At 49.9% G+C, this 72,089-nt stretch overlaps 1 protein-coding gene across 1 annotated transcript; it reads right to left on the reverse strand.

Annotated features, from left to right (window-relative positions):
• Window positions 1-20,123: 20,123 nt before the first annotated feature.
• GNA13 (G protein subunit alpha 13) lies at window positions 20,124-40,124 on the reverse strand. The gene is made up of 4 exons (XM_044274023.1): window positions 39,772-40,124; window positions 27,357-27,583; window positions 24,694-24,744; window positions 20,124-24,113 (listed from the first exon to the last, which is right to left on the reverse strand). The coding sequence occupies exons 1-4, from the start codon at window positions 40,052-40,054 to the stop codon at window positions 23,541-23,543; spliced, it is 1,134 nt and encodes a 377-aa protein (XP_044129958.1). The 5' UTR covers window positions 40,055-40,124; the 3' UTR covers window positions 20,124-23,540.
• Between the last annotated feature and the right edge of the window lie 31,965 nt (window positions 40,125-72,089).

A 72,089-nucleotide genomic window follows, 5' to 3' on the forward strand; every position in this document is an offset into this window, starting at 1 on the left:
TTATGGGGCTGCAGTCAGCACCAGTAAGGGCCTTAATTTGGGTCGAGGATCGTCCAGTGTCTTGATGGACAGCCAATTGGATCCTCCGGCTCAGTGCTGGTGACATTTTTTTGGGTCTTCCACTTGACTTTTTTGTTCCATAACCCTCAGGATCATTTAAGAAATTCCAAATGACTGTCTTACTGCGTCCCACCTCAGCAGTGATGGCGCGCTGTGAGAGACCCTGCTTATGCAGTTCAACAACCCGACCACGTTCTATAAGAGAGAGTTTTTTTGCCTACGTGATACTACCTGACAGAAGATGACAATGAATCCACATCTTTGCACAGATTTGGCCTTTTAAAGGCATGTGGTCCTAAAATTTGGATCAGATGAAAAACAGCCTGTTTCAGTGTTATTTTCATAAAATTGAATGCTCAAATTTTTTTTGTTGCATGCTGAAGCTCTACTTGGAACATTGTTAAGATCCAACAATGTAAAATATGATTTTTTGCCATTTTTCAGGACTGTACAATGCAGCGCTCCACTGCACGTCTGTATCTAGGCCTGTCGAGAGAACGTTGGAGCGGTCTTCCCAAACTCACACCTAGTATTATCATCAGGATTAGGGCTCATGCCCAGGAACCGCAAATGGTGGGCACCGGCTGTGTGAACTCCATATTGCGGTGTGAACCCATTGACTTGAATGGGTCGGTGATCTGCAAGATACGGCCAAATATGGGACATGTCCTAACTATTGCGGAGCGGAGGCACAGATCGAAAGCCCATGGAGACACTATGAAGCTCTTCCAATCTGTTCTTTTGCACCACAAAAGATAAGATGTACTATCTTTTGCCGTATCCCGCAGATCGAGGACCCATTAAAGTCAATGGGACAGCATCCACAGCATTGAGTGCCCACGGCTGGTGCCAGTGCATTGCAATCCCAGCACGGGCACTGAGCCCCTACCCTTCAGATAACATCTTTCCCTCACAGCAGCAGTAAAGTGGCAATGGTCTTTTGGATCATTTGTGCTGACTGCTACAGAAGACCAATGTGAAGAGCACCATGTATATATAAAGGGGGATAGATATTTTTTCTTTCTTTTTCTCCCGCTCTCTCCAGTTTGGGTTGGGATATATGTAAGTATTATGTGATTTTTCTGTACCACTTGTATTCATGTAATAAGAAGTAAATTGTGGCTCTGGACCATGAGGTCTGTCTGGGAGGGCCCATTCCCCTGGTATACAGCCTATAGGGCCAAGATAGTCTTCTCTACCCAACTTATTATCCTCAATGGCTCTTGTATCAACAAGTACAACCTCGTGCCCCTTGGTGGTTCAAGCTTGTGGTTGTCTTGTATAATCTAGTATATTCCATGCAATAATGTGTCTTATGAGCCGGTGCACTGTGTGCAGATCAGTCAGTGTATTATCTACAGGAGGATAACGTACAATCACCGTGAGGTCTGGTTACCTATTACATATTCTTACAATGTTATGTCTGATGAGCCGATGCACTGTGTGCAGATCAGTCAGTGTATTATCAGCAGGAGGATAAAGTACAATCACCGTGAGGTCTGGTTACCTATTACATATTCTTACAATGTTATGTCTGATGAGCCGGTGCACTGTGTGCAGATCAGTCAGTGTATTATCTGCAGGAGGATAACGTACAATCACCGTGAGGTCTGGTTACCTATTACATATTCTTACAATGTTATGTCTGATGAGCCGGTGCACTGTGTGCAGATCAGTCAGTGTATTATCTGCAGGAGGATAACGTACAATCACCGTGAGCTCTGGTTACCTATTACATATTCTTACAATGTTATGTCTCATAAGCCGGTGCACTGTGTGCAGATCAGTCAGTGTATTATCTGCAGAAGGATCACGTACAATTACCGTGAGGTCTGGTTTCCTATTACATATTCTTACAATGTTATGTCTGATGAGCCGGTGCACTGTGTGCAGATCAGTCAGTGTATTATCTGCAGGAGGATAACGTACACCTATTACATATTCTTACAATGTTATGTCTGATGAGCCGGTGCACTGTGTGCAGATCAGTCAGTGTATTATCTGCAGGAGGATAACGTACAATCACTGTGAGGTCTGGTTACCTATTACATATTCTTACAATGTTATGTCTGATGAGCCGGTGCACTGTGTGCAGATCAGTCAGTGTATTATCTGCAGGAGGATAACGTACAATCACCGTGAGGTCTGATTATCTATTACATATTCTTACAATGTTATGTCTCATAAGCCGGTGCACTGTGTGCAGATCAGTCAGTGTATTATCTGCAGAAGGATCACGTACAATCACCGTGAGGTCTGGTTTCCTATTACATATTCTTACAATGTTATGTCTGATGAGCCGGTGCACTGTGTGCAGATCAGTCAGTGTATTATCTGCAGGAGGATAACGTACAATCACCGTGAGGTCTGGTTACCTATTACATATTCTTACAATGTTATGTCTGATGAGCCGATGCACTGTGTGCAGATCAGTCAGTGTATTATCTGCAGGAGGATAATGTACAATCACCGTGAGGTCTGGTTACCTATTACATATTCTTACAATGTTATGTCTGATGAGCCGATGCACTGTGTGCAGATCAGTCAGTGTATTATCTGCAGGAGGATAACGTACAATCACCGTGAGGTCTGGTTACCTATTACATATTCTTACAATGTTATGTCTGATGAGCCGATGCACTGTGTGCAGATCAGTGTATTATCTGCAGGAGGATAACGTACAATCACCGTGAGGTCTGGTTACCTATTACATATTCTTACAATGTTATGTCTGATGAGCTGGTGCACTGTGTGCAGATCAGTCAGTGTATTTTCTGCAGGAGGATAACGTACAAGCACCATGAGGTCTGGTTACCTATTACATATTCTTACAATGTTATGTCTGATGAACCGGTGCACTGTGTGCAGATCAGTCAGTGTATTATCTGCAGGAGGATAACGTACAATCACCGTGAGGTCTGGTTACCTATTACATATTCTTACAATGTTATGTCTGATGAGCCGGTGCACAGTGTGCAGATCAGTCAGTGTATTATCTGCAGGAGGATAACGTACAATCACCGTGAGCTCTGGTTACCTATTACATATTCTTACAATGTTATGTCTCATAAGCTGATGCACTGTGTGCAGATCAGTCAGTGTATTATCTGCAGGAGGATAACGTACAATCACTGTGAGGTCTGGTTACCTATTACATATTCTTACAATGTTATGTCTGATGAGCCGGTGCACTGTGTGCAGATCAGTCAGTGTATTATCTGCAGAAGGATCACGTACAATCACCGTGAGGTCTGGTTTCCTATTACATATTCTTACAATGTTATGTCTGATGAGCCGGTGCACTGTGTGCAGATCAGTCAGTGTATTATCTGCAGGAGGATAACGTACAATCACCGTGAGGTCTGGTTACCTATTACATATTCTTACAATGTTATGTCTGATGAGCCGATGCACTGTGTGCAGATCAGTCAGTGTATTATCTGCAGGAGGATAATGTACAATCACCGTGAGGTCTGGTTACCTATTACATATTCTTACAATGTTATGTCTGATGAGCCGATGCACTGTGTGCAGATCAGTCAGTGTATTATCTGCAGGAGGATAACGTACAATCACCGTGAGGTCTGGTTACCTATTACATATTCTTACAATGTTATGTCTGATGAGCCGATGCACTGTGTGCAGATCAGTCAGTGTATTATCTGCAGGAGGATAACGTACAATCACCGTGAGGTCTGGTTACCTATTACATATTCTTACAATGTTATGTCTGATGAACCGGTGCACTGTGTGCAGATCAGTCAGTGTATTATCAGCCGAAGGATAACGTACAATCACCGTGAGGTCTGGTTACCTATTACATATTCTTACAATGTCATGTCTGATGAGCCGATGCACTGTGTGCAGATTAGTCAGTGTATTATCTGCAGGAGGATAACGTACAATCACCGTGAGGTCTGATTACCTATTACATATTCTTACAATGTTATGTCTGATGAGCTGGTGCACTGTGTGCAGATCAGTCAGTGTATTATCAGCAGAAGGATAACGTACAATCACCATGAGGTCTGGTTACCTTTTACATATTCTTACAATGTTATGTCTGATGAGCCGATGCACTGTGTGCAGATTAGTCAGTGTATTATCTGCAGGAGGATAACGTACAATCACCGTGAGGTCTGGTTACCTATTACAGATTGTTACAGTGTTATGTCTGATGAGCCGATGCACTGTGTGCAGATCAGTCAGTGTATTATCTGCAGGAGGATAACGTACAATCACCGTGAGGTCTGGTTACCTATTACATATTCTTACAATGTTATGTCTGATGAGCCGATGCACTGTGTGCAGATCAGTCAGTGTATTATCTGCAGGAGGATAACGTACAATCACCGTGAGGTCTGGTTACCTATTACATATTCTTACAATGTTATGTCTGATGAGCCGGTGCACTGTGTGCAGATCAGTCAGTGTATTATCAGCAGAAGGATAACGTACAATCACCGTGAGGTCTGGTTACCTATTACATATTCTTACAATGTTATGTCTGATGAGCCGGTGCACTGTGTGCAGATCAGTCAGTGTATTATCAGCAGAAGGATAACGTACAATCACCGTGAGGTCTGGTTACCTATTACATATTCTTACAATGTTATGTCTGATGAGCTGGTGCACTGTGTGCAGATCAGTCAGTGTATTATCAGCAGAAGGATAACGTACAATCACCGTGAGGTCTGGTTACCTATTACATATTCTTACAATGTTATGTCTGATGAGCCGATGCACTGTGTGCAGATCAGTCAGTGTATTATCTGCAGGAGGATAATGTACAATCACCGTGAGGTCTGGTTACCTATTACATATTCTTACAATGTTATGTCTGATGAGCCGATGCACTGTGTGCAGATCAGTCAGTGTATTATCTGCAGGAGGATAACGTACAATCACCGTGAGGTCTGGTTACCTATTACATATTCTTACAATGTTATGTCTGATGAGCCGATGCACTGTGTGCAGATCAGTCAGTGTATTATCTGCAGGAGGATAACGTACAATCACCGTGAGGTCTGGTTACCTATTACATATTCTTACAATGTTATGTCTGATGAGCCGATGCACTGTGTGCAGATCAGTCAGTGTATTATCTGCAGGAGGATAACGTACAATCACCGTGAGGTCTGGTTACCTATTACATATTGTTACAATGTTATGTCTGATGAGCCAGTGCACTGTGTGCAGATCAGTCAGTGTATTATCTGCAGGAGGATAACGTACAATCACCGTGAGGTCTGGTTACCGATTACATATTCTTACAATGTTATGTCTCATATGCCGGTGCACTGTGTGCAGATCAGTCAGTGTATTATCTGCAGGAGGATAACGTACAATCACTGTGAGGTCTGGTTACCTATTACATATTCTTACAATGTTATGTCTGATGAGCCGGTGCACTGTGTGCAGATCAGTCAGTGTATTATCTGCAGAAGGATCACGTACAATCACTGTGAGGTCTGGTTACCTATTACATATTCTTACAATGTTATGTCTGATGAGCCGGTGCACTGTGTGCAGATCAGTCAGTGTATTATCTGCAGGAGGATAACGTACAATCACTGTGAGGTCTGGTTACCTATTACATATTCTTACAATGTTATGTCTCATAAGCCGGTGCACTGTGTGCAGATCAGTCAGTGTATTATCTGCAGGAGGATAACGTACAATAACCATGAGGTCTGGTTACCTATTACATATTCTTACAATGTTATGTCTGATGAGCCGGTGCACTGTGTGCAGATCAGTCAGTGTATTATCAGCCGAAGGATAACGTACAATCACTGTGAGGTCTGGTTACCTGTATCCATACACTACATATTCTTACAATGTTACAGTTGTGTTCAAAATAATAGCAGTATGTTAAAAAAAAAAGTGAATAAAGCTCAGAATCCTTCTAATAGTTTTATTTCCATCCACACAAATGCATTGGGAACACTACACATTCTATTCCAATCAAAACATGAAGAAAATATATCAAATTTGTGTTGTTCCTCTAAACAAAATTGAAGAAAAGTAAATATTAGACTGTTCTTCTGAACAATGTCTGGAACGACCCATTTTCCTCAGAATTTCAGAGAGAAATGCACTGTAACCAGCAGGTACAACATTTGCTGCCTTCCTTCCTTAAATAAGGGCAATAATTGCCATCGGCTTTTCAAATAATGAATGACCTCACACATTGAACTCCACACTGCTATTATTTTGAACATGCCCCTTTCAATTAGTGATTTAATTACACAGAATTAGCAGCATGCATGTCCTGTCTGTTGGATTTCTATTACTCTACTACACCTGCTAGTAAATTATTTGCCATGTAGAAATATAATTTCTGCCAGAAACCGTGATTGATCAGGTTAGTGATGTCTGACTGCTATTATTTTGAACACAACTGTATAGTGCATATCAGTCAGTGTATTATCAGCAGGAGGATAATGCAGCATCCTGTGTCTGTGTTCATACCCATCATTTTGGCAATGAAGATGTGAGATTTCTTAATTTCCCACCTGTTGGACCCTTTGATGTTTCTGGGGCCACACTTTAGGACAGGTGGAAGAAAGGCTTTCCCTTCTGTTTTGTAGCTTCAGGAGTGACTTCACCGGCCAGTAAAATGGATTACGGCTGCATCTGGCAGGACCAGACGTCCAGGAGAGTCAGAGACGGAGTGAGGGCCAAAGAAAACCGTTCCATGTGAAAGATGGTGATGGGCAGCTATGAGAGCGGAGTGCAGTACGCCGCAACGTCTGTGAAATAATCTGAGATCAGGTGAGAAATGCACTGACCCGACCCTTCTCGCTCTGCAGGAGATGGCAGGAACCATTGACCAGTCTGACCTCCAGTCTACATCAGTTATTGCAATCTCCGAACCTACCTGTTATAATAGGAACACCAGGAGGACAGAAGCACATTTCCAATGGGACCTACCTCTGCAAAAAAAGACGTGCCGCAGAGAGAGGCGTATGGGTCAGGAATGGGGAGGCACGGAGTAACTGAATGTTAATGGGAAAGGATCTCCTCTTTCCCTTACAGAACGAGGGGTGCTGAGGACTGGACCTGGTGGGAGCTCTGCAGAGATCACCACGAGGTCTCAGTGTCTTCAGAAATTAGAAGAGGAATATAAAGAGGTGGAGCAGAAGCTGAATTACTGGAGCTTGATATTACTGAACCAGTGGAGGGGCCCAGGGGGTCTCCTTTGGTGGCATTCTGACATTCAGATCTCTATGATACTTGAGGTGCTAATGAGACCGGCGCCCACCATTGGAGATGTTCTGCATGAGACAAATGGGGCAACTGGTTTAGGTAAATTGGATTTGAAATGGGGTTATCCTCAGATCAGGGGCACTGCTAGGTTAAAACGTTCGTGGCCAGGGCCCCTGATATTCTGTCTGGGGCCCCAAATGTGCTGCCTGCCAGATAGATATAACTGAAAGTCCTCAGGACGACAATACAATTGAATCTAATGCACTGGAAGAGCTGAAGGACCTGTGGTGACATCATAGTCATGTGATCAGTGCCAAAGGCAGTGGTTGAGAAGGACCTGCGATGATGTCACCATCACGTGACCAGTGCAGGAGAGGACGGTGCTCAGCAGTGAGAGACAGAAGTCCTGGGGAAGAAGCTGTGGTGAGGTCTGAACATGAGGAGAGGTAAGTGAAGGGAGAGGCAATGCTGGGAGTTGTAGTTATTTAACTGGGACTGTATGTTAAGGCTGAAGGGAGGGATGTTATTTACATTTGACTGTATGTTGGATTAGGGTGGAGTGATGTTATTTACATGGGACTGACTATTGAATTAGGGTGGAGTGATGTTATTTACATGGGGGTGATGTTATTTACATGGGGCTGTGTGTTGGAGGTGGCTGGGGAGGGGATCTTATTTACATGGGACTGTATGTTGAAGGCAGCTGTGGAAGGGAGGGATGTTATTTACATGGAACTGTATATTGATGGCGGCTGTAGGAGGGGTGATGTTATTTACATGGGACTGTATGTTGATGGCGGCTGTAGGAGGGGTGATGTTATTTACATGGGACTGTATGTTGGATTAGGGTGGAGTGATGTTATTTACATGGGACTGTGTGTTGAAGGCGGCTGTGGGTGGGGGGTGATGTTATTTACATTGGACTGTATTTTGGAAGGGGCTGTAGATAGAAAGGAATTTTATTTACATGGAACTGTATATTAGAGGGGGCTGGAGAGATGGTGTGATGTTATTTACATGGGACTGTATATTGGAGGGGGCTGGAGAGATGGTGTGATATTGTTTACATGGGACTGTATATTGGAGGGGGCTGGAGAGATGGTGTGATGTTATTTACATAGGACTGTATGGTGTAGCGCATGAGGAGTTATAATTTCTGAGGGCACTAAGGAGAGAATTATATATCTACAGAGGGCACTGTAGATATATGTTGTACGGACCAAATGGAGAAGATGATGACAGAGAAGATCTACATCGGAGGAGACGTCACCTGAAGGCCCTGGATGTGAGCATTATAAAAGTAGGGGGCGATATAAACATTGGGGCCACTATAGGGTGAGCATTATAACAGTAGGGGGGATGTAAATACTGGGGGCACTGTAGGGTGAGCATTATAACAGTAGGGGGCAATATAAATACTGGGGACACTGTAGGGTAAGCATTATAACAGTAGGGAGCGATATAAATACTATGGGCACTGTAAGGTGAGCATTATAACAGTAGGGGGTGATATAAATACTAGGGGCACTGTAGGGCGAGCACTATAACAGTAGGGGGTGATATAAATACTAGGGGCACTGTAGGGTGAGCATTATAACAGTAGGGGGTGATATAAATACTAGGGGCACTGTAGGGCGAGCATTATAACAGTAGGGGGTGATATAAATACTGTGGGCACTGTAGAGTGAGCATTATAAAAGTAGGGGGCGATATAAACATTGGGGCCACTATAGGGTGAGCATTATAACAGTAGAGGGTGATATAAATACTGGGGGCACTGTAAGGTGAGCATTATAACAGTAGGGGGTGATATAAATACTAGGGGCACTGTAGGGCGAGCACTATAACAGTAGGGGGTGATATAAATACTAGGGGCACTGTAGGGTGAGCATTATAACAGTAGGGGGTGATATAAATACTGGGGGCACTTCAGGGCAAGCACTATAACAGTAGGGGGCTGTATAAATACTGGGGGCACTGTAGGGTGAGATTTATAAAAGTAGGGGGCGCTATAAACACTGGGGGCACTGTAGGGTGAGCATTATAACAGTAGGGGGTGATATAAATACTAGGGGCACTGTAGGGCGAGCACTATAACAGTAGGGGGTGATATAAATACTAGGGGCACTGTAGGGTGAGCATTATAACAGTAGGGGGTGATATAAATACTAGGGGCACTGTAGGGCGAGCATTATAACAGTAGGGGGTGATATAAATACTGGGGGCACTTCAGGGCAAGCACTATAACAGTAGGGGGCTGTATAAATACTGGGGGCACTGTAGGGTGAGATTTATAAAAGTAGGGGGCGCTATAAACACTGGGGGCACTGTAGGGTGAGCATTATAACAGTAGGGGGTGATATAAATACTAGGGGCACTGTAGGGCGAGCACTATAACAGTAGGGGGTGATATAAATACTAAGGGCACTGTAGGGTGAGCATTATAACAGTAGGGGGTGATATAAATACTAGGGGCACTGTAGGGCGAGCATTATAACAGTAGGGGGTGATATAAATACTGTGGGCACTGTAGAGTGAGCATTATAAAAGTAGGGGGCGATATAAACATTGGGGCCACTATAGGGTGAGCATTATAACAGTAGGGGGGATGTAAATACTGGGGGCACTGTAGGGTGAGCATTATAACAGTAGGGGGCAATATAAATACTGGGGACACTGTAGGGTAAGCATTATAACAGTAGGGAGCGATATAAATACTATGGGCACTCTAAGGTGAGCATTATAACAGTAGAGGGTGATATAAATACTAGGGGCACTGTAGGGCGAGCACTATAACAGTAGGGGGTGATATAAATACTAGGGGCACTGTAGGGTGAGCATTATAACAGTAGGGGGTGATATAAATACTAGGGGCACTGTAGGGCGAGCATTATAACAGTAGGGGGTGATATAAATACTGGGGGCACTTCAAGGCAAGCACTATAACAGTAGGGGGCTGTATAAATACTGGGGGCACTGTAGGGTGAGATTTATAAAAGTAGGGGGCGCTATAAACACTGGGGGCACTGTAGGGCGAGCACTACAACAGAAGGGGGTGATATAAATACTAGGGGCACTGTAGGGTGAGCATTATAACTGTAGGGGGTGATATAAATACTAGGAGCACTGTAGGGCGAGCATTATAACTGTAGGGGGTGATATAAATACTAGGGGCACTGTAGGGCGAGCATTATAACAGTAGGGGGTGATATAAATACTGTGGGCACTGTAGGGCGAGCATTATAACAGTAGGGGGTGATATAAATACTGTGGGCACTGTAGGGCGAGCATTATAACAGTAGGGGGTGATACAAATACTAGGGACACTGTAGCGGGAGCACTATAACAGTAGGGGGTGATATAAATACTAGGGGCACTGTAGGGTGAGTATTATAACAGTAGAGGGTGATATAAATACTGGGGGCACTGTAGGGTGAGCATTATAACAGTAAGGGGTGATATAAATACTGCGGGGACTTCAGGAAAGCATTATAACAGTAGGGGGCAGTATAAATATTGGGGTCACTATGAGGGCATTATTAATACTGGAGGGCTTTTCTACTAATGGGGACACACTTAGGGAGCATTATCACTGTTGGGGGCACTGTAGGCGGCAGTATTACTAATGAGGGCACTCTAGAAGGGAATTATTATTGGTTGGACTATGAGGAGCATATAGTACTATGGGGAGTACTATTATTATGGGAGGGCACTGATATTTCTTCAGGACAGTGTTTGGGGGTATTGGGGGGCACAGCGAGCAGCAGAATAACACTGTGGGGGCTCCAGGTTGGGGGATGATGATAGATAAGTGCGGACACTAAGATGTCTGTGTGTCACACTCTGCAGAGACGAGGCGGCTGAAAGAAGTTGTACGGACCAAATGGAGAAGATGATGACAGAGAAGATCTACATCGGAGGAGACGTCACCTGGAGGCCCTGGATGTGAGAGGTACGTGCTGCTGTATAGCAAGTATAGGAAAATGCGGTGTGCGGGCTGAGGGTCGACTTAGAGAAATAAGCTACATTCATTGGGGCTTGGGCCACAGATCTTTTCAGACCATAGCAAAGTCCCTGCCTCAGAGTGAATCACCCCTACTGTTCGTGGTCATTATAACTTTGGCAGCTTCCATGGCCCTTACCATGTTGGCAGCTTCCAGGGTCCTTACAAAATTGGCAAGCCATGAAGGTGTCTTCAAAAACAAGCAGCTGATGTTTGCTGTCTCCTAAGCACCTGAGGCCATGATTGAGCAAGTGCTACAGGGTTGTTAGGGCACTGACAATATTTCACATGACATCAATGTGTGGGGAAAATCACACAGGAGAAAGATGGGTGACTTCATGCTGTGCTTTAACGTTTAAAGGGAAATGGTTTTACACTGAATGAGAAAATTAAGTGAATAAAATGACTTTTATAGGTCACATTCTGTAAGACAAAGGTATTGTCCAGATGTTCTGGTAACCCAGATGAAGAGCACGGTTTTCTTAGGTTGGTAAATTACTTTGCAAAATTAATTTCAAATAGGTTTGATGGAGGTGGGATCTTGGAGGTAAGGTCCTGGACGTGGGATCTTGGAGGTATGTTCCTGGAGGTGGGATCTTGGAGGTATGGTCCTGGAGGTGGGATCTTGGAGGTAAGGTCCTGGAGGTGGGACCTTGGAGGTAAGGTCCTGGAGGTGGGACCTTGGAGGTAAGGTCCTGGAGGTGGGATCTTGGAGGTAAGGTCCTGGAGGTGGGATCTTGGAGGTAAGGTCCTGGAGGTGGGATCTTGGAGGTAAGGTCCTGGAGGTGGGATCCTGAAGGTAAGGTCTTGGAGATGAGATCCTGAAGGTAAGGTCTTGGAGATGAGATCCTGAAGGTAAGGTCTTGGAGATGGAAGTGAGGTCTTACAGGTGAGGTTCTAGAGGTGGTGTCGTAGAAGTGAGTTCCTGTTGAACTATGAAAAGATGGCTTACCTGTGCCACACCAAATAGTTGATGCCAGCCCTGTGTGGTTCATTGCACCCTAGGTCATTGGCAATGTGTTGGTGACTACAGACCTGTCCAGTATGTGAGCAGATACCTTACTGATGTTAAGGGACATTATTTTTCAGGCTGAGGAAGACACTTTCACTGTTGTTTCTGGATGTGAACAGGTTAATACATTTCTTTATGGGCTGGACTTTGAGATAAGAGATCACAAGCCGTGGAAGTGTTATATTACCCTCGATCAAAACCATTCTCCAAAATTGAAGATGTGTTCTCCAATTTTTACCCCATCAGTTTACAGTGAGACACAGACCTGGGCCTACAAATGCACTTTCACTTCTTCCCCACTCCTTACGTAGCAGAGGAGTGGCAGAGGAGTTTATTTGCTCTGTGGCTCCTAAAGCCGTTCTCCATGCATTGACCCCACTTGAGGCTGAGGAATGTTCAGAGGTAAATGCAGAAAAAGACCTAGAGCCATTGTAATCCAGCATGTGACAGAGTTAAACATGAGCTGAGGATTGCAAGACAATTCATTCTGCATAGAAGCCGAATCTTGATGTCTCAAAAAGTACAAAAATTACCTCTGCAATTAGCTCCATCAAGGTATTGTGTGTACCAAACAACAGTTACATGAGAAGGTTTGGTGGCCAGTGAACAAGTATATGTAACATATGGTCTCCCTATGTCGAGCCTCTCAGCTGGTATGCAGTCAACTAGAACCAATCACCCATACCTCATGGTCCATGGGAAGATCTGGCTCTTGATCTGTGTGGACATTACCTTCTAGTAGTTGTGGATTTTTATTTGCAAAGGCAAAAGTTCGTCATTCTTACTGAACCGACTTCAACGGCTGTAAATGATGGGTTGGAACGTATCTTTGCTTCTCATGGTTTACCTAAACTAACTGTAAGTCATAAGGACTATCAGTTTACTTCTAAAGAATTTCCGGATTACCTGAAGTCATACAAACCAGCCTGGACACAAGCAAAGGGGAAGTGGCGTTCCAGAGCAGGACTCTGCTGAAGGCACATTTGGAGGGAAGAAGTTAGAAAAAGGAGCCGCGGTGTTTTCTTTTTTTGGCTTATCAAACATCTCCTATAATTCGAGTAAGTCCCGAGGAACTTCTTTGTGCTCGCAAATTCAGGACACAATTACTGGGCATGGTGGGTTCAGCGCCTACTGGTCTTTTGGGAATTTGATGAAGAAAGGAAGAATTGTGGTGAACAGAATGTGTCAGAACAGAGTCATCAAACAAGGAGATGAAGTATTGCAATAATAGAGAGGCCTAACAAGCTGTCTCCTTCCTTTCTAAAGGAAAAAAATAGACACTCAAGTGTGTCTGGAGGATCCAGATGGAAGCACAATAGTGTGGAGTTCATCTTTTGTAAATAAATTTGTGGACCCAGAAAGTCAAGTGATGGAAGATTGTGAGTAGCATTATTAATCCTACTTCTGACACCAACTGCCTTTCAGTGAGATAACGGAGGGTAAGAGCCACCACCTTATGAATTGCCTGGTTTCTCTTGTAAGGAAAGGGAATGGAAGAGAATATCTGCCTTTAGGGGCCTCATATGTAGCCTGGCCCATAGCATGGCTTAGACTGAAGATGACATTGTCCCCAGCAAACCCATCAGTTGGTGTATTATCACAGGCTCTGGTCTCAGGACTCTCTGCACTTAACTGTGCAGGGACCACTCTCTCTCAGGGCTTTGTCTGGTAGTTGATTGTAAACCCCAAATCCTTCTTGTGAAAAGAAGGGACCAAGGAGGACTTACCCATTCCAGCTTCTTCAGCACTTGCAGTGTCCACAAGACAAGGGCTTCCGGGGTCTCCACACAGTTGACTCGAGCAGCCAATTAGCTAGGTATGGGACCAGCAAGATCCTGTCCTGACCCAGAACTGCAGTCACTGAGGAGATGGTCTTTGTCAAGACTGTGGGTGCTGTCAAGATACCAAAGGGCAGAACTTGGAAACTGAAGGTGATGCCAGTCATTGCTCAAGAAGACCACTACTCTACAGTACAGCAGTGATGTTCCAGATGGAAAAGAACATTAAAATAGATATCCTTCAAATCATTTTTGGACATGAAGTGTCCTTCTTTAAAGACATGGTGACTGCACCAACGGATGGGAAAAAAGTATTCAAACCTCACATGGGAGAAGTCAGGAGAGGATCTCTAAGAATTATGAAAGGATCATCTCTTTCTGGGTCTCTGTGGAAAAGATTTTCCATAATTTTGTCAGGTTCAGGCCAAATATATTATCAGGCTAAAACTCAGAGAGGTTAATTTTGGATAGGACATCAGCAATCCAGGGCTTGACCCAAACCATCCAACGTTCGGCCATGGAGAGAGCCAGTGACATCACCTCTACGTCCTGCTGCGGTTTGTACCGTACCCCGGTGACATCACCTCTACATCCTGCCGCGGCTTGCACCGTACCCCAGTGACATCACCTCTACATCCTGCCGCGGCTTGCACCGTACCCCAGTGACATCACCTCTACATCCTGCCGCGGCTTGCACCGTACCCCAGTGACATCACCTCTACGACCTGTACCATATAATATTGTAATGTGTTACTTTATGTCAGGGATGGCCAGCCTGAGATTCTCCAGCTGTTGCATAACTACAACTCCCAGCATGACCAGACTGTCTACAGCTATCAGCCTACAGCAGAGAATGGTGGGGGTAGTAGTTTTACAACATCTGGAGAGCCGTAGGTTGGCCATGCCTGCTTTATAAGACCGCCACCTGCTGGACAGTGGTAGAAATCTGATAATAGACTGACAAAGTATAACCTGCTGATGCTGCTTGGTCTACAATCACACAACCAAGGTGATGCCATCTTTTATTTTGGGTTCTGCAGCAGGGTATCTGATGAGGCAGGTGAAGGGTACCTGCCCACGGTGTGGATTTGTGTGCAGAAAATCTACATGAAAAACTGCACATAATCCACATTGTGTACAATGACTGTAATACTGTGTGGCATCTGCCCTTGCTGCCATACACAGGCTGGATATCCTCCTGCGGCGGGGGTCCTACAGAGGCTGGATATCCTCCTGCGGCGGATGTCCTACAGAGGCTGGATATCCTCCTGCGGCGGATGTCCTACAGAGGCTGGATATCCTCCTGCGGCGGGGGTCCTACAGAGGCTGGATATCCTCCTGCGGCGGGGGTCCTACAGAGGCTGGATATCCTCCTGCGGCCGGGGTCCTACAGAGGCTGGATATCCTCCTGCGGCCGGGGTCCTACAGAGGCTGGATATCCTCCTGCGGCCGGGGTCCTACAGAGGCTGGATATCCTCCTGCGGCCGGGGTCCTACAGAGGCTGGATATCCTCCTGCGGCCGGGGTCCTACAGAGGCTGGATATCCTCCTGCGGCCGGGGTCCTACAGAGGCTGGATATCCTCCTGCGGCCGGGGTCCTACAGAGGCTGGATATCCTCCTGCGGCCGGGGTCCTACAGAGGCTGGATATCCTCCTGCGGCCGGGGTCCTACAGAGGCTGGATATCCTCCTGCGGCCGGGGTCCTACAGAGGCTGGATATCCTCCTGCGGCCGGGGTCCTACAGAGGCTGGATATCCTCCTGCGGCCGGGGTCCTACAGAGGCTGGATATCCTCCTGCGGCCGGGGTCCTACAGAGGCTGGATATCCTCCTGCGGCCGGGGTCCTACAGAGGCTGGATATCCTCCTGCGGCCGGGGTCCTACAGAGGCTGGATATCCTCCTGCGGCCGGGGTCCTACAGAGGCTGGATATCCTCCTGCGGCCGGGGTCCTACAGAGGCTGGATATCCTCCTGCGGCCGGGGTCCTACAGAGGCTGGATATCCTCCTGCGGCCGGGGTCCTACAGAGGCTGGATATCCTCCTGCGGCCGGGGTCCTACAGAGGCTGGATATCCTCCTGCGGCCGGGGTCCTACAGAGGCTGGATATCCTCCTGCGGCCGGGGTCCTACAGAGGCTGGATATCCTCCTGCGGCCGGGGTCCTACAGAGGCTGGATATCCTCCTGCGGCCGGGGTCCTACAGAGGCTGGATATCCTCTTGCGGTCATTCCAAGCTCATCAGAGTTCTCAGAACGCCTACTGCCATCATGCATAGTGTGGAGACACACAGGACCAGCACCTGGTGTCCTCATCAGCTACCATGCCCGTTCCCATCGGATATTCGCAGAGCAACCATTGACCAGGTCTGTGTGCTGCCTCCGGCGCCTGTACAGCCGCCACAGGACGATATCCGGCGCCTGTACAGCCGCCACAGGACGATATCCGGCGCCTGTACAGCCATCGCCATGCCAGAGGGGGAGCCTGTATCACAGCATGGGCAGGTGCCACCCAGTATTATGTAACCTCCAAATATACCCTGCTGCAAAATAACTGGGGCCCCACCTTATGTGATCAGTGACCAAGCACCACTAGCAGTTTATACTGTCAATCGCATTACGTTCTCCAGGTGTTCTCGTTCTCTCATTTTCTGCTAGATCTGGAATCACAGTTTTTACTCCCCAAATCTAGTGTGCTTCTGTAGCAGCTGCTTCTTCATGATCAGCCCTGCTCTGCAGTGTTATTCCATATGCAGTAATACGAGGCGCATTTCTTCACGCTCCTCACTTCCCTGGACAGGGGAAAAAAAGACAATTTATTCACATTTCATCTAAAAATATACTATATAGAGTGAAAATATAGAAGAGTCGCAGGATTGATGCGCGCGCCGCCCCCCCGCCCCCGAGGCCCTCCATGTGTAGTTCAGAACACGGCCGGTGTGGGGCTTAGTATCAAACACCTTTACAAGACCCAGATTTTCACTCACCTCCTGCTGGCCGCCCAGCGTGCTGATATCACCGGGCAGTAGATACCTGGCTCCAGCGAGTACCCATCCTCCACCGCTGTCCCTGGTACCAGTGGTCTCCCCCTGGTGGTGGCAGCAGGTAGGCGCAGTCACAGAGGAGACCCTGGGTGCTCTAGACTTCACAGGTGGAGTCTTGCAGTCTCTCCCTCTGTGCATAGACAGTCATCAGTTAGGGCTGTCCACACAGCTGAGAGTTGTTACAATGTATCAGTGCAGGTATAAAAATGGAGAGATTGGTGCCCCTGCTCGCAGAACATGGTCTGCACTAATACAATGAAACAAATGCACAGCTCTGCTAATACATTACAAGTTTCTAATCACTGGCAATAAGCCACGATCTTGATGAATAGAAGACTATGGCTGCATTCTTCTGGAAACAGCGCCACATCTGTCCACAGGTCGTGTCTGGTATTACAGCTCAGCTTCAGTGAGCGGGTCTGTGCCGCAGTACCACACACAACCTGGCGCTGTTACTACTAAAAGCCGTGTTTTCCTTGCCCTTTGGCTTTGGGATAAGTATCTGACCGTTCTGCAGCCCCACCGAGCTGAATGCAGGGGCAATGCTCCTTTCAAGTGGTGGGAGCATGGGGCCCATGCTTAGGATCAGCAAGGGCCCCGACAGTCAGACCCGGATCCCCTCTCCTGTGGATACATCATCGGGTAAAGGGTAACTGTCTTTTTTTGTAATGTGACGAGGCAGTGATGGTGGATATTTTGGTCATCTACTTTATTTACTGAAATTTTATGTTTCTATTGAAGAGCATCTGTCAGCAGTTCTGTCACTGTTACATGAGCTGAAGGCATCTGTGTTGGTCCTGTCAAAGTGCAGCAGTTGCAGAGAGAGCTGAGCCTCTAGGTGTAATGGCGACACCCCCATTGCTCCTAGAGGCTCATTTGCATATATTAAAAGATCCCCTCTCTCAGCAACGCGGGCACATATGAACATGGGACCATCACAGCTGCCGAGCGCACATGTAACAGGCCAGCCGCTGTCATAGGTACAAAACTGAAAAACTGTCTCTGAAGTGGCCCATTATGTGCAGGAGCAGCGCTCCCCGCTGCTGCCCCCATGTACTACGCGCAGTTCCCTGCCGGCTGCCGTCTCTATGATGGTTAATAGACGACTATTGGGAGGGCAGGGAGATAACAGCTGCACTCTATATGGAGAGGTGTAATATACAGCCGTTATCTCCCTGCCCTCCCAATAGTCGGCTATTAACCATGCACAAAACGGGCCACTTCAGAGACCTCCTTCTAACAGAAACATACAATGTCAGTAATAAAGGTATATTCCAAAAATGGTGATCACCACTGCCCCTACACCCCCCACCCCAACAAGAAAGAAAGAAAGCCAGTTACCAGGCCGGGCATACACAAGGGGTAACAGTCCCCTCCCGGTCTCACATGGATTACTACTACATGGGGGGCCACCCCCGATCAGACGGAGGTGACCGGTCCTGACCCCCCCCCCCCCCCCCCCCGATCAGACGGAGGTGACCGGTCCTGACCACCACCCCAGAGAAGGAGGTGACCGGTCCTGACCACCACCCCAGAGAGGGAGGTGACCGGTCCTGACCACCCCCCCCCCCCCCGATCAGACGGAGGTGACCGGTCCTGACCACCCCCCCCCCGATCAGACGGAGGTGACCGGTCCTGACCACCACCCCAGAGAGGGAGGTGACCGGTCCTGACCACCCCCCCTCCCGATCAGACGGAGGTGACCGGTCCTGACCACCCCCCCCCCCGATCAGACGGAGGTGACCGGTCCTGACCACCACCCCAGAGAGGGAGGTGACCGGTCCTGACCACCCCCCCTCCCGATCAGACGGAGGTGACCGGTCCTGACCACCCCCCCCCCCCCCCATCAGACGGAGGTGACCGGTCCTGACCACCCCCCCCCCCCCCGATCAGACGGAGGTGACCGGTCCTGACCACCCCCCCCCCCCCCGATCAGACGGAGGTGACCGGTCCTGACAACCCCCCCCCCCCGATCAGACGGAGGTGACCGGTCTTGACCACCACCCCAGAGAGGGAGGTGACCGGTCCTGACCACCACCCCCCGATCAGACGGAGGTGACCGGTCCTGACCACCACCCCAGAGAGGGAGGTGACCGTTCCTGACCACCACCCCAGACGGAGGTGACCGGTCCTGACAACCACGCCCGATCAGACGGAGGTGACCGGTCCTGACCCACCACCCTCCACCACCCCAGAGAGGGAGGTGACCGTTCCTGACCACCACCCGAGACGGAGGTGACCGGTCCTGACAACCACCCCCGATCAGACGGAGGTGACCGGTCCTGACCCACCACCCTCCACCACCCCAGAGAGGGAGGTGACCGTTCCTGACCACCACCCCAGACGGAGGTGACCGGTCCTGACAACCACCCCCGATCAGACGGAGGTGACCGGTCCTGACCCACCACCCTCCACCACCCCAGAGAGGGAGGTGACCGGTCCTAACCACCACCCCCCGATCAGACAGAGGTGACCGGTCCTGACCACCACCCTCCACCACCCCAGAGAGGGAGGTGACCGTTCCTGACCACCACCCCAGACGGAGGTGACCGGTCCTGACCCCCACCCTCCCCCAGAGAGGGAGGTGACCGGTCCTGACCCCCACCCTCCCCCAGAGAGGGAGGTGACCGGTCCTGACCCCCACCCTCCCCCAGAGAGGGAGGTGACCAGTCCTGACCCCCACCCTCCACCCCCCCCCCCAGAGAGGGAGGTGACCAGTCCTGACCCCCACCCTCCACCCCCCCCCCCCAGAGAGGGAGGTGACCAGTCCTGACCCCCACCCTCCACCCCCCCCCCCAGAGAGGGAGGTGACCAGTCCTGACCCCCACCCTCCACCCCCCCCAGAGAGGGAGGTGACCAGTCCTGACCCCCACCCTCCACCCCCCCCAGAGAGGGAGGTGACCAGTCCTGACCCCCCCAGAGAGGGAGGTGACCAGTCCTGACCCCCACCCTCCACCACCCCAGAGGGGGGTGACCGGTTCTGACCACCACCCTCCACCCCGGAGCGGACAGACGGACGAGGCTCAGGCTTTAAACAGGTTTATTTCAGGTCAGTAACTATCAGATTTACAGGCAAATAATGGAAAAGGCAAAACCCAGTCCTGGGGATATGTACAGAATGTACAGAAGTTACACGGGGGTCCGATAACCGTGCGGCCGGGATCAGTGCGCAGGTTCTGCTCCACAATAACTTATCACCAATAACCTAGAACCAAAAGAAAATGTACAACACGTCCTACTGCCGAGGGGTGACAATCCCAGCGGGAGCAGGGCGCCCACATCGCACCCCGGGCACAAAGCCGGCCATAGACACAAGACCTGTATATCATCTGGCACAACCGGGGAGAGGGAGGAGGGGCATGGGGCAGGAGAGCGCAGTCGGGGGAGGGGGGCGCGTGGGGTAGGAGCGCACCGTCAGGATGGGGCGTGGGACAGCAGAGCGCCGTCAGGAGGGGGGCTTGGGCGGGAGAGCGCGGTCAAAATAGACTGGCGCAGAGACGAGTGCGATCTTTCATCTATGCGCCGGTTATGCGACTGACGACGGCTCCACACAGAACGCAAAATATACTGAAGAAGCCAAAATCATAACAGAGGATGAGGCCAACGACAGGCCAAGCACTATGATCGCATTGAGGCGCCTCGTGCCTCAGTGGTGAGGTATAAGCTGCAGGCACTTCTGTAGTTGTCCAGCGAGGACCTCCAGCAGCGAGGGACGGGGAGGTGCACATATTTACAGGGAATACAAAATCATCGGCCTTTTATAAAAGCCACAAGACGGCGGAAGGCACCGACGGGAGATTTAAAGAGACAGTACATGGTCTGATCACAGAGGTAAAGGGTGAATGGCCATGTGATGCCCTGCTGATCCAGGGCTCCAGCCACATGTTGCGATTACAGCTCTGGAGGAGACTAGAGCATATCTACTCTCTCGTACTCTAGCTGCCACCAGAGCTGCAGTTACATCAGACGGGTTCCTAACAGCCACCTGCTGCGCTGCCTCTCCCCCAATGCACTACAGCAGAGGATATCCTTGAAACTCAGGGGGGGGGGCAGCAGAACTGTGACTGCAGCTCTGGAGGCAACTAGAGCACAGGACCCGACTCCGGATCAGAGTCGTATCCATAGATGGCAACTGAGCGAGGATGGATAGCTGTGACCGCACGCCATGGAAGACTGAACACACAGGGGGAGGGGCTTATCTGGTGACCAGCCAGATCAGGCTCCTCCCCATCTCCCTTTATGGACCTATTTATAATCTGTCTCTGCCATGTTGGGGGTAGTAGTACACACAACAGCAGTGACTACTTCACACAATGCCCATCTCAAGTCGTCTCAGTGGTTAAGTAAATTCCAAGTGTGGGGGAGGGGCGGCCTATCTCTGCACCTCACAGATGACATCACCTCCTAGTAAGGCCCCATGCACGCGGCCATTGCACGTATTGCGGCCCGCAAAAAGCACTTCAATGGGTCCACACTACGGGGTGCTTCTGTGCATTGGAGACCGCAAATTTCCGAGCAACGGCCGTGTGCACGAGGCCTAAACAGGATAAGAAATGTATGGGAGTGGGATGCAGTACCGCACCGCACCAGCAGGGAGCACTGCAGGCCATCATCCAACCATCTGCAGCTCCTGGGGACTACAACTCCCAGCCGTGAGTAACCCACTTTGCCTCTGGTTACAAGGGGTGTGAACACTTATTCAAAGCCTTTCCCTTTGGATACAGCATTATAAGATGTGGACAAGGCACAAGACGAGGAATAAGTCTCCTCTAATATTATTGCTGCGACTGGAGGCTTCGCCCTAAACCGCGGCGCCGGGAGCGCTGCCACCAACATCATGTAGGAGGGACCAAACCCCCAATAGACTGAGAAGGCACGGCTGATGCCCCCCCTATTATAATACACCAGATCCTTACTCCCTATGGAGGGGCCACACTGCCATGTTACCCTGCCCCCCAGGGGCCACGCACCCCCCTCGCCGCCACATCCAGTATTATGTGCACAACCTCAGCGGCTCTGCAACTTTCTAACAGACTTCGGTGGTTCACACTGAGCCAGTTACAAGATCTGCTTGCTGTAAGTGAATGACAACATTTCTGTGCCACTCGCCGCTCCTGATGAGTCGCTGCTTCTTATGGACCGCCACCGCTCCCAATGAGTCGCCCACGGTCTATCCCAGGGATTTAATGGTCGAGTGCAAAATTAACAGCAGTTTAACCCTTTCAGGAAAAAGTAATATAAAAAATATAAAAAAAAACCCAGTGACAGAAGATCCTAATGACGTGACAGAGGGCCACAAGTTAAGGACCCCCAGGGGCCCGGAGACAAGTAGCTGAAGCGGCTGCAGTCAGTGGCTGAGGACACGCCCCGACACCCGCTCACCCGGTGAATTTTTTGGCACAATTATTATAAACCTCGATATCGAACCCCCCCCCCTGGAAAAAAAAAACAAAAAACGATTTATTCACATTTCATCTAAAAATATACTATATAGAGTGAAAATATAGAAGAGTCGCCGTGGCAACCCCACTTCATAGAAACCCCGCTATACAAGGGAGGAGCCCACAGTCCCTGCACCCCAAACCTGCTGTGAACCCCGACACCCAGGTACTTGGCACTGTGCACCCTCAGGGGACTAACATGGTGGCTCCAGTGGTATAATCTGCACGGCCTAATGACGGCCATTACTAGAGGACACGCCCCCCCCCCCAATCTATGCCATCAGAATCAGCGGTTATATATATCAGTTCCGCTTTTACCGGGCGATTGCTCCATCATGGCGACTTCTGGATGGAAACCTCTTCCCGACTCAGAGAAAATGACGTCAAAGTGCAAGGTTAGCGATTACATGGATATTATGGGGAGGAGGATGATGGGAGTCTTGCCCCTCCGGCCGTCACTGACCAGATGTTGCAATAGTATTACTCAGAAGGGGGAACATACTGTATCCACAAGTCCCAGCAAGGTCCCTGTAAGGGGGCGGAGTCCAGGCAGAGTCCCCGCTTCCTGGCGGCCCAGTCCTTGTTAATAGGTTAAAAGTAATACTATAATATAAAACTAGATACTCTGTGCCGAGGGGGATCCTCATCACCCCCAACATGGCGGATCCTCATCATCACCCCCCAACAATGGCTAAAACTTCAGGAAACTTAAAAACAGATGGTAAAAAAAAAAAAAAAATTGCGAAAAGTTGTAAAATACAAATTTGTGCTGGTTAGTTATAAACACGCAGATAAGGCAGGAGGCAAATCCAGGGCCAGGCTCCACTGCGGGGGGCGGCCGCGAGGGGCTCTGGTTGGCTGTCAGGACAATCCACAAGCACGCGGCCCCAGAGCTCGACGCTAAACCTCAAAGACATTTAAAAAAAAATAATTCAATAAAAACTGGAGAAATTCCTTAAAAAAAAAATAAAAACCAACAAGGAAAGCGGAGTCCTGTGATCACTGCAGCATCAGCTGCTTGAGGTTGTCGTGAAGAATTGTATCCTTCACGTCGCGGAAAACCAGGCGAATGTTCTCTGTGTTGATGGCGGTGGTGAAGTGGTGGTAGAGCGGCTTCTGCTGCTGGTCCCGACGCTTGTTACGGAAACAATCCACCAGGAACTTCTGGACGTCAGAGAGGCAGTGCGGGTCGCCCCCAAACTCCGGGAAGTAGTCCTTAATGCTGACCACCTTCACCTTCTCCTCCAGCAAGTCCGTCTTGTTCAGGAACAGGATGATGGAGACATTGCTGAACACCCGGTTGTTGACTATCGTCTCAAAGATGTTGAGGGACTCGGTCAGGCGGTTGGTCTGGCGGTCTTCCATCAGCACCTGATCGTACTCGCTGGACGACACCAAGAACAGGATGGAGGTGACGCTGTCGAAGCACTCGAACCATCGCTTCCGCTCTGACCGCTGGCCGCCCACGTCCACCATCTTGAAAGGAACGTTTTTTATTTCAAAGTCGTATTCGTGAATCCCCTTGGTGGGCCGACGAGCCAGGAGGATGTCCTGTTGAGACGGGAGGTAGTCCTGAGGGGAGAGAAGGGGAGTCAGGTGATCAACGGCTAACGCTGCTCGTCTGTCTGTACTGACAGGATCCGGCCAGCAGGTGGAGCTCTGACAACACAGGACACAACTTCAAGGCCTCGCTCTGTTTAACATCTACAGCTATAGCGACACTACAACTCTCAGCAAGCACACTTACTCAGCTGTTCTCGAAACTCCCATAGAAGGTAACAGAGCATGCTGGGAGTTGTAGTTTCACAACAGCTGGAGTGTCAGAGGTTGCTGCCCGCTAACCTGCAGATTCATGTAAAGAACACGTATGTAAACAGCAGCTACACATGTGGCGCTCCAGCTGAAGCACCATTACGTCTGCTGCAGCAAGCACAGGGTTAACGGAGGTTAATAGCGGCACATAGTGGGATCGGGCAGGGCCGGGTCACATGATCAGCTCCGCACTCACAAGAGGAGGAAATGAGAAGTGAAATACTACAAGAGGTGGGAGGGGCCACGGGGGCATTACATTGGGGGAAAAGGGGGGACCCCCCGGGGGCATTACGACTAAAGGGGAGATCAGAGGCCTATGGGGGACCGAGCAGGTACTCACCAGTTCTCCCAGCTTGTCTAGATTGTCCAGGAAATATTTCACTGACTCACCCTGAGAGAAATAGAAAACCAAAGTCAGGACATGAGCAAAACTAGACCCAGCACTGCTCCAGTCACATCCAGCGCAGCAGCGACCCAGCACTGCTCCAGTCACATCCAGCGCAGCAGCGACCCAGCACTGCTCCAGTCACATCCAGCGCAGCAGCGACCCAGCACTGCTCCAGTCACATCCAGCGCAGCAGCGACCCAGCACTGCTCCAGTCACATCCAGCGCAGCAGCGACCCAGCACTGCTCCAGTCACATCCAGCGCAGCAGCGACCCAGCACTGCTCCAGTCACATCCAGCGCAGCAGCGACCCAGCACTGCTCCAGTCACATCCAGCGCAGCAGCGACCCAGCACTGCTCCAGTCACATCCAGCGCAGCAGCGACCCAGCACTGCTCCAGTCACATCCAGCGCAGCAGCGACCCAGCACTGCTCCAGTCACATCCAGCGCAGCAGCGACCCAGCACTGCTCCAGTCACATCCAGCGCAGCAGCGACCCAGCACTGCTCCAGTCACATCCAGCGCAGCAGCGAACCCCCACCCAGAATGGGACACATCACCTTCATAACCGTGTCTAAGGATAAGAACGCACAACCTGGGAGCGCCGCAGTGATAAAGATGCAGCCTGGGACTTGTAGTACACTAGCTGGCTGGATACAGTGACTGAAAATCATCAGGGACCACATAAAAAGTGCCCCCAGAAGACGACAGCACCCCCCTCCCCCACACACAGTGTCCTCCCACAATCCCCCACGACAGCACCCCCACCCTCTATAGATCTGCCGGCATCTGCACCGTCAGCTTCGCCCAGCACTGTGCGTCCCACCACTCAGCCCCCCAGTAACCTGGAGAAGTCCTCGACTCCCTCCCTGCACCCAGCGCCATTCTCAGCACCCCAGTAACCTGGAGAAGTCCTCGACTCCCTCCCTGCACCCAGCGCCATTCTCAGCCCCCCCGTAACCTGGAGAAGTCCTCGACTCCCTCCCTGCACCCAGCGCCATTCTCAGCACCCCCGTAACCTGGAGAAGTCCTCGACTCCCTCCCTGCACCCAGCGCCATTCTCAGCACCCCAGTAACCTGGAGAAGTCCTCGACTCCCTCCCTGCACCCAGCGCCATTCTCAGCACCCCCGTAACCTGGAGAAGTCCTCGACTCCCTCCCTGCACCCAGCGCCATTCTCAGCACCCCCGTAACCTGGAGAAGTCCTCGACTCCCTCCCTGCACCCAGCGCCATTCTCAGCACCCCAGTAACCTGGAGAAGTCCTCGACTCCCTCCCTGCACCCAGCGCCATTCTCAGCACCCCAGTAACCTGGAGAAGTCCTCGACTCCCTCCCTGCACCCAGCGCCATTCTCAGCACCCCCGTAACCTGGAGAAGTCCTCGACTCCCTCCCTGCACCCAGCGCCATTCTCAGCACCCCCATAACCTGGAGAAGTCCTCGACTCCCTCCCTGCACCCAGCGCCATTCTCAGCACCCCCGTAACCTGGAGAAGTCCTCGACTCCCTCCCTGCACCCAGCGCCATTCTCAGCACCCCAGTAACCTGGAGAAGTCCTCGACTCCCTGCTCCCACCGCCATTCTCAGCACTCCCGTAACCTGGAGAAGTCCTCGACTCCCTGCTCCCACTGCCATTCTCAGCACTCCCGTAACCTGGAGAAGTCCTCGACTCCCTCCCTGCACCCAGCGCCATTCTCAGCACCCCCATAACCTGGAGAAGTCCTCGACTCCCTGCTCCCACCGCCATTCTCAGCACTCCCGTAACCTGGAGAAGTCCTCGACTCCCTGCTCCCACTGCCATTCTCAGCACTCCCGTAACCTGGAGAAGTCCTCGACTCCCTGCTCCCACCGCCATTCTCAGCATTCCCGTAACCTGGAGAAGTCCTCGACTCCCTCCCTGCACCCACCGCCATTCTCAGCACTCCCGTAACCTGGAGAAGGCCTCGACTCCCTCCCTGCACCCACCTCCATTCCCAGCACCCCCCGGTAACCCCCAACTCATTTTTTGGGTACCCGCACACACGAGGCGCTACAAACCATCGAGGTGACGGCTCCGCAGGCAGCACTAAGAACATGGCCGCTCAGCACTGCAAGAAGCTGATCACTGCTCACACAGTGGATGAAAACCCGTCCTAACAATGCAGCTGAGGGCTTGTTACAATGTGTCAGTGCAGGGATGGCTTTAGGCTTTTAGAGACGTTTTGACAGCTGCAGAACTATCTAAAATGAAACACTAACAAACCCTCTGCTGACAAAGGAGTCAAGACCAGAATTCACCTTCTTGATTTAACCTATTCATGTTGACAATTCCCTGACAGCAAGCAGATGTGCAGCTGAGAGTGCCAGAGGAGAGGGGAGATCAGCAGCTGCGAGACGCCCCCACAGCCTGTGCCAGCCAGAACAGAGCGGTCTGCATTCTGCTGAGTCTCAGTCATCAGACTCCAGTCACATCCAGAGCAGCGGCCACAATTCAGTGCATGGAGGGAGCAGAGGCTGCAATAAAGCTCTTCGGACACAAGACAAAGCATCATCGATCCGCAGCAGAATTGTGAACGCAGCTCTGGAAGTAAAGGACGCAATGTGAATGACGATGTGCGGATGGATCAGTGGCTGCGCTACTTACCAGCTGGAACTCGCGGCGCCGGTCGTAGGCGTGCTGAATGCCGCTGTCCGCCCACAGGGTCTTTATGGATGACAAGTGCAGGAGGAAGACTTGGGTGTCCACCATCCCCTGAGACACTATGACGGAGCGCGTGTCGAAGGCCATCATCACTTCTCCGTGCTTCTGATTGGACGGGTCTCCCCAGGGAATGTGCAGCTTCTCCCGAGCGTCCACCAGCACCCGGATACCTGCAAAAGAGAGGCGTCAAGAGGGCACAGACTGGCACGGCACCCTCCCCCGGGCACGGCACCCTCCCCCGGGCACGGCACCCTCCCCCGGGCACGGCACCCTCCCCCGGGCACCCTCCCCCGGGCACGGCACCCTCCCCCGGGCACCCTCCCCCGGGCACGGCACCCTCCCCCGGGCACAGACGGGCACGGCACCCTCCCCCGGGCACAGACGGGCACGGCACCCTCCCCGGGCACAGACGGGCACGGCACCCTCCCCGGGCACAGACGGGCACGGCACCCTCCCCCGGGCACAGACGGGCACGGCACCCTCCCCCGGGCACAGACGGGCACGGCACCCTCCCCCGGGCACAGACGGGCACGGCACCCTCCCCCGGGCAACGGCAGGCACCCTCCCCCGGGCACAGACGGGCACGGCACCCTCCCCCAGGACCAGGGGCACAGACTGGTATATAGCAGACAGCGGTGCTCTGGATACGTCATCTCAGCCACAAACACAGAGGCGAACGTCACCACAACCATACAGCCTACTGATAAACAGGCAATTTACAGCCGGAGGCATGAGGCTCAAGGAACCTCAGTCATCTGCCAGTACTGTATGCATTGTACAGACTGCTCTTTGTGGACTACAACTCCCAGCATGCACACAGCCTCCAGCTGACTGCGCACTCCAGGGTTTCTCGTCTATTTTTGCGCTCTGACCTCAGACAGGAAATCTTCACGGCCTGTAATCGGTATTTGATTGCTTTGTTCTTGTAAACACTCTCAGTCCTGATTAAAAGAGCGGAGGCGGCCTCGGACTTAACCCCTGCAGCCTGCTGTGGGCCCCGACTGGAAGCTAGGGGACACTGAAGACCAGATGCATCATGGGTACAAGTCAGCAACACTAGTCCGAATCTGGGGCCGCCCAAATCCAAGCACACCCTGTCAGGGGCTGGCTCGGAATGCTGGGAATTGTAGTTCTTCAGGAGATGGAGACCACTGAGCCATGATCACCTACAGGCAGTAAGTCTGTACCCATGAAGAACCATCGGCACATGAGCTGCGTGCACAAAACGGCAGAAGAAAATCCACATTACTTTTTTTATTTAGATGCTGCAGCAATGAATAGGAGGATTGTTTGCAAAACATGACACACCCCAGGGTCTCCTGCAGAGAACACCCCACCAGCAAAAAGACAAGGAGCTCGAGACAGGGGAGCGCCCCGAAAACATCCAGGGAAAAAACACATGAGACTGTGCAAGAAAGAGCAACTGTCACGGGAAGTACGGGGAAGGCAGGACAACCAAAGGGACCACAACAACAGACTAGGCCCCAAACCTAGGTAGAACTGCACAGGAACCTGAGACTGCTGAAACACTGCACCAAACCCTCAGCTTTGGGAACAGGGACAGACAACCGGCTCCTTCCAAACTGAAGGAACCAGTGTCTCCCCGAGGCCTAGTCAGGACAGACACACCAAGAAAAGGGAAAAGGACTTAGCTTGAGAAGCAACTGGAAGAGGAGAACCACCACACAAGCAGAGCACTCCTCAGAAGAGCTATCAGCCGCAGGGAAACAAGTGAGGCAGAACATATAGAGAGCCACCTGATGGAAACCGGTCAGCAACAATGGAGATCTGTCAGATCAACCCCAGAGTCTTCCGTCTATCTGAACTTCTAAGATCTCTCCCAGGGCCGGCGGTGACAGCAATACTCTGGAGCTTCAGAGCTGAAAGCCCCCTGCGGAATCAATGTCTGCACAGAGCATTCTGGGACACGCAGCTCTGGAGTATAACACAGGACAAGTAATGTATGTGTAAAGTGACTGCACCAGCAGAATAGTGAGTGCAGCTCTGGAGTATAATACAGGATGTAACTCAGGATCAGTACAGGATAAGTAATGTATGTACACAGTGACTGCGCCAGCAGAATAGTGAGTGCAGCTCTGGAGTATAATACAAGATGTAACTCAGGATCAGTACAGGATAAGTAATGTATGTACACAGTGACTCCACCAGCAGAATAGTGAGTGCAGCTCTGGAGTATAATACAGGATGTAACTCAGGATCAGTACAGGATAAGTAATGTATGTACACAGTGACTGCACCAGCAGAATAGCGAGTACAGCTCTGGAGTATAATACAGGATGTAACTCAGGATCAGTACAGGATAAGTAATGTATGTACACAGTGTCTGCAGCAGCAGCAGAATAGTGAGTGCAGCTCTGGAGTATAATACAGCATGTAACTCAGGATCAGTACAGGATAAGTAATGTATGTACACAGTGTCTGCACCAGCAGAATAGTGAGTGCAGCTCTGGGGTATAATACAGGAGAAGTAATGTATGTACACAGTGTCTGCACCAGCAGAATAGTGAGTGCAGCTCTGAGGGGAGGAGGAGGTGGTCATAGATCTAGAGCGCACCTTCACCATGTCACCCTAATCAGTTATCTCGGAGCCCATCCTCACAATGGCAGGGACGGGGTGAGACTTATTCTAGTGCTGCTGCTGATACATTCGGAAGACAAAACCTTTGCTGTGTGACTTGTTGCCGGCAGTACGTGAAGAGCAGAGAACAGGAAGTGGCAGCGCGCCAGGCCCGGCCTCCTGACTGCATGGCAGCTCCACTAGGAAGCATCAGTCACCCAGAATGACAACAGAAAGGACGATGATGTGACCTCCGACAACCAAACCTCAGGATCACCTAACCGAGGGCAAATCCATTACCTCAGACTGCATGCAAGGGCCGCAGAGACTGAACCAGCAGGTGGGGTAAAGGGATCAGGGCAAGGGCCGCAGAGACTGAACCAGCAGGTGGGGTAAAGGGATCAGGGCAAGGGCCGCAGAGACTGAACCAGCAGGTGGGGTAAAGGGATCAGGGCAAGGGCCGCAGAGACTGAACCAGCAGGTGGGGTAAAGGGATCAGGGCAAGGGCCGCAGAGACTGAACCAGCAGGTGGGGTAAAGGGATCAGGGCAAGGGCCGCAGAGACTGAACCAGCAGGTGGGGTAAAGGGATCAGGGCAAGGGCCGCAGAGACTGAACCAGCAGGTGGGGTAAAGGGATCAGGGCAAGGGCCGCAGAGACTGAACCAGCAGGTGGGGTAAAGGGATCAGGGCAAGGGCCGCAGAGACTGAACCAGCAGGTGGGGTAAAGGGATCAGGGCAAGGGCCGCAGAGACTGAACCAGCAGGTGGGGTAAAGGGATCAGGGCAAGGGCCGCAGAGACTGAACCAGCAGGTGGGGTAAAGGGATCAGGGCAAGGGCCGCAGAGACTGAACCAGCAGGTGGGGTAAAGGGATCAGGGCAAGGGCCGCAGAGACTGAACCAGCAGGTGGGGTAAAGGGATCAGGGCAAGGGCCGCAGAGACTGAACCAGCAGGTGGGGTAAAGGGATCAGGGCAAGGGCCGCAGAGACTGAACCAGCAGGTGGGGTAAAGGGATCAGGGCAAGGGCCGCAGAGACTGAACCAGCAGGTGGGGTAAAGGGATCAGGGCAAGGGCCGCAGAGACTGAACCAGCAGGTGGGGTAAAGGGATCAGGGCAAGGGCCGCAGAGACTGAACCAGCAGGTGGGGTAAAGGGATCAGGGCAAGGGCCGCAGAGACTGAACCAGCAGGTGGGGTAAAGGGATCAGGGCAAGGGCCGCAGAGACTGAACCAGCAGGTGGGGTAAAGGGATCAGGGCAAGGGCCGCAGAGACTGAACCAGCAGGTGGGGTAAAGGGATCAGGGCAAGGGCCGCAGAGACTGAACCAGCAGGTGGGGTAAAGGGATCAGGGCAAGGGCCGCAGAGACTGAACCAGCAGGTGGGGTAAAGGGATCAGGGCAAGGGCCGCAGAGACTGAACCAGCAGGTGGGGTAAAGGGATCAGGGCAAGGGCCGCAGAGACTGAACCAGCAGGTGGGGTAAAGGGATCAGGGCAAGGGCCGCAGAGACTGAACCAGCAGGTGGGGTAAAGGGATCAGGGCAAGGGCCGCAGAGACTGAACCAGCAGGTGGGGTAAAGGGATCAGGGCAAGGGCCGCAGAGACTGAACCAGCAGGTGGGGTAAAGGGATCAGGGCAAGGGCCGCAGAGACTGAACCAGCAGGTGGGGTAAAGGGATCAGGGCAAGGGCCGCAGAGACTGAACCAGCAGGTGGGGTAAAGGGATCAGGGCAAGGGCCGCAGAGACTGAACCAGCAGGTGGGGTAAAGGGATCAGGGCAAGGGCCGCAGAGACTGAACCAGCAGGTGGGGTAAAGGGATCAGGGCAAGGGCCGCAGAGACTGAACCAGCAGGTGGGGTAAAGGGATCAGGGCAAGGGCCGCAGAGACTGAACCAGCAGGTGGGGTAAAGGGATCAGGGCAAGGGCCGCAGAGACTGAACCAGCAGGTGGGGTAAAGGGATCAGGGCAAGGGCCGCAGAGACTGAACCAGCAGGTGGGGTAAAGGGATCAGGGCAAGGGCCGCAGAGACTGAACCAGCAGGTGGGGTAAAGGGATCAGGGCAAGGGCCGCAGAGACTGAACCAGCAGGTGGGGTAAAGGGATCAGGGCAAGGGCCGCAGAGACTGAACCAGCAGGTGGGGTAAAGGGATCAGGGCAAGGGCCGCAGAGACTGAACCAGCAGGTGGGGTAAAGGGATCAGGGCAAGGGCCGCAGAGACTGAACCAGCAGGTGGGGTAAAGGGATCAGGGCAAGGGCCGCAGAGACTGAACCAGCAGGTGGGGTAAAGGGATCAGGGCAAGGGCCGCAGAGACTGAACCAGCAGGTGGGGTAAAGGGATCAGGGCAAGGGCCGCAGAGACTGAACCAGCAGGTGGGGTAAGGATCAGGGCAAGGGCCGCAGAGACTGAACCAGCAGGTGGGGTAAAGGGATCAGGGCAAGGGCCGCAGAGACTGAACCAGCAGGTGGGGTAAAGGGATCAGGGCAAGGGCCGCAGAGACTGAACCAGCAGGTGGGGTAAAGGGATCAGGGCAAGGGCCGCAGAGACTGAACCAGCAGGTGGGGTAAAGGGATCAGGGCAAGGGCCGCAGAGACTGAACCAGCAGGTGGGGTAAAGGGATCAGGGCAAGGGCCGCAGAGACTGAACCAGCAGGTGGGTAAAGGGATCAGGGCAAGGGCCGCAGAGACTGAACCAGCAGGTGGGGTAAAGGGATCAGGGCAAGGGCCGCAGAGACTGAACCAGCAGGTGGGGTAAAGGGATCAGGGCAAGGGCCGCAGAGACTGAACCAGCAGGTGGGGTAAAGGGATCAGGGCAAGGGCCGCAGAGACTGAACCAGCAGGTGGGGTAAAGGGATCAGGGCAAGGGCCGCAGAGACTGAACCAGCAGGTGGGGTAAAGGGATCAGGGCAAGGGCCGCAGAGACTGAACCAGCAGGTGGGGTAAAGGGATCAGGGCAAGGGCCGCAGAGACTGAACCAGCAGGTGGGGTAAAGGGATCAGGGCAAGGGCCGCAGAGACTGAACCAGCAGGTGGGGTAAAGGGATCAGGGCAAGGGCCGCAGAGACTGAACCAGCAGGTGGGGTAAAGGGATCAGGGCAAGGGCCGCAGAGACTGAACCAGCAGGTGGGGTAAAGGGATCAGGGCAAGGGCCGCAGAGACTGAACCAGCAGGTGGGGTAAAGGGATCAGGGCAAGGGCCGCAGAGACTGAACCAGCAGGTGGGGTAAAGGGATCAGGGCAAGGGCCGCAGAGACTGAACCAGCAGGTGGGGTAAAGGGATCAGGGCAAGGGCCGCAGAGACTGAACCAGCAGGTGGGGTAAAGGGATCAGGGCAAGGGCCGCAGAGACTGAACCAGCAGGTGGGGTAAAGGGATCAGGGCAAGGGCCGCAGAGACTGAACCAGCAGGTGGGGTAAAGGGATCAGGGCAAGGGCCGCAGAGACGAACAGCAGGTGGGGTAAAGGGATCAGGGCAAGGGCCGCAGAGACTGAACCAGCAGGTGGGGTAAAGGGATCAGGGCAAGGGCCGCAGAGACTGAACCAGCAGGTGGGGTAAAGGGATCAGGGCAAGGGCCGCAGAGACTGAACCAGCAGGTGGGGTAAAGGGATCAGGGCAAGGGCCGCAGAGACTGAAACCAGCAGGTGGGGTAAAGGGATCAGGGCAAGGGCCGCAGAGACTGAACCAGCAGGTGGGGTAAAGGGATCAGGGCAAGGGCCGCAGAGACTGAACCAGCAGGTGGGGTAAAGGGATCAGGGCAAGGGCCGCAGAGACTGAACCAGCAGGTGGGGTAAAGGGATCAGGGCAAGGGCCGCAGAGACTGAACCAGCAGGTGGGGTAAAGGGATCAGGGCAAGGGCCGCAGAGACTGAACCAGCAGGTGGGGTAAAGGGATCAGGGCAAGGGCCGCAGAGACTGAACCAGCAGGTGGGGTAAAGGGATCAGGGCAAGGGCCGCAGAGACTGAACCAGCAGGTGGGGTAAAGGGATCAGGGACAAGGGCCGCAGAGACTGAACCAGCAGGTGGGGTAAAGGGATCAGGACAAGGGCCGCAGAGACTGAACCAGCAGGTGGGGTAAAGGGATCAGGACAAGGGCCGCAGAGACTGAACCAGCAGGTGGGGTAAAGGGATCAGGACAAGGGCCGCAGAGACTGAACCAGCAGGTGGGGTAAAGGGATCAGGACAAGGGCCGCAGAGACTGAACCAGCAGGTGGGGTAAAGGGATCAGGACAAGGGCCGCAGAGACTGAACCAGCAGGTGGGGGTAAAGGGATCAGGACAAGGGCCGCAGAGACTGAACCAGCAGGTGGGGTAAAGGGATCAGGACAAGGGCCGCAGAGACTGAACCAGCAGGTGGGGTAAAGGGATCAGGACAAGGGCCGCAGAGACTGAACCAGCAGGGGGTACAGGGATCAGGACAAGGGCCGCAGAGACTGAACCAGCAGGTGGGGTACAGGGATCAGGACAAGGGCCGCAGAGACTGAACCAGCAGGTGGGGTACAGGGATCAGGACAAGGGCCGCAGAGACTGAACCAGCAGGTGGGGTACAGGGATCAGGACAAGGGCCGCAGAGACTGAACCAGCAGGTGGGGTAAAGGGATCAGGACAAGGGCCGCAGAGACTGAACCAGCAGGTGGGGTAAAGGGATCAGGACAAGGGCCGCAGAGACTGAACCAGCAGGTGGGGTAAAGGGATCAGGACAAGGGCTGCAGAGACTGAACCAGCAGGTGGGGTACAGGGATCAGAACAAGGGCTGCAGAGATCCGCAGCAGCTGGCACCCCCATTATTCCCTGCACTATAGTTCCCAATAAAAAGCAGGAATCACTGAACAGCGCCAACAAGTGGTGGGCACAGAGCAGCAGGAAGCAGACTGTGGTTGGGGGAGGGGGGGGATCCTTGTGGCATCCAGAGATTGGCTGGGGGTGACTGGCCAGACTGCAACGACAACCAGAGAAACACAGCATCTGACCCCCAGAGCCGGGGAGGGTGTCAGAGCCGCCTCAGGCTATCCTCACCACGTCTGGAGAGGGTGGCCTGGCTCGCAGTCTCGTCCTGTTCCTGGATGGGGTTGAGGTCGGGGGTCTGTGCGGACGGTCAGGTTCTTCCAGACTCCCCCCCGATGTCTTTATGGAGCTTGTGCATCGGGCGCAGTCATGAAGGAGCAGAAAAGCTCCAGAGTCCAGTGGGGGCGTGCCCTCCACCCTCCGTCCCACGCCTGGTGCTTGGCGATGGGAGGCTGGCATGCAGAGGCTGATTCTAATGGCAGAGGAGGACTGGACTCTGCAGGTATGGAGTCCACAGGGGGGTCCATGCTCCTCAGCACTCGGGGACCCCGCTCTATGACGTGGTCTCCACCTCGTGGCTGCACTATTCTCCATAGGGTGTAAGTATACGTTACAGAGGTGGCGGTATTCTTTATACACAGCCCAGGGCCTGACACCACACCTATAACCCTGCACTAGTCGTGGCCAAAAGTTTTGAGAATTACATAAATATTGGAAATTGGAAAAGTTGCTGCTTAAGTTTTTATAATAGCAGTTTGCATCTACTCCAGAATGTTATGAAGAGGGATCAGATGAATTGCATCGTCCTTCTTTGCCATGAAAATTAACTTAATCCCCCAAAAACCCTTTCCACTGCATTTCATTGCTGTCATTAAAGGACCTGCTGAGATCATTTCAGTAATCGTCTTGGTAACTCGGGTGAGAATGTTGACGAGCACAAGGCTGGAGATCATTATGTCAGGCTGATTGGGGTAAAATGGCAGACTTGACCTGTTAAAAGGAGGGTGATGCTTGAATTCCTTGTTCTTCCATTGTTAACCATGGTGACCTGCAAAGAAACGCGCGCAGCCATCATTGCGTTGCATAAAAATGGCTTCACAGGCAAGGATATTGTGGCTACTAAGATTGCATCTCAATCTACAATTTATAGGATCACCAAGAACTTCAAGGAAAGAGGTTCAATTCTTGTTAGGCTACTTTCACACTAGCGTCAGGCGGATCCGCCTTAAAGGGATCCGTCTGAAGGATTTCACAGACGGTTACAAACGGTGATACTTTGAGCGGATCCGATTGAACGGATCCGCTCGTAAAATGGCTCCGTCTATTGCGTCTGCATCCGTTTAGGCATGCGCTCAGCGGATCCGTTTGCCTAATAAAGGTGCCTCCTAAGGCTACTTTCACACTTGCGCTTGATCGGATCCGTTCTGAACGGATCCGATCATATTAATGCAGACGGAGGCTCCGTTCAGTACGGATCCGTCTGCATTAATAACTTTTAAAAAATTCGCAAGTGCGCAAGTAGCCTGCGCGGATCCGTTCAGACTTTCAATGTAAAGTCAATGGGGGACGGATCCGCTTGAAGATTGAGCCATATGGTGACATCTTCAAGCGGATCCGTTCCCATTGACTTACATTGTAAGTTTGGACGGATCCGCACGCCTCCGCATGGCCAGGCGGACACCCGAACGCTGCAAGCAGCGTTCAGCTGTCCGCCTGTCCGTGCGGAGGCGAGCGGAGCGGAGGCTGAACGCCGCCAGACTGATGCAGTCTGAGCGGATCCGCATCCATTCAGACTGCATCAGGGCTGGACGGCTGCGTTCGGGTCCGCTCGTGAGCCCCTTCAAACGGAGCTCACGAGCGGACCGACGAACGCTAGTGTGAAAGTAGCCTTAAGAAGGCTTCAGGGCGTCCAAGAAAGTCCAGCAAGCGCCAGGATCGTCTCCTAAAGAGGATTCAGCTGCGGGATCGGAGTGCCACCAGTGCAGCGCTTGCTCAGGAATGGCAGCAGGCAGGTGTGAGCGCATCTGCACGCACAATGAGGCGAAGACTTTTGGAAGATGACCTGGTGTCTAGAATGGCAGCAAAGAAGCCACTTCTCTAAAAAAAAACATCAGGGACAGATTGATCTTCTGCAGAAAATATGGTGAATGGACGGCTGAGGACTGGGGCAAAGTCATGTCCTCCGGTGAAGCCTCTTTCCGATTGTTTGGAGCATCAGGAAAAAGGCTTGTCCGGAGAAGAAAAGGTGAGCGCTACCATCAGTCCTGTGTCATGCCAACAGTAAAGCATCCTGAGACCATTCATGTGTGGGGTTGCTTCTCGTCCAAGGGAGTGGGCTCACTCACAATTCTGCCCAAACACAGCCATGAATAAAGAATGGCACCAAAACACCCTCCAACAGCAACTCCTTCCAACAACAGTTTGGTGAAGAACAATGCATTTTCCAGCACGATGGAGCACCGTGCCATAAGGCAAAAGTGATAACTAAGTGGCTCGGGGACCAAAACGTTGACATTTTGCGTCCATGGCCTGGAAACTCCCCAGATCTTAACCCCATTGAGAACTTGTGGTCAATCCTCAAGAGGCGGGTGGACAAACAAAAACCCACTAATTCTGACAAACTCCAAGAAGTGATGATGAGAGAATGGGTTGCTATCAGTCAGGAATTGGCCAGAAGGTGATTGAGAGCATGCGCAGTCGGATTGCAGAGGCCCTGAAAAAGAAGGGCCAACACTGCAAATACTGACTCTGCAGAAATGTCATGTAATTGTCGATAAAAGCCTCGGAAACGTATGAAGTGCGTGGAATTATATTTCACTACATCACAGAAACAACTGAAACAAAGATCTAAAAGCAGTTTAGCAGCAAACTTTGTGAAAACTAATATTTGTGTCATTCTCAAAACTTTTGGCCACGACTGTACACGTACCAGCCTGACCACTACCACCCTCACTGTCCACCACAACCGGCTCAGGGGTATAGGGAAGCCCCTCCCAGAGTGCAGGGTCAGAGCGAAGCTCCGCCTCCAGTCTGGGGTCAGCTGATGAACATCTCTAGAGGTATGCGAGGGGCGAGCAGCCAGGCGTCATGTGACCCACTGTCAGTGTACAGTATACACAGGATTTACACTGACAGGCCACACCCCTCATTCTTAATGGGGCGGAGCAAACACCGCAAATTGCGTTAAGCCCAAAGCACCGCCGCCATTCTTCCACAGCAGATGAAGACATCCTCTGACAACCCCAGAGACGCTGGTTGTCACGGGGCATCCATTTTTCCTGACCTTCTTCCACCGTCGCCCCCCCTCTTACTCCTAACATTACTGAGGAGAACGACAGTTGATGGGCGGGGCTGCACACCAAGGGGCGGAGTTAAACCCCCCCCCCCCCATCCATGTATTATCTCTAATGAGACCCTCAAAACAAACAGAACAGACCCCCAGCAGGAGAAGCACCCCATAATATTACATACGGGGCGTAGACGGGCGGCCCAGCTGTCAGTCATATACAAGGGGGGGGGTCCAGCAGTCAGTCATATACAAGGGGGGGGGGGGGGGGTCCAGCAGTCAGTCATATACAAGGGGGGGGGGGGGGGGGTCCAGCAGTCAGTCATATACAAGGGGGGGGGGGGTCCAGCAGTCAGTCATATACAAGGGGGGGGGGGGGTCCAGCAGTCAGTCATATACAAGGGGGGGGGGGTCCAGCAGTCAGTCATATACAAGGGGGGGGGGTCCAGCAGTCAATCATATACAAGGGGGGGGGGTCCAGCAGTCAATCATATACAAGGGGGGGGGGTCCAGCAGTCAATCATATACAAGGGAGGGGGGGGGGTTCCAGCGGTCAGTCATATACAAGGGAGGGAGGGGGGGGGTCCAGCGGTCAGTCGTATACAAGGGAGGGAGGGGGGGGGGGTCCAGCAGTCAGTCGTATACAAGGGAGGGGGGGGGTCCAGCGGTCAGTCGTATACAAGGGAGGGGGGTCCAGCGGTCAGTCGTATACAAGGGAGGGGGGTCCAGCGGTCAGTCGTATACAAGGGAGGGGGGTCCAGCGGTCAGTCGTATACAAGGGAGGGGGGTCCAGCGGTCAGTCGTATACAAGGGAGGGGGGTCCAGCGGTCAGTCGTATACAAGGGAGGGGGGTCCAGCGGTCAGTCGTATACAAGGGAGGGGGGGGTCCAGCGGTCAGCCTTACATACAAGGGAGGGGGGGGGGGGGTCGCAGCGGTCAGCCTTACATACAAGGGAGGGGGGGGGGGTCGCAGCGGTCAGCCTTACATACAAGGGAGGGGGGGGGGGTCGCAGCGGTCAGCCTTACATACAAGGGAGGGGGGGGGGGGTCGCAGCGGTCAGCCTTACATACAAGGGAGGGGGGTTGCAGCGGTCAGCCTTACATACAAGGGGGGGGGGTTGCAGCGGTCAGCCTTACATACAAGGGGGGGGGGTTGCAGCGGTCAGCCTTACATACAAGGGGGGGGGGTTGCAGCGGTCAGCCTTACATACAAGGGGGGGGGGGGTTTCAGCGGTCAGCCTTACATACAAGGGGGGGGGGTTGCAGCGGTCAGCCTTACATACAAGGGAGGGGGGTTGCAGCGGTCAGCCTTACATACAAGGGGGGGGGGTTGCAGCGGTCAGCCTTACATACAAGGGGGGGGGGTTGCAGCGGTCAGCCTTACATACAAGGGGGGGGGGGTTGCAGCGGTCAGCCTTACATACAAGGGGGGGGGGTTGCAGCGGTCAGCCTTACATACAAGGGGGGGGGGGCGCAGCGGTCAGCCTTACATACAAGGGGGGGGCGCAGCGGTCAGCCTTACATACAAGGGGGGGGCGCAGCGGTCAGCCTTACATACAAGGGGGGGCGCAGCGGTCAGCCTTACATACAAGGGGGGGCAGCTGTCAGGCTGGCAGCCAGCTTTGGGGGGCAGCCCATCCCCTGACAGCAGGTAGGGGGCGCTCTCTTTGGAGGTGCAGGGCAGAGGGGCGGGGTCACCCCTCCCCCACCCGGGCCCCCCATCTCTCACCTTTGATGACGTTGCTGTAGATGGTGGCCCGGAACTCCTGCTTGGCCCTCACGTCGAAGTCCTGGCCGTGGATGATGCGCATCTGCTTCAGGAAGGTGGACTTTCCGCTCTCGCCGGCGCCCAGCAGCAGGATCTTCACCAGCCGCTTGACGTAGGTCTTCTCCCGGGAGATGCAGCGGTCGATCTCCTTGGACTTGCGCTGCTGCTCGGCCTCCCGGTTGTTCAGCACACAGTTGGGGAAACACACGGAGAGCACGGAGCGGGTCGGCAGGAAGTCCGCCATCTTACACACTACATGAACACCGAGCCCAGGGAGGAGGCCGGCGCGCCACCGCGTCACTACGTCACCGCGTCACTGTCTGCGTGCGCGAGCCCGCCGACAAAAGAGCGCCCTGCCCCGCCCGGGACTTGAGCTCGAGCAGCCGCGCATGCGTGCCCCGCCTACAACGCCTGTGTCAAGTGAGGCGCCATTGTACCGAAGCCCGAAAAATCTAGCGGTAAATGGAAATGACCACAACAGAATGGCGGCCTGAGAGGAGACAGTTTACAGTCTCCGGAGGATGAGATGGGTAGGGTAGCCTACAGTGTCTAAGACTCTATAGTAATTTACACAAGAGATGGGTGTGTGGCCCCAAAATATAGGGCCCCTCCTGCAGAAGCCCTATGTACCACCTCCTGTCAGTGAATGGATACTTCAGTCTTACTCATTCCCGCTCGCAGTTGAAGGATTTGTTACAGCTCCAGAATGACACATTGTAACAAATTGGCAGCAGTGGATAGAACTCGTCACCGGTGTGGTTTTCTATACTTCTCTTACATAGCAGAAGGAGCAGGGTCCTCCCGGCAGCACAGAGGATTTCAGGAGAGGAGTGTGCTGATCTTGTGGAGGTCACAGGCTGAGAGTTAGTGGAAGGAGCAGGGTCCTCCCAGCAGCACAGAGGATTTCAGGAGAGGAGTGTGCTGATCTTGTGGAGGTCTCAGGATGAGAGTTACATAGTGGAAGGAGCAGGGTCCTCCCAGCAGCACAGAGGATTTCAGGAGAGGAGTGTGCTGATCCTGTGGAGGTCTCAGGATGAGAGTTACATAGTGGAAGGAGCAGGGTCCTCCCAGCAGCACAGAGGATTTCAGGAGAGGAGTGTGCTGATCTTGTGGAGATCACAGGCTGAGAGTTACATAGAGGAAGGAGCAGGGTCCTCCCAGCAGCACAGAGGATTTCAGGAGAGGAGTGGGCTGATCTTGTGGAGGTCTCAGGATGAGAGTTACATAGTGGAAGGAGCAGGGTCCTCCCAGCAGCACAGAGGATTTCAGGAGAGGAGTGTGCTGATCTTGTGGAGGTCTCAGGATGAGAGTTACATAGTGGAAGGAGCAGGGTCCTCCCAGCAGCACAGAGGATTTCAGGAGAGGAGTGTGCTGATCCTGTGGAGGTCTCAGGATAAGAGTTACATAGCGGAAGGAGCAGGGTCCTCCCAGCAGCACAGAGGATTTCAGGAGAGGAGTGTGCTGATCTTGTGGAGGTCTCAGGATGAGAGTTACATAGTGGAAGGAGCAGGGTCCTCCCAGCAGCACAGAGGATTTCAGGAGAGGAGTGTGCTGATCTTGTGGAGGTCACAGGATGAAAGTTACATAGTGGAAGGAGCAGGGTCATCCCAGCAGCACAGAGGATTTCAGGAGAGGAGTGTGCTGATCCTGTGGAGGTCTCAGGATGAGAGTTACATAGTGGAAGGAGCAGGGTCCTCCCAGCAGCACAGAGGATTTCAGGAGAGGAGTGTGCTGATCCTGTGGAGGTCTCAGGATGAGAGTTACATAGTGGAAGGAGCAGGGTCCTCCCAGCAGCACAGAGGATTTCAGGAGAGGAGTGTGCTGATCCTGTGGAGGTCTCAGGCTGAGAGTTACATAGTGGAAGGAGCAGGGTCCTCCCAGCAGCACAGAGGATTTCAGGAGAGGAGTGTGCTGATCTTGTGGAGATCACAGGCTGAGAGTTACATAGAGGAAGGAGCAGGGTCCTCCCAGCAGCACAGAGGATTTCAGGAGAGGAGTGGGCTGATCTTGTAGAGGTCACAGGCTGAGAGTTGCATAGTGGAAGGAGCAGGGTCCTCCCAGCAGCACAGAGGATTTCAGGAGAGGAGTGCGCTGATCTTGTGGAGGTCACAGGATGAGAGTTACATAGTGGAAGGAGCAGGGTCCTCCCAGCAGCACAGAGGATTTCAGGAGAGGAGTGTGCTGATCTTGTGGAGGTCACAGGCTGAGAGTTACATAGTGGAAGGAGCAGGGTCCTCCCAGCAGCACAGAGGATTTCAGGAGAGGAGTGTGCTGATCTTGTGGAGGTCACAGACTGTTACATAGTGGAAGGAGCAGGGTCCTCCCAGCAGCACAGAGGATTTCAGGAGAGGAGTGTGCTGATCTTGTGGAGGTCACAGGATGAGAGTTACACAGTGGAAGGAGCAGGGTCCTCCCAGCAGCACAGAGGATTTCAGGAGAGGAGTGTGCTAATCTTGTGGAGGTCACAGGCTAAGAGTTAGTGGAAGGAGCAGGGTCCTCCCAGCAGCACAGAGGATTTCAGGACAGGAGTGGGCTGATCTTGTGGAGGTCACAGGCTGAGAGTTACATAGTGGAAGGAGCAGGGTCCTCCCGGCAGCACAGAGGATTTCAGGAGAGGAGTGTGCTGATCTTGTGGAGGTCACAGGCTGAGAGTTACATAGTGGAAGGAGCAGGGTCCTCCCAGCAGCACAGAGGATTTCAGGACAGGAGTGGGCTGATCTTGTGGAGGTCACAGGCTGAGAGTTACATAGTGGAAGGAGCAGGATCCTCCCAGCAGCACAGAGGATTTCAGGAGAGGAGTGGGCTGATCTTGTGGAGGTCACAGGCTGAGAGTTACATAGTGGAAGGAGCAGGGTCCTCCCAGCAGCACAGAGGATTTCAGGAGAGGAGTGGGCTGATCTAGCTAGGGATGCGGTCACATTTAGAGGAGTTAACCCCTTCCTGTACACTTCTATATACTGGGTCGGGGCTGATACATTTGTTCTCAGGGTTTAATATCCGTTCAACAAAAAAAAAAAAAGAAGAAAAACAAGAGGATGGCCGCTATGAGAGGATCGGGTGCAGTCTGTGCGCGGTGTGCGGCCTGGACTGTGATGCAGGAAATGGCGTCTGTCTTCCCCCAGCGTGACACAATGTGACGTGGGACGTGTGGAAGTGAAAACGCCATTGGGGTCGGCGTGGTTAACCATTCGGATGCTGGGAGTGATGAGAGATATAATAAGTAACAGAGAAGAGATTCTCCTGGTTCACCAACAGCATCTCGGGGTCCCAACCCTGTGCCAGTATATATCGCAGCATCATCCTCCATGTATACAGTATATACTGTGCTGTGAGATATCCTCCATGTGTGCTGTGAGATATCCTCCATGTATACTGTGTATATACTGTACTGTGAAATATCCTCCATGTATACAGTATATACTGTGCTTTGAGATATCCTCCATGTATATAGTATTTACTGTGCTGTGAGATATCCTCCATGTATACAGTATATACTGTGCTGTGAGATATCCTCCATGTATACAGTATATACTTTGGGATATCCCCCATGTATGCAGTGTATACTGTGCTGTGAGATATCCTCCATGTATACAGTATATACTGTACTGTGAGATATCCTCTATGTGTACTGTGAGATATCCTCCATGTATACTGTGAGATATCCTCCATGTATACAGTGTATATACTGTGCTGTGAGATATCCTCCATGTATACAGTGTATATACTGTGCTGTGAGATATCCTCCATGTATACTGTGTATATACTGTACTGTGAAATATCCTCCATGTATACAGTATATACTGTGCTTTGAGATATCCTCCATGTATATAGTATTTACTGTGCTGTGAGATATCCTCCATGTATATAGTATTTACTGTGCTGTGAGATATCCTCCATGTATATAGTATTTACTGTGCTGTGAGATATCCTCCATGTATACTGTGAGATATCCTCCATGTATACAGTATATACTGTGCTGTGAGATATCCTCTATGTGTACTGTGAGATATCCTCCATGTATACTGTGTATATACTGTACTGTGAGATATCCTCCATGTATACTGTGTATATACTGTACTGTGAGATATCCTCCATGTATACTGTGTATATACTGTACTGTGAGATATCCTCCATGTATACAGTATATACTGTGCTGTGAGATATCCTCCATGTATACAGTATATACTGTGCTGTGAGATATCCTCTATGTGTACTGTGAGATATCCTCCATGTATACTGTGTATATACTGTACTGTGAGATATCCTCCATGTATACAGTATATACTGTGCTTTGAGATATCCTCCATGTATATAGTATTTACTGTGCTGTGAGATATCCTCCATGTATACTGTGAGATATCCTCCATGTATACAGTATATACTGTGCTGTGAGATATCCTCCATGTATACTGTGTATATACTGTACTGTGAGATATCCTCCATGTATACAGTATATACTGTGCTGTGAGATATCCTCTATGTGTACTGTGAGATATCCTCCATGTATACTGTGTATATACTGTACTGTGAGATATCCTCCATGTATACAGTATATACTGTGCTGTGAGATATCCTCCATGTATACAGTATATACTTTGGGATATCCCCCATGTATGCAGTGTATACTGTGCTGTGAGATATCCTCCATGTATACAGTATATACTGTACTGTGAGATATCCTCTATGTGTACTGTGAGATATCCTCCATGTATACTGTGAGATATCCTCCATGTATACAGTGTATATACTGTGCTGTGAGATATCCTCCATGTATACAGTATATACTGTACTGTGAAATATCCTCCATGTATACAGTATATACTGTGCTGTGAGATATCCTCCATGTATACAGTATATACTGTGCTGTGAGATATCCTCCATGTATACAGTATATACTGTGCTGTGAGATATCCTCCATGTATACAGTATATACTGTGCTGTGAGATATCCTCCATGTATACAGTATATACTGTGCTGTGAGATATCCTCCATGTATATAGTATATACTGTGCTGTGAGATATCCTCCATGTATACAGTATATACTGTGCTGTGAGATATCCTCCATGTATACAGTATATACTGTGCTGTGAGATATCCTCCATGTATACAGTATATACTGTGCTGTGAGATATCCTCCATGTATACAGTATATACTGTGCTGTGCTGTGAGATATCCTCCATGTATACAGTATATACTGTGCTGTGAGATATCCTCCATGTATACAGTATATACTGTGCTGTGAGATATCCTCCATGTGTACAGTATATACTGTGCTGTGAGATATCCTCCATGTGTACAGTATATACTGTGCTGTGAGATATCCTCCATGTATACAGTATATACTGTGCTGTGAGATATCCTCCATGTATACAGTGTATACTTTGAGATATCCTCCATGTATACAGTATATACTGTGCTGTGAGATATCCTCCATGTATACAGTATATACTGTGCTGTGAGATATCCTCCATGTATATAGTATATACTGTGCTGTGAGATATCCTCCATGTATACAGTATATACTGTGCTGTGAGATATCCTCCATGTATACAGTATATACTGTGCTGTGAGATATCCTCCATGTATAAGTATATACTGTGCTGTGAGATATCCTCCATGTATATAGTATATACTGTGCTGTGAGATATCCTCCATGTATATAGTATATACTGTGCTGTGAGATATCCTCCATGTATATAGTATATACTGTGCTGTGAGATATCCTCCATGTATATAGTATATACTGTGCTGTGAGATATCCTCCATGTATATAGTATATATACTGTGCTGTGAGATATCCTCCATGTATACAGTATATACTGTGCTGTGAGATATCCTCCATGTATACAGTATATACTGTGCTGTGAGATATCCTCCATGTATACAGTATATACTGTGCTGTGAGATATCCTCCATGTATACAGTATATACTGTGCTGTGAGATATCCTCCATGTATACAGTATATACTGTGCTGTGAGATATCCTCCATGTATACAGTATATACTGTGCTGTGAGATATCCTCCATGTATACAGTATATACTGTGCTGTGAGATATCCTCCATGTATATAGTATATACTGTGCTGTGAGATATCCTCCATGTATACAGTATATACTGTGCTGTGAGATATCCTCCATGTATACAGTATATACTGTGCTGTGAGATATCCTCCATGTATACAGTATATACTGTGCTGTGAGATATCCTCCATGTATACAGTATATACTGTGCTGTGAGATATCCTCCATGTATACAGTATATACTGTGCTGTGAGATATCCTCCATGTATACAGTATATACTGTGCTGTGAGATATCCTCCATGTATACAGTATATACTGTGCTGTGAGATATCCTCCATGTATACAGTATATACTGTGCTGTGAGATATCCTCCATGTATACAGTATATACTGTGCTGTGAGATATCCTCCATGTATATAGTATATACTGTGCTGTGAGATATCCTCCATGTATACTGTGCTGTGAGATATCCTCCATGTATACAGTATATACTGTGCTGTGAGATATCCTCCATGTATACAGTATATACTGTGCTGTGAGATATCCTCCATGTGTACAGTATATACTGTGCTGTGAGATATCCTCCATGTATACAGTATATATACTGTGCTGTAAGATATCCTCCATGTATACAGTATATACTGTGCTGTGAGATATCCTCCATGTATACAGTATATACTGTGCTGTGAGATATCCTCCATGTATACAGTATATACTGTGCTGTGAGATATCCTCCATGTATACAGTATATACTGTGCTGTGAGATATCCTCCATGTATACAGTATATACTGTGCTGTGAGATATCCTCCATGTATACAGTATATACTGTGCTGTGAGATATCCTCCATGTATACAGTATATACTGTGCTGTGAGATATCCTCCATGTATACAGTATATACTGTGCTGTGAGATATCCTCCATGTATACAGTATATACTGTGCTGTGAGATATCCTCCATGTATACAGTATATACTGTGCTGTGAGATATCCTCCATGTATATAGTATATACTGTGCTGTGAGATATCCTCCATGTATACAGTATATACTGTGCTGTGAGATATCCTCCATGTATACAGTATATACTGTGCTGTGAGATATCCTCCATGTATACAGTATATACTGTGCTGTGAGATATCCTCCATGTGTACAGTATATACTGTGCTGTGAGATATCCTCCATGTATACAGTATATACTGTGCTGTAAGATATCCTCCATGTATACAGTATATACTGTGCTGTGAGATATCCTCCATGTATACAGTATATACTGTGCTGTGAGATATCCTCCATGTATACAGTATATACTGTGCTGTGAGATATCCTCCATGTATACAGTATATACTGTGCTGTGAGATATCCTCCATGTATACAGTATATACTGTGCTGTGAGATATCCTCCATGTATACAGTATATACTGTGCTGTGAGATATCCTCCATGTATACAGTATATACTGTGCTGTGAGATATCCTCCATGTATACAGTATATACTGTGCTGTGAGATATCCTCCATGTATACAGTATATACTGTGCTGTGAGATATCCTCCATGTGTACAGTATATACTGTGCTGTGAGATATCCTCCATGTATACAGTATATACTGTGCTGTGAGATATCCTCCATGTATACAGTATATACTGTGCTGTGAGATATCCTCCATGTATACAGTATATACTGTGCTGTGAGATATCCTCCATGTATACAGTATATACTGTGCTGTGAGATATCCTCCATGTATATAGTATATACTGTGCTGTGAGATATCCTCCATGTATACAGTATATACTGTGCTGTGAGATATCCTCCATGTATACAGTATATACTGTGCTGTGAGATATCCTCCATGTATACAGTATATACTGTGCTGTGAGATATCCTCCATGTGTACAGTATATACTGTGCTGTGAGATATCCTCCATGTATACAGTATATATACTGTGCTGTAAGATATCCTCCATGTATACAGTATATACTGTGCTGTGAGATATCCTCCATGTATACAGTATATACTGTGCTGTGAGATATCCTCCATGTATACAGTATATACTGTGCTGTGAGATATCCTCCATGTATACAGTATATACTGTGCTGTGAGATATCCTCCATGTATACAGTATATACTGTGCTGTGAGATATCCTCCATGTATACAGTATATACTGTGCTGTGAGATATCCTCCATGTATACAGTATATACTGTGCTGTGAGATATCCTCCATGTATACAGTATATACTGTGCTGTGAGATATCCTCCATGTATACAGTATATACTGTGCTGTGAGATATCCTCCATGTATACAGTATATACTGTGCTGTGAGATATCCTCCATGTATACAGTATATACTGTGCTGTGAGATATCCTCCATGTATATAGTATATACTGTGCTGTGAGATATCCTCCATGTATACAGTATATACTGTGCTGTGAGATATCCTCCATGTATACAGTATATACTGTGCTGTGAGATATCCTCCATGTATACAGTATATACTGTGCTGTGAGATATCCTCCATGTGTACAGTATATACTGTGCTGTGAGATATCCTCCATGTATACAGTATATATACTGTGCTGTAAGATATCCTCCATGTATACAGTATATACTGTGCTGTGAGATATCCTCCATGTATACAGTATATACTGTGCTGTGAGATATCCTCCATGTATACAGTATATACTGTGCTGTGAGATATCCTCCATGTATACAGTATATACTGTGCTGTGAGATATCCTCCATGTATACAGTATATACTGTGCTGTGAGATATCCTCCATGTATACAGTATATACTGTGCTGTGAGATATCCTCCATGTATACAGTATATACTGTGCTGTGAGATATCCTCCATGTATACAGTATATACTGTGCTGTGAGATATCCTCCATGTATACAGTATATACTTTGAGATATCCTCTATGTGTTACTTATTATTTTCAGGATTTCTGCTTGCTGTCTATGAATTCCAACCTGTGAGTTTCCAACCGAAGACCGAACACCTTTCTTTGTCACACAGCTGAAGGTTTGTTACAATGTGTGCATCATCTGCATTACCCGGGGCCCTAAGGTGGTGCAGTTTCCTGTCCCTGATACATTGCAGCTGCGGTCAGTACAGGGCGGTATGCTGCATCTTGATGGCTTATTGTCTACATTGAGCTGCCATGTAGGGTCACACGTCCTCCGAGATCCATGTCTGAACAGGTACAAACCCGTCTCTGCCCGACCATACCTAAACAGCGGATTCCAGTGCCCGGGGCCCCCAGCAAGCTGCTGTTACCTGGAACATAAAGACACAGGTCTGGTCAGTGCAGAACTGGGGTACCGGGGCCCCTATGGAGGATTCTGGGGCCCCTCCATCTCATCATCAGGTTATTACAGGCCCAAGTGACAAGAGGTCGGCTCAAAACTCTCCCCCTAATGGGCCTTTCTTCTGTTGGATCTTTGGGGCCCCTTATTGTGGTTGGGCCCCTGGGGTTTCCCCTCCTCCTGTGGACCTATCCAGCCCTGGACCCGGGTCTCCAAGACATCTACTGCTCTCGGATAAATGCAGAACACAACTCTGCCTGCAGAATACATCTCATCTGACTGCATGACTAGTGCTCCAGTCACCTCCAGAGCTGCAGTCAGTGTCCTGCTGTTACTTCGCATCTCGTGCTCCAGTCACCTCCAGAGCTTCAGTCAGTGTCCTGCTGTTACTTCACATCTCTTGCTCCAGTCACCTCCAGAGCTGCAGTCAGTGTCCTGCTGTTACTTCGCATCTCGTGCTCCAGTCACCTCCAGAGCTGCAGTCAGTGTCCTGCTGTTACTTCACATCTCGTGCTCCAGTCACCTCCAGAGCTGCAGTCAGTGTCCTGTTGTTACTTTGCATCTCGTGCTCCAGTCACCTCGAGAGCTGCAGTCAGTGTCCTGCTGTTACTACACATCTCATGCTCCAGTCACCTCCAGAGCTTCAGTCAGTGTCCTGCTGTTACTTCGCATCTCGTGCTCCAGTCACCTCCAGAGCTTCAGTCAGTGTCCTGCTGTTACTTCACATCTCTTGCTCCAGTCACCTCCAGAGCTGCAGTCAGTGTCCTGCTGTTACTTCGCATCTCGTGCTCCAGTCACCTCCAGAGCTGCAGTCAGTTTCCTGCTGTTACTTCACATCTCATGCTCCAGTCACCTCCAGAGCTGCAGTCAGTTTCCTGCTGTTACTTCACATCTCATGCTCCAGTCACCTCCAGAGCTGCAGTCAGTGTCCTGCTGTTACTTCACATCTCGTGCTCCAGTCACCTTCAGAGCTGCAGTCAGTGTTCTGCTGTTACTTCACATCTCGTGCTCCAGTTACCTCCAGAGCTGCAGTCAGTGTCCTGCTGTTACTTCACATCTCGTGCTCTAGTCACCTCCAGAGCTGCAGTCAGTGTCCTGCTGTTAGTTCACATCTCGTGCTCCAGTCACCTCCAGAGCTGCAGTCAGTGTCCTGCTGTTACTTCACATCTCATGCTCCAGTCACCTCCAGAGCTGCAGTCAGTGTCCTGCTGTTACTTCACATCTCGTGCTCCAGTCACCTCCAGAGCTGCAGTCCTCCTTACATCATGTCTTATCCTCCAGTAACATCCAGAGCTGCAGTGACCATTCTTCTCTTACACTGTGTTATCCTCCAGTCACATCCAGAGCTGCAGTCAACATTCTTCTCTCACATTGGGGACAGAGTAATGCCAATGTGTCTGTAAAGTACTGTGGAATATGTCAGCGCTGTATGTGAGTATAATACAATGTATGTACATTATGTGTATTTCACCAGTCACAGCCAGAGCTGCGGTCTGCTGTTACCTTTGGTCTGATACTAGCTTTGCTGTCTGTAGCTCAGGCCAAGAGCTAGAATAATGACTTCAGCTCTGGACGTGATTAGAGTGTAAGACAACATGTAACTGCAGAATAGAGACTGCAGCTCTGGACATGACTGGAGTGTAAGAAAAGATGTAGCTGCAGAATACTGTATACAGCTCTGGATGTGACTGCAGCATAGTGTCCACAGCTGTGAATGTGACTGGAGTACATGACATGATTTTACTGCAGAATAGTGTTTGCAGCTCTGGATGTGAGCGGAGTATATGACAAGATGTAGCAGAAGAATAGTGTCTGCAACTCTGGATGTAAGTGGAGTGTAACCCTGGGTTCACAGCTGAGTGTTCTGAAAGGACCGGCGTTTGCAATCGCGCATACAGAGACAAGCGAACGCCCATTGTCGCGCGTTCCCGAAAGTCTATGTACAGGAACGCGCGACAAGACGCCCCAAAGAAGCTCAAGAACTTTTTTGAGCATGGGGCGTTTTTCAGCGCGTTCAAACGCGCTGTAAAACGCTCAAGTGTGAACCAGGGCCATAGGGAAGCATTGGTTTTCATGTGTTGAGCGTTTTACAGCGCGTTTGAACGCGCTGTAAAGCGCTCAGGTGTGAACCCAGCGTAAGGCAAGATGTAACAGAAGAAGAGTGTCTGCAGCTCTGGATGTGAGTGGAGTATAAGACAAGATGTAACAGAAGAATAGTGTCTGCAGCTCTGGATATGAGCGAAGTATAAGACAAGATGTAACAGAAGAATAGTGTCTGCAGCTCTGGATGTGAGCAGGGTGTAAGACAAGATGTAACAGAAGAATAGTGTCTGCAGCTCTGGATGTGAGCAGGGTGTAAGACAAGATGTAACAGAAGAATATTGTCTGCAGCTCTGGATGTGAGCGGAGTATAAGACAAGATGTAACAGAAGAATAGTGTCTGCAGCTCTGGATGTGAGCGGAGTATAAGACAAGATGTAACAGAAGAATATTGCCTGCAGCTCTGGATGTGAGTGGAGTGTAAGACAAGATGTAACAGAAGAATAGTGTCTGCAGCTCTGGATGTGAGCGGAGTATAAGACAAGATGTAACAGAAGAATAATGCTTGCAGCTCTGGGTGTGAGCGGAGTATAAGACAAGATGTAACAGAAGAATATTGCCTGCAGCTCTGGATGTGAGCGGAGTAGGGGTCAGCTGGTGTGGAGGGCTGTGATGGGTGGTGTCTGGTTGGTGTTGGGAGTCATGTGACGATCAGACGGGGGCGCTGAGGAGCCTCACTGCTTAATTATAGACACACGATGAGATCACAGTGAAATCCCCTGTCACAAGGGAAATGTCGGGTGTGAACTACAGGCGGGCGGCTCGCCCCACTTCCTTTTTTGACAGACACGGAACTAAGTGGCAAAACTGTAAGACAAATGGCATATGAATCCCCCGAGCGGTGGACAGGACTACTGGGGGTGTAGGCTTTCCTGGGGCCCTGCTGCCCTGGTACCTCAGGGCCCATATGAGCTTCTGCTATCTGAAAGGATTGCTGCACAGTAATAAGATGGACATTATATGTATACCACCTGACTCCTCCCTCACTGGGTATCTGTGGGGGTCTAGGGTGATGAGGGGTATCAGTATTCTCTGTGGGGGTCTAGGGTGATGAGGGGGTCTTGGTATTCTCTGTGGGGGTCTAGGGTGATGAGGGACATTGGTATTCTCTGTGGGGGTCTAGGGTGATGAGAGGGTATCGGTATTCTCTCTGGGGGTCTAGTGTGATGAGGGGGTATTGGTATTCTCTCTGGGGGTCTAGGGTGATGAGGGGGTATCGGTATTCTCTCTGGGGGTCTAGTGTGATGAGGGGGTATTGGTATTCTCTCTGGGGGTCTAGGGTGATGAGGGGTATCAGTATTCTCTGTGGGGGTCTAGTGTGATGAGGGGTATCGGTATTCTCTCTGGGGGTCTAGTGTGATGAGGGGGTATCAGTAATCTCTGTGGGGGTCTAGTGTGATGAGGGGTATCAGTATTCTCTGTGGGGGTCTAGTGTGATGAGGGGTATCGGTATTCTCTCTGGGGGTCTAGGGTGATGAGGGGGTATCAGTATTCTCTGTGGGGGTCTAGTGTGATGAGGGGTATCGGTATTCTCTCTGGGGGTCTAGTGTGATGAGGGGGTATCGGTATTCTCTCTGGGGGTCTAGGGTGATGAGGGGTATCAGTATTCTCTGTGGGGGTCTAGTGTGATGAGGGGTATCGGTATTCTCTCTGGGGGTCTAGTGTGATGAGGGGGTATCGGTATTCTCTCTGGGGGTCTAGTGTGATGAGGGACATTGGTATTCTCTCTGGGGGTCTAGGGTGATGAGGGGGTATCAGTATTCTCTCTGGGGGTCTAGTGTGATGAGGGGTATCGGTATTCTCTCTGGGGGTCTAGTGTGATGAGGGGGTATCGGAATTCTCTCTGGGGGTCTAGGGTGATGAGGGGTATCAGTATTCTCTGTGGGGGTCTAGTGTGATGAGGGGTATCGGTATTCTCTCTGGGGGTCTAGTGTGATGAGGGGGTATCGGTATTCTCTCTGGGGGTCTAGTGTGATGAGGGGTATCAGTATTCTCTGTGGGGGTCTAGGGTGATGAGAGGGTATCGGTATTCTCTGTGGGGGTCTAGGGTGATGAGAGGGTATCGGTATTCTCTCTGGGGGTCTAGTGTGATGAGGGACATTGGTATTCTCTCTGGGGGTCTAGGGTGATGAGGGGGTATCGGTATTCTCTCTGGGGGTCTAGGGTGATGAGGGGGTATCAGTATTCTCTGTGGGGGTCTAGTGTGATGAGAGGGTATCAGTAATCTCTGTGGGGGTCTAGTGTGATGAGGGGTATCGGTATTCTCTCTGGGGGTCTAGTGTGATGAGGGGGTATCGGAATTCTCTCTGGGGGTCTAGGGTGATGAGGGGTATCAGTATTCTCTGTGGGGGTCTAGTGTGATGAGGGGTATCGGTATTCTCTCTGGGGGTCTAGTGTGATGAGGGGGTATCGGTATTCTCTCTGGGGGTCTAGTGTGATGAGGGACATTGGTATTCTCTCTGGGGGTCTAGGGTGATGAGGGGTATCGGTATTCTCTCTGGGGGTCTAGTGTGATGAGGGGGTATCGGTATTCTCTCTGGGGGTCTAGGGTGATGAGGGGTATCAGTATTCTCTCTGGGGGTCTAGTGTGATGAGGGGTATCGGTATTCTCTCTGGGGGTCTAGTGTGATGAGGGGGTATCGGTATTCTCTCTGGGGGTCTAGGGTGATGAGGGGTATCAGTATTCTCTCTGGGGGTCTAGTGTGATGAGAGGGTATCAGTATTCTCTCTGGGGGTCTAGGGTGATGAGGGGTATCAGTATTCTCTGTGGGGGTCTAGGGTGATGAGGGGGTATTGGTATTCTCTCTGGGGGTCTTGGGTGATGAGGGGGTCTTGGTATTCTCTGTGGGGGGGGTCTAGTGTGATGAGGGGGTATTGGTATTCTCTCTGGGGGTCTAGGGTGATGAGGGGTATCGGTATTCTCTCTGGGGGTCTAGGGTGATGAGGGGGTATGGTATTCTCTCTGGGGGTCTAGGGTGATGAGGGGTATCGGTATTCTCTCTGGGGGTCTAGGGTGATGAGGGGTATCAGTATTCTCTCTGGGGGTCAAGTGTGATGAGGGGTATCGGTATTCTCTCTGGGGGTCTAGTGTGATGAGGGGGTATTGGTATTTTCTGTGGTGGGAGGTCTTCGGTGATGAGGGGGTATCGGTATTCTCTGGGAGGGTCTAGGGTATCGGATTTCTCTCTGGGGTCTAGGGTGATGAGGGGTATCAGTATTCTCTGTGGGGGTCTAGGGTGATGAGGGGGTATTGGTATTTTCTGTGGTGGGAGGTCTTCGGTGATGAGGGGGTATCGGTATTCTCTGGGAGGGTCTAGGGTATCGGATTTCTCTCTGGGGGTCTAGGGTGATGAGGGGTATCAGTATTCTCTGTGGGGGTCTAGTGTGATGAGGGGTATCGGTATTCTCTCTGGGGGTCTAGTGTGATGAGGGGGTATCGGTATTCTCTCTGGGGGTCTAGGGTGATGAGGGGGTATCGGTATTCTCTCTGGGGGTCTAGGGTGATGAGGGGTATCAGTATTCTCTCTGGGGGTCAAGTGTGATGAGGGGTATCAGTATTCTCTCTGGGGGTCTAGTGTGATGAGGGGTATCGGTATTCTCTCTGGGGGTCTAGTGTGATGAGGGGGTATTGGTATTCTCTCTGGGGGTCTAGGGTGATGAGGGGTATCGGTATTCTCTCTGGGGGTCTAGGGTGATGAGGGGGTATTGGTATTTTCTGTGGTGGGAGGTCTTCGGTGATGAGGGGGTATCAGTATTCTCTGGGAGGGTCTAGGGCAGTGATGGCGAACCTATGGCACGGGTGCCAGAGGCGGCACTCAGAGCCCTCTATGTGGGCACCCGCACCCTGGAAAAAGTCTATGGTGTGCCAATATGCCTTAGACTTTTCCTGCCATTCAGCAGCGCAGGGCGCACTATGAACGGCACAGGCAGCGCACTAAATGTAGGCAGGCTATTACAGCTACATGATAAAGTACATAGAGGATATACTATACTGGACTGTAGTATTAAGGTTAAACTGCTGTGTTGGCACTTTGCGATAAATAAGTGGGTTTATGTTGCAGGTTGGGCACTCGGTCTGTAAAAGGTTCGCCATCACTGGTCTAGGGTATCGGATTTCTCTCTGGGGGTCTAGGGTGATGAGGGGTATCAGTATTCTCTGTGGGGGTCTAGTGTGATGAGGGGTATCGGTATTCTCTCTGGGGGACTAGTGTGATGAGGGGGTATCGGTATTCTCTCTGGGGGTCTAGTGTGATGAGGGACATTGGTATTCTCTCTGGGGGTCTAGGGTGATGAGGGGGTATCAGTATTCTCTCTGGGGGTCTAGTGTGATGAGGGGTATCGGTATTCTCTCTGGGGGTCTAGTGTGATGAGGGGGTATCGGAATTCTCTCTGGGGGTCTAGGGTGATGAGGGGTATCAGTATTCTCTCTGGGGGTCTAGTGTGATGAGGGGGTATTGGTATTCTCTCTGGGGGTCTTGGGTGATGAGGGGGTCTTGGTATTCTCTGTGGGGGGGTCTAGTGTGATGAGGGGGTATTGGTATTCTCTCTGGGGGTCTAGGGTGATGAGGGGTATCGGTATTCTCTCTGGGGGTCTAGGGTGATGAGGGGGTATTGGTATTTTCTGTGGTGGGAGGTCTTCGGTGATTCAGTATTCTCTGGGAGGGTCTAGGGTATCGGATTTCTCTCTGGGGGTCTAGTGTGATGAGGGTGTATCGGTATTCTCTCTGGGGGTCTAGGGTGATAAGGGGGTATCGGTATTCTCTCTGGGGTGATGAGAGGTATTGGTGTTTTCTGTGGGGATCTAGGGTGATAAGGGGGTCTTGGTTGATGAGGGGGTATAGGTATTTTCTGTGGGGGTCTTGGGTGATGAGGGGGTATTGGTATTTTCTGTGGGGGTCTTGGGTGATGAGGGGGTATTGATATTTTCTGTGGGGGTCTTGGGTGATGAGGGGGTATTGGTATTTTCTGTGGGGGTCTTGGGTGATGAGGGGGTATTGGTATTTTCTGTGGGGGTCTTGGGTGTACATAGGGGGTCTGCACTGACTAATGTGACATTATATCTGTGTAGGGAACGGAAATCCAAACCCTCCCCTCCCCCAGCAGCCATAAAAATACATAGTAACAGCGCCCCTGCAGTCACCAATAGGGGGCGCTCGCTGCCTCTGAATGGAATAGTAGCTGTATGACCGTGTATGTATGGAGCTCCCCCTAGTGGACACTGCTGCAGAATCCCATGCCTGAAGGCTCCACCTTGTAAGTTCCTGAATGATCCCCAGTAGTGCAGTGCACAATGTCACCACCAGGGGGAGCAGCCAGACTGCTCCATTACACAGTTATGTGCAAGATAATAGCAGTGAGAAAACCTGAGACAAAGCTCCTTCCTGATAATGGCATTTCCTTCCGTATCCACAGAGGGGCGGGGTGCGCTGCACATCCAATTCCAGATGAAAACTAAATATCAATTTTTAAACTGAAAATGAACAAAAAGTTATAATAGGCTGATCAAAAAATAGCCGTGTTTTGCATTTTCAGTTTTCAGGGAGGAACAAAAATACCAAACTTCAAAAGAGCAAAATTTGGCCAACTAAGAGAGGCCATAGGCCGAACTAACTGGGACGAAGTCCTCACAAATAAAAACAGCCACAAAAGGGGATATCTTTAAAAGCATCCTAAAATCTCATTGTGAGAGGTACATACCGTATGGGAATAAAGGGTTAAGGAACAAGAAGAAACCAATGTGGATGAACAGAACTGTAAGACCTCTTTCACACGGGCATTGCAGGAAAAGGTGCGGGTGCGTTGCGGGAACACGCGCGGAAAAATGCAAAACATTGTAATGCATTTTGCACGCGCGTGAGAAAAATCGCGCATGTTTGGTACCCAAACCCCAACTTCTTCACAGAAGTTCGGGTTTGGGATCGGGGTTCTGTAGATTGTATTATTTCCCCTTATAACATGGTTATAAGGGAAAATAATAGGATTCTGAATACAGAATGCATAGTACAATAGCGCTGGAGGGGTTAAAAAAAATAATAATAATTTAACTCACCTTAATCCACTTGATCGCGCAGCCGGCATCTGATCCATCACCTTGGTAAAAGATCATGTGATGAACCATGTGATGACCGGAGTGACGTCACCACAGGTCCTTTTCCTGCACACAGCAAAGAAGAAGAAGACAGAAGAGATGCCGGCTGTGCGATCAAGTGGACTAAGGTGAGTTAAATTATTTGATTTATTTTTTTAACCCCTCCAGCGCTATTGTACTAAGCATTCTGTATTCAGAATGCTATTATTTTCCCTTATAACCATGTTATAAGGGGAAATAAAAAAAAAATCGGGTCTCCATCCCGATCGTTTCCGAGCAACCGTGCGTGAAAATCGCACCGCATCCGCGCTTGCTTGCAATTTTCACGCAACCCCATTCATTTTTATGGGGCCTGCGTTACGTGAAAAACACACAAAATAGAGCTTGCTGCGATTTTCACGCAACGCACAAGTGATGCGTGAAAATCACCGCTCGTGTGAACAGCCCCATAGAAATGAATGGGTCCGGATTCAGTGCGGGTGCAATGCATTCAACTCACGCATCGCATCCGCGCGGAATACTCGCCCGTGTGAAAGGGGCCTTAAGAAAGCAATAAATGACAAAAAGAAAGCATATAAATCACTAAAACAGGAGGGGAACGAGGAAGCACTGAAAAACTATACGGAAAAAAATAGAACATGTAAAAAAACATATAAAAGCGGCCAAACTAGAGACCGAGAGATTAATTGCCAAAGAGAGTAAAACTAACCCTAAAATGTTCTTCAGTTATATAAATGTTAAAAAGTATAAATCTGAAGGTGTCGGCCCTTTACAGAGTAATGAGGGGGGAGTCACAGAGAGCGACGAGGAGAAAGCAAAGCTGTTAAATATTTTTTTCTCCAATGTATTCACTGAGGAAAATAAACTGTCAGATGAAATGCAGAATGTTGAAATAAATTCCCCATTAAAAGTGTCCTGTCTGACCCAGGAAGAAGTACATCAGCGACTTAAAAAGATTAAAATAGACAAATTGCCGGGACCAGATGGCTTACACCCCCGTATCCTAAAGGAATTAAGTAATGTCATAGCCAGACCCTTATTTCTGATATTTGCAGATTCTATATTGACAGGGAATGTCCCACAGGATTGGCGCATGGCATATGTGGTGCCTATATTAAAAAAGGGTCCAAAAACAGACCCCGGAAACTATAGGCCGGTAAGTTTAACATCTGTTGTGGGTAAACTGTTTGAAGGTTTTCTAAGAGATGCTATCTTGGAGGACCTCAATGAAAATAAGCAGATACCGCCATATCAGCATGGCTTCATGAGGGATCGGTCATGTCAAACCAGTTTAATCTGTTTCTATGAGGAGGCAAGTTCTAGACGTGACAGCGGCGAATCAATGGATGTCGTATATCTGGACTTCTCCAAAGCACCTGACACTGTACCACATAAAAGGTTAGTATATAAAATGAGAATGCTCGGACTGGGAGAAAACGTCTGTAAGTGGGTAAGTAACTGGCTCAGTGATAGAAAACAGAGGGTGGTTATTAACGGTACATACTCAGATTGGGTCACTGTCACTAGTGGGGTACCTCAGGGGTCAGTACTGGAGGGGTCACTGTCACTAGTGGGGTACCTCAGGGGTCAGTACTGGAGGGGTCACTGTCACTAGTGGGGTACCTCAGGGGTCAGTACTGCAGGGGTCACTGTCACTAGTGGGGTACCTCGGGGGTCAGTACTGGAGGGGTCACTGTCACTAGTGGGGTACCTCAGGGGTCAGTACTGGAGGGGTCACTGTCACTAGTGGGGCACCTCAGGGGTCAGTACTGGAGGGGTCACTGTCACTAGTGGGGTACCTCAGGGGTCAGTACTGGAGGGGTCACTGTCACTAGTGGGGTACCTCAGGGGTCAGTACTGGAGGGGTCACTGTCACTAGTGGGGTACCTCAGGGGTCAGTACTGGAGGGGTCACTGTCACTAGTGGGGTACCTCGGGGGTCAGTACTGGAGGGGTCACTGTCACTAGTGGGGTACCTCAGGGGTCAGTACTGGAGGGGTCGCTGTCACTAGTGGGGTACCTCAGGGGTCAGTACTGGAGGGGTCACTGTCACTAGTGGGGTACCTCAGGGTCAGTATGGAGGGGTCACTAGTGCACCTCAGGGGTCAGTACTGGAGGGTCACTGTCACTAGTGGGGCACCTCAGGGGTCAGTACTGGAGGGGTCACTGTCACTAGTGGGGCACCTCAGGGGTCAGTACTGGAGGGGTCACTGTCACTAGTGGGGTACCTCAGGGTCAGTACTGCAGGGGTCACTGTCACTAGTGGGGTACCTCAGGGGTCAGTACTGCAGGGGTCACTGTCACTAGTAGGGTACCTCGGGGGTCAGTACTGGAGGGGTCACTGTCACTAGTGGGGTACCTCGGGGGTCAGTACTGGAGGGGTCACTGTCACTAGTGGGGTACCTCAGGGGTCAGTACTGGAGGGGGTCACTGTCACTAGTGGGGCACCTCAGGGGTCAGTACTGGAGGGGTCACTGTCACTAGTGGGGTACCTCGGGGGTCAGTACTGGAGGGGTCACTGTCACTAGTGGGTTACCTCTGGGGTCAGTACTGGAGGGTCACTGTCACTAGTGGGGTACCTCAGGGGTCAGTACTGGAGGGGTCACTGTCACTAGTGGGGTACCTCAGGGGTCAGTACTGAGGGGTCACTGTCACTAGTGGGGTACCTCAGGGGTCAGTACTGGAGGGGTCACTGTCACTAGTGGGGTACCTCAGGGGTCAGTACTGGAGGGGTCACTGTCACTAGTGGGGTACCTCGGGGGTCAGTACTGGAGGGGTCACTGTCACTAGTGGGGTACCTCGGGGGTCAGTACTGGAGGGGTCACCGTCACTAGTGGGGTACCTCAGGGGTCAGTACTGGAGGGGTCACCTGTCACTAGTGGGGTACCTCGGGGGTCAGTACTGGAGGGGTCACCTGTCACTAGTGGGGTACCTCAGGGGGTCAGTACTGGAGGGGTCACTGTCACTAGTGGGGTACCTCAGGGGTCAGTACTGGAGGGGTCACTGTCACTAGTGGGGCACCTCAGGGGTCAGTACTGGAGGGGTCACTGTCACTAGTGGGGTACCTCAGGGGTCAGTACTGGAGGGGTCACTGTCACTAGTGGGGCACCTCAGGGGTCAGTACTGGAGGGGTCACTGTCACTAGTGGGGCACCTCAGGGGTCAGTACTGGAGGGGTCACTGTCACTAGTGGGGCACCTCAGGGGTCAGTACTGGAGGGGGTCACTGTCACTAGTGGGGCACCCTCAGGGGTCAGTACTGGAGGGGTCACTGTCACTAGTGGGGCACCTCAGGGGTCAGTACTGGAGGGGTCACTGTCACTAGTGGGGCACCTCAGGGGTCAGTACTGGAGGGGTCACTGTCACTAGTGGGGCACCTCAGGGGTCAGTACTGGAGGGGTCACTGTCCACTAGTGGGGCACCTCAGGGGGTCAGTACTGGAGGGTCACTGTCACTAGTGGGGTACCTCAGGGGTCAGTACTGGAGGGGTCACTGTCACTAGTGGGGTACCTCGGGGTCAGTACTGGAGGGGTCACTGTCACTAGTGGGGTACCTCAGGGGGTCAGTACTGGAGGGGTCACTGTCACTAGTGGGGTACCTCAGGGGTCAGTACTGGAGGGGTCACTGTCACTAGTGGGGTACCTCAGGGGTCAGTACTGGAGGGGTCACTGTCACTAGTGGGGTACCTCAGGGGTCAGTACTGGAGGGGTCACTGTCACTAGTGGGGTACCTCAGGGGTCAGTACTGGAGGGGTCACTGTCACTAGTGGGGCACCTCAGGGGTCAGTACTGGAGGGGTCACTGTCACTAGTGGGGCACCTCAGGGTCAGTACTGGAGGGGTCACTGTCACTAGTGGGGCACCTCAGGGGTCAGTACTGGAGGGGTCACTGTCACTAGTGGGGTACCTCGGGGGTCAGTACTGGAGGGGTCACTGTCACTAGTGGGGCACCTCAGGGGTCAGTACTGGAGGGGTCACTGTCACTAGTGGGGTACCTCAGGGGTCAGTACTGGAGGGGTCACTGTCACTAGTGGGGTACCTCAGGGGTCAGTACTGGAGGGGTCACTGTCACTAGTGGGGTACCACAGGGGTCAGTACTGGAGGGGTCACTGTCACTAGTGGGGTACCTCAGGGGTCAGTACTGGAGGGGTCACTGTCACTAGTGGGGTACCTCAGGGGTCAGTACTGGAGGGGTCACTGTCACTAGTGGGGCACCTCAGGGGTCAGTACTGGAAGGGTCACTAGTGGGGTACCTCAGGGGTCAGTACTGGGCCATATTCTCTTCAATATATTTATTGATGATCTTGTAGAAGGGTTGCATAGTAAAGTATCAATTTTTGCAGATGACACTAAACTGTGTAAAGTAGCACTGAAGAGGACAGAATACTGTATATATACACTACAGAGGACAGTATACTGTATATAAACTGCAGAGGACAGTATACTGTATATATACTACAGAGGACAGTATACTGTATATATACTACAGAGGACAGTATACTGTATATATACATACTACAGAGGACAGTATACTATATATATATATACTACAGAGGACAGTATACTATATATATATACTACAGAGGACAGTATACGGTATATACTACAGAGGACAGTATACTGTATATATATACTACAGAGGACAGTATACTGTGTATATACTACAGAGGACCGTATACTGTAAATATACTACCGAGGACAGTATACTGTATATATACTACAGAGGACAGTATACTGTATATATACTACAGAGGACGGTATACTGTATATATACTACAGAGGTCAGTATACTGTGTATATACTACAGAGGACTGTATACTGTGTATATACTACAGAGGACAGTATACTGTGTATATACTACAGAGGACTGTATACTGTAAATATATACTACAGAGGACTGTATACGGTATATACTACAGAGGACAGTATACTGTATATATACTACAGAGGACAGTATACTGTGTATATACTACAGAGGACAGTATACTGTGTATATACTACAGGACTGTATACTGTAAATATATACTACAGAGGTCAGTATACTGTGTATATACTACAGAGGACTGTGTATATACTACAGAGGACAGTATACTGTATATATATACTACAGAGAACAGTATACTGTATATACACAACAGAGGACAGTTTACTGTATATATATACTACAGAGGTCAGTATACTGTGTATATACTACAGAGGACTGTATACGGTATATACTACAGAGGACAGTATACTGTATATATATACTACAGAGGACAGTATACTGTGTATATACTACAGAGGACTGTATATATATATATATATATATATTACAGAGGTCAGTATACTGTGTATATACTACAGAGGACTGTATACAGTATATACTACAGAGGACAGTATACTGTATATATATACTACAGAGGTCAGTATACTGTGTATATACTACAGAGGACTGTATATATATATATATATACTACAGAGGTCAGTATACTGTGTATATACTACAGAGGACTGTATACGGTATACACTACAGGGGACAGTATACTGTGTATATATATATACACTACAGAGGTCAGTATACTGTATATATACACTACAGGGGACAGTATACTGTGTATATATATATATATATACTACAGAGGTCAGTATACTGTATATATACTACAGAGGACAGTATACTGTATATATATATACTACAGAGGACAGTATACTGTGTATATATATATATATACTACAGAGGTCAGTATACTGTATATATACTATAGAGGACAGTATACTATATATATACTACAGAGGACAGTATACTATATATATATATACTACAGAGGACAGTATACTGTATATATACACTACAGAGGACAGTATACTGTATATATACTACAGAGGACAGTATACTGTATATATACTACAGAGGACAGTATACTGTATATATACTATAGAGGACAGTATACTATATATATACTACAGAGGACAGTATACTGTATATATACACTACAGAGGACAGTATACTGTATATATACACTACAGAGGACAGTATACTGTATATATACTACAGAGGACCGTACACTGTATATATACTACAGAGGACAGTACACGGTATATATATATATATATATATATATATATATACTACAGAGGACAGTATAATGTATATACACTACAGAGGACAGTATACTGCTACAGAGGGATCTGGATAGATTAGAGGCTTGGGCAGAGAAGTGGCAGATGAGGTTTAACACTGATAAATGTAAGGTTATGCACGTGGGAAGGAATAATGCAAGTCACCCGTACATACTAAATGGTAAAACACTCGGTAACACTGACATGGAAAAGGATCTAGGAATCTTAATAAACAGCAAACTAAGGCCTCTTTCACACTTGCGTTGTCCGGATCCGGCGTGTACTCCACTTGCCGGAATTACACGCCGGATCCGGAAAAACGCAAGTGAACTGAAAGCATTTGAAGACGGATCCGTCTTCAAAATGCTTTCAGTGTTACTATGGCACCCAGGACGCTATTAAAGTCCTGGCTGCCATGGGGGAGCGGTATACTTGCCGTCCGCGCAGCTCCCGGGGCGCTCCAGAATGACGTCAGAGCGCCCCATGCGCATGGATGACGTGCCATGCGATCACGTGATCCATGCGCGTGGGGCGCCCTGACGTCACTCTGGAGCGCCCCGGGAGCCGCACGGATGGTAAGTATGCTGCTCCCCCGCGCCCCGCTACACTTTACCATGGCTGCCAGGACTTTAGCGTCCCGGCAGCCATGGTAACCATTGAGAAAAAGCTAAACGTCGGATCCGGCAATGCGCCGAAATGACGTTTAGCTTAAGGCCGGATCCGGATCAATGCCTTTCAATGGGCATTCAGTCCGGATCCGACCTTGCGGCAAGTTTTCAGGATTTTTGGCCGGAGCAAAAAGCGCAGCATGCTGCGATATTTTCTCCGGCCAAAAAACGTTCCGTTCCGGAACTGAAGACGTCCTGATGCATCCTGAACGGATTTCACTCCATTCAGAATGCATTAGGATAAAACTGATCAGGATTCTTCCGGCATAGAGCCCCGACGACAGAACTCTATGCCGGAAGACAAGAACGGAACTCTATGCCGGAAGACAAGAACGCAGGTGTGAAAGAGCCCTAAGCTGTAAAAACCAGTGTCAGGCAGCTGCTGCCAAGGCCAATAAGATAATGGGTTGCATCAGAAGGGGCATAGATGCCCGTGATGAGAACATAGTCCTACCACTCTACACATCACTGGTCAGACCACACATGGAGGACTGTGTACAGTTCTGGGCTCCTGTAAACAAGGCAGACATAGCAGAGCTGGAGAGGGTCCAGAGGAGGGCAACTAAAGTAATAACTGGAATGGGGCAACTACAGTACCCTGAAAGATTATCAGCATTAGGGTTATTCACTTTAGAAAAAAGACGACTGAGGGGAGATCTAATTACTATGTATAAATATATCAGGGGTCAGTACAGAGATCACTCCCATCATCTATTTATCCCCAGGACTGTGACTGTGACGAGGGGACATCCTCTGCGTCTGGAGGAAAGAAGGTTTGTACACAAAATATGGCTAATGTATTTACTATTGTGAGCTGGCATGTGCGCGGCCTGGGTGATCCGTCAAAGCGATTTGCCGCGCTGGATTATCTACGCCCGCACTTTCCCGCTATTATATGTTTGCAGGAAACCCATTTTCTGCAGGAAGGGGCGCGGGCACTCCATAGGTCCTGGATGAGCCATACATTCAGTGTTCTCTACATATTCCCGCGGGGTTAGTATCTTGGTTCTTAGATCAATCCCTTTCCAGGTCCAGTCGTCCAGTGTCGCCCCTGACGGCCGCTTTGTATGTATTCACTGCACTATCTACACGCAGGAGTACCTGCTGGTGTCCCTATATATACCGCCACCGTATAGCAGTGTGGCGCTGAGAGGCGCCCTGACATTTATTAATAGTAACCCTGACATTCCAGTTATTATGGTGGGGGACTTCAATAACACTATACACCCCTACCGGGATAGACATGGGGGGCGCAGGTGGACGCTGAGGGTCCTGTTTCATCCTTTGGTAGATTGCTGGAGGAAGTGGCCCTGATAGATTTGTGGCGTGTCCGTCACCCCAAGGTGCGTCAGTTTCCTTGCTATACCAGATCCCATGAGGCCTTGTCACGCATTGATCTGGCGCTGGGATCTGAGTTGGTGTGTAGGCAGGTGGAGGAGAGGAAATACCTGGCTAGGGCTCTGTCTGACCATTCCTCTCTGCTTTTGCGACTGTCCACCGCACCCGCGGTTCCGGTCTCTCAACGGTTGTGGACATTTAATTATTTTTGGTTGCAGGTGATTGATTGTCCCCATGTTAGCTCCACTATACAGGAGTATTTTACGTTATATGTAGGCTCAGCCGCAAGCGAGGTGGTGTGGGACGCCATGAAGGTCCCTCCACTGTATTAAATTCATTGGTGGCCAGTACGGCCCCCCTCCCTCCCTCCCCTGTATTAAATTAATTGGTGGCCAGTGCGGCCTCCCCTCTCTCCCCCCCCCCTAATTAAAATCCCCCCCCATCATTGGTGGCAGCGGAGAGTTCCGATCGGAGTCCCAGTTTAATCGCTGGGACTCCAATCGGTAACCATGGCAACCAGGACGCTACTGCAGTCCTGGCTGCCATGGTTACTTAGCAATTTTAGAAGCATTATACTTACCTGCGATGTCTGTGACCGGCCAGGCGCTCCTCCTACTGGTAAGTGACAGGTCTGTGCTATAAGCAATGCGCCGCAGTATGGCGTTCCCTACGTTGCGTCTTTTGCATAAAACTTGGTGGAAAGTGAGGGACATGCAGGGCATTAAGGGCGTAACGCAGTATACTTCTATATGGGACACTCCGTGGTTGCCTCATTTAGGCTCCTTGCAGGAAATGGGGGGTTGGCGTAACTGGGGCATTATTAGAGTCCACCAACTTATTGATGATACTGGTCTCAAATCTTATGAGCAACTTCAGACGGAAACTGGATTACCGTCCTCCGATTTCTATAGGTACTTGCAGCTGCGCCATGCCTTCCGGGCTGACCATGACGGCGGTATGTTGAGCACGGTACTCCAAAACAAGGTTATTGCGCTCATAGAGAAGTGGGATTCCTCCTCTGGAGTTATCTCTTTGCTCTATCAGACCCTGCTGGACCTATTTCTGCAAGACCATCCGGTGAATAGTAGGACAAAATGGGAAGCGGAGATGGGGCCATTAGAGGAGACCCAGTGGCAGGAGATATCGGAGAGGATTCCGCAGCTCTCTCTCAGCGAGGCCCACAGGCTGTCGCACCTATATCTAATACATAGGGTTTATAGAACCCCTCAGTTTCTGCTTAATATTGGACTCTGGTTGGATTCCAAATGCCCTCGATGTGGGGAGGAGGATGCGGGTATGCTGCACATGCTGTGGTCATGCTCGGCATGTGGGGAGGAAGATGCGGGTATGCTGCACATGCTGTGGTCATGCTCGGCATGTGGGGAGGAAGATGCGGGTATGCTGCACATGCTGTGGTCATGCTCGGCATGTGGGGAGGAGGATGCGGGTATGCTGCACATGCTGTGGTCATGCTCGGCATGTGGGGAGGAGGATGCGGGTATGCTGCACATGCTGTGGTCATGCTCGGCATGTGGGGAGGAAGATGCGGGTATGCTGCACATGCTATGGTCATGCTCGGCATGTGGGGAGGAAGATGCGGGTATGCTGCACATGCTGTGGTCATGCTCGGCATGTGGGGAGGAAGATGCGGGTATGCTGCACATGCTATGGTCATGCTCGGCATGTGGGGAGGAAGATGCGGGTATGCTGCACATGCTGTGGTCATGCTCGGCATGTGGGGAGGAGGATGCGGGTATGCTGCACATGCTGTGGTCATGCTCGGCATGTGGGGAGGAAGATGCGGGTATGCTGCACATGCTATGGTCATGCTCGGCACTGGAGGGTTTTTGGCGCGCAGTGCTGCATCTCATTAACTCTCTGTATGAAGTTACGCTGGATGTGACCCCATTTGTCTGTGTATTGGGGTATGTGGAGGACTTGCCAATCACTGACCCCGGGAAGATAGCAGTGTCCAGAATGTTGTATATGGCTCGTAAGCTGATTGCTCAACATTGGCTGGATGAGGGTCGTCCTAGTAAAACCGAATTTATAGCCAAGATTAATTGGTTACTTAACTTGGAACGAGGGGTCTATAGAAAGAGGGGGGCAATGGCCAAATTTGAAAAGCTCTGGACTCCTTGGATCGATGCCCCCGGGCTGGCGTCCAGGGAACTTCAGAGATACCGTCTGGGATTAGTGTGAGGGTACCATCGCTTTATGTGCATATCGGGCTCCGAGGTTGGCGATTTCTTACAGGATACGGGGAATGTTTCTACGCGATGTAATGTCATGTGGGGAGGTTATGGCCGATAACAAATGTATATTCCTATTATAAGATCGCAGCTTTTCTATAAATGTTCTGTGGGGATGCTGTAGGGAAAGGGCCTGTGCCTGTGTAATTATCATGCGGTTGTGATGGTGTAGCCGAATGTTGGAAGTTATGGAAGATGGAGGACATCATAATGATGGTTTGTTGGGGGAGGGGACTTATGTTTGTATTATTAAAATGCTAATAAAAATTACTTAATATAAAAAGCAGGTTTGTGCACAAACATAGAAGAGGATTCTTTACTGTAAGAGCAGTGAGACTATGGATTCTTTACGGTAGGAGCAGTGAGACTATGGACTCTATACTGTAAGAGCAGTGAGACTATGGACTCTTTACGGTAAGAGCAGTGAGACTATGGACTGTATACTGTAAGAGCAGTGAGACTATGGACTCTTTACTGTAAGAGCACTGAGACTATGGACTCTTTACGGTAAGAGCACTGAGACTATGGACTCTATACTGTAAGAGCAGTGAGACTATGGACTCTTTACTGTAAGAGCAGTGAGACTATGGGCTCTTTACGGTAGGAGCAGTGAGACTATGGACTCTTTACTGTAAGAGCAGTGAGACTATGGACTCTTTACGGTAGGAGCAGTGAGACTATGGACTCTTTACGGTAAGAGCAGTGAGACTATGGACTCTTTACGGTAAGAGCAGTGAGACTATGGACTCTTTACGGTAAGAGCAGTGAGACTATGGACTCTTTACGGTAAGAGCAGTGAGACTATGGACTCTTTACTGTAAGAGCAGTGAGACTATGGACTCTATACGGTAAGAGCAGTGAGACTATGGACTCTTTACGGTAAGAGCAGTGAGACTATGGACTCTATACTGTAAGAGCAGTGAGACTATGGACTCTTTACGGTAAGAGCAGTGAGACTATGGACTCTATACGGTAAGAGCAGTGAGACTATGGACTCTTTACGGTAGGAGCAGTGAGACTATGGACTCTTTACGGTAAGAGCAGTGAGACTATGGACTCTATACTGTAAGAGCAGTGAGACTATGGACTCTTTACGGTAAGAGCAGTGAGACTATGGACTCTATACTGTAAGAGCAGTGAGACTATGGACTCTTTACTGTAAGAGCAGTGAGACTATGGACTCTTTACGGTAAGAGCAGTGAGACTATGGACTCTTTACGGTAAGAGCAGTGAGACTATGGACTCTTTACTGTAAGAGCAGTGAGACTATGGACTCTATACGGTAAGAGCAGTGAGACTATGGACTCTTTACTGTAAGAGCAGTGAGACTATGGACTCTATACGGTAAGAGCAGTGAGACTAGGGACTCTTTACGGTAAGAGCAGTGAGACTATGGAACTCTCTGCCTGAGGAGGTGGTGATGGTGAGTACAATAAAAGAGTTCAAGAGGGGCCTGGATGTATTTCTGGAGCGTAATAATATTACAGGCTATAGCTACTAGAGAGGGGTCGCTGATCCAGGGAGTTATTCTGATTGTCGGGAAGGAATTTTTAATTCCCCTAAAGTGAGGAAAATTGGCTTCTACCTCACAGGGTTTTTTTGCCTTCCTCTGGATCAACTTGCAGGATAACCGGCCGAACTGGATGGACGGAGGGCTTTTTTCGGCCTTATGTACTATGTTACTATGTAAGCTATAAACTCTATAATACGGACATTTCTTTCCAGATTTGGCTTTTCTGATAATGACTAAACTAATCTTTAGTTGTAGAACCTTTACTTCTGCTTCGGTGCGGCGTGGGGTCCGATAGGGACTTCAGAGTGTGAGCTCCTGGGGACGGCGTGATGCTGATGTCTGTGCAGCTCTGCGGAATATGTCAGCGCCATTATATAAGTGCGTGTAATAAACAACCTACCGCCTGACCGCAGCAGCCAGATATTCAGCCTAGTCAGTACTTCTGGGTCGTCTCACAAACTGCGGCCTTCAGACCCGCAGAACAATCCCGCCCTCGTCTGTCCATAGAACGTTCCGCCACTTCTCTTCAGGTCATTGGGGGACATTTATCAATAAGGACGGAATTTGTGGCAAAAAAATATTAGCCTTACAAATCAAAAGTGGTGATTTGTTTCTGAATCAATGGGCAAACATGGCGCCCACTCGCACGTGCAGGCCGGCCTCCACTGTTTTAAAAAGCAAAGACCCGCGGCTGATTACCACGACCGGCAATAATGCCAATCATGGTATTTAAAGCCTTTAGATGCCGTGATCAAGCGCCATAGATATAACTACAAATGGATGGGGGTCAGAATATGGTGATGTAGAAAAAAGATAACTAATTTTTTTCAAAGTTTCAATTTATTTTTACATAAAAACCTATACATATGTGGTATTGATGTAATCGTACTGACCCAGAGAATGAAGGGCGAAACCCGTAAAACGGTGGAGGAATTGCTTTTTCCCCCCCAATTCTACCCTATTTGGATTTTTTTTCCGCTTCCCACCTCATTGTATGCCATATTAAATGGTGGCAAGTACAACTTGTCCCGCAAACAATAAGCCCTCAGATGTATATGTGAACGGAAAAATAAAAAAGTTATGGCTCAAGGAAGATGGGGAAGAAAAATGAAAACGCAAAAAAAACCAAAAAGCTCCGGGTTAAATATAAAGTTTCTGTTGCCTATTTCACTCAAATGCGACTTTTTAAAACCGAAATGCGCCAACGAAATTGCGACTTTTGTCTGAGACTCTGAATGTTTTTGCGGTTTTGGTTGAGTGCTGTTCAGCTCATTTCTATCCGGTTTTAATACTCGCCGATCACTTGTTCCCACGACCAGTTGGTTTTTCTTTCCAAAAATGCGCCTTTTTACACAAAGCACCGCCACATGAGCACCGCAACAACTTGAACCATTTCTGCCGATGATAAATGAGGCGTAATATGCGCCAATTTGATAGTCCCACCCACTTTGACATTTATAACTAATTTCTGGCGTGATGCATTCTTTATGGTAAAAAACTGTTGATATATTTGGCGCAAATCAAAACGCCATTCTTTTTGGCGCATTTTACACCATAATTCTAGCACCACACACTTAGTAAATGTCCCCCAATGTGTTCTTTGGTGGACTGTAACCTTCTCAGCGCGTCTTCTTCTCAGCGAAGGTTCTGAGCGATGTCTTCACGTCGGCGTCTTCTGATTGCTACAGGACTCACCGGGGGCTGAAGATCTTTTCTGGATCTGATCACTAGAGGCTTCTTTCCCATTTTTCTTATTCTGCGATCTACACGGACAGCGATATTTATTTTCCGACTACGTGTTTCTGGTTTTGGTTGCCATTTTAAAGCAATTATTGTATGCTTTTCTTTATATGTTTTCCCGTTTCCAATCAAGTTCTTACTTCTCTGGTACAGTAGAAATGAAGCGATGGATCCAGCATCGAAGTTTAGAAAATATTGTGGGTTCCTTTATTCAGTATAGTACAAATCCATACAGTGACAGCATCACCTCAGTGTTCCAAATGAACGTCTACGCGTTTCGAACAAACACGTTCTTAGTCGTGACCGATCAGATATCCAACTGGCCATGTTTATATAGGCTAGCCTCCAGGGGAGAGCTAGGAGAAGCTGATTGCAGCACGCCCAAGACACGGCCAATCTTTAAAACATAAGATACAAACTATTCAGACTCCTATATCAGGAATAACAAAATGTGCCAGTCTCCGAAAAATAAAATGATGAATGGGACATTAATAAAAAACACACAGAAATATGCGAATTCTTGGAAAAACCGCATGGTCTGAATAGTGATTCACAATGTTAAAAACAGAAAAATGCAAATCAAGCATGGCGAAAGTATCCTCATAACTGCTGATCTGGATGAAACAGCACAATAGGAATAAAATATATGATATATATATGAAAGAGCTCACCAGGAATGGACCCAATCCTAATAGAGATACATGAGTTCCTTTCTTAAGTTCAAACCATTCGGATGTCTTGTTTTTAATCGTAAAATCCAAAAGGCTTCCCTTTGTATTAATCGCCTTTGGAGATCGCCCCCTCGAATAGAGGGAAAAACTCGCTTGATTCCAAAGGCAGAAAAAGTTCGTAAGCTCCTACTATGCATCAAAACAAAGTGTCGGGCAGCATTCGAAATATTAACATAGGAAGAATTTGTGACATAATTCAAATGTTCCAGGATTCTATTCTTCAACCATCTTGTGCTGCTTCCCACATAGAGGAGGTCGCACTGAGTACATCTGATGACATAAATTACCCCAGTGGTATTGCAGTTTATATAGGATTTAATAGAGAAGGTTGAAATATGTTCTGAGTCCTCGAAGATTTTGGTGGGCACAACATAACCGCAAGGATGACTGCCACACCGTGTGAACCCAGCATATTTCAGCCATGT

The sequence above is a fragment of the Bufo gargarizans genome, unplaced genomic scaffold (genome assembly GCF_014858855.1).
Source record: "Bufo gargarizans isolate SCDJY-AF-19 unplaced genomic scaffold, ASM1485885v1 original_scaffold_1395_pilon, whole genome shotgun sequence".
In the NCBI taxonomy this organism is placed as follows: Eukaryota; Metazoa; Chordata; class Amphibia; order Anura; family Bufonidae; genus Bufo; species Bufo gargarizans.

Coding starts and splice junctions, on each gene's coding strand:
- GNA13 (XM_044274023.1), bottom strand. CDS start 40,054: ATGGCGGACTTCCTGCCGACCCGCTCCGTGCTCTCCGTGTGTTTCCCC. Junction 27,584..39,771: donor CTACAGCAACGTCATCAAAG/GTGAGAGATGGG, acceptor TCTCTTTTGCAG/GTATCCGGGTGCTGGTGGAC. Junction 24,114..24,693: donor TAGACAAGCTGGGAGAACTG/GTGAGTACCTGC, acceptor CTCTCCCCTCAG/GACTACCTCCCGTCTCAACA.